We start from the raw sequence: 65,200 nt of genomic DNA, 5'->3' as shown, positions 1-65,200 counted from the left end.
TTTTGGACTCTGTAATGCCCGGCAACGTTTCAGCGCTATATTCAAGCTGTATTTTCAGATATGGTTGAGGATTTTCTGGAGATCTTCATGGACGATTTTTCTGTTTGTGGGGATGATTTTGAACGATGCCTCGACAATTTAGCAAAAGTTCTCAAGAGATGCGAGGAGGCTGAGTTGGCCTTAAACTGGAAAAATGTCACTTCATGGTGACTGAAGGCATTGTATTAGGCCACAAAATTTCACACAAGGGTATTGAGGTAGACAAGGCGAAAATTGAAGTGATTGAAAAGTTGCCACCACAACTTCGGTAAGGAATAAGAAGTTTTCTGGACATGCTTGGATTTTATAGAAGATTTATCAAAGACTTCTCCAAGATTTCCAAGCCCTTGTGCACATTGCTTCAAACAAAACCAACCCTTTGTGTTTGACGAATTATGCCTCGGCACATTTACTGAGCTGAAACGACAATGATCTCGGCACCCATTGTAGTCCCTCCCGACTGGACATCACCATTGAGCTGATGTGTGATGCAAACGATTACCGTAGGAGCTGTTTTGGGGCAACGCCGAGGTAAAATCTTTCATGTTATTTATTACTCTAGCCGCACTTTAAATGAAGCACAATTGACTACACCACCACTGAGAAAGAATTACTTGCCGTGGTATTTGCTTTTGATAAATTTAGACCTTACCTAATAGGCACTAAAGTTATGTTCACACTGATCATTCGGCTATAAAATACTTAGTGAACAAAAAGGATGCCAAGCCTAGACTTATTAAGTGGATCTTACTTTTGCAAGAATTTGACTTAGAGGTGGTAGATAGAAAAGAAACTGAAAATCAAGTTACTGATCACTTATCTAGGCTAGAGAACAATTCTGAATGCCATGACACTGTAGATATCCAAGAGGAATTTCCTGATGAGAAAATTTTATATGCCGCGGCAATCCCGTGGTACGCTGACCTTGTTAATTTTCTTGTTAGTGGAATTGTGCCTTTTGATTTGAATAGTCGGCTAAAAAGAAGTTCAAGCACGATGCAAGGCACTATTTTGGAATGAGCCATATCTGTTCAAACATTGTGCCGATCAGCTCATTAGACGATGTGTACCTGAAGAGGAGCAAAGTGATATTTTGTACCATTGTCATTCGGCCCAAGTGGAGGCCATTTTGGTGGAACAAGGACTGCTGCTAAGGTCATGCAATCAGGCTTTTACAGACCAACTTTGTTTAGAGATGCCCAAGCATTTTACAAAGGATGTGATCGATGCCAACGGACTGGAAACATCTCCAGACGACATGAGATGCCGTTGCAAAATATTTTTGTAGATAGAACTGTTTGATGTGTGGGGCATCGACTTCATGGGACCATTCCCATCTTCTGAAGGAAAATTATTTATATTGCTTGCTGTGGATTATGTGTCAAAGTGGGTGGAAGCAATAGCAACATCAAGGAATGACTCCAAGACCGTACTCAAGTTTTTGCACAAGTATATTTTCACTCGGTTTGGAGTACCTCGTGCTATCATCAGTGATGAAGGAACCCATTTTGATAACAAGTTGATTGCCAAGGCATTGCTGAGATATGGAGTTCGACACAAGATTGCCACGGCATATCATCCGCAGACAAATGGCCAAGCTGAGATATCTAATCGAGAGATCAAGCAGATTTTAGAGAAAGTGGTGAACCCAAAGCGAAAGGATTGGTCGTCAAAGTTGGATGAAGCACTTTGGGCGTACCGAACAGCATTCAAAACTCCATTGGGGATGTCACCCTTCAAGTTAGTGTATGGTAAAGCTTGTCATCTCCCGGTTGAGCTTGAACATAAAGCTTATTGGGCTATCAAGTGATTGAACTTCGATGCTCAACTAGCTGGGGAGCAGAGATTATTAGAACTTAATGAAATGGAAGAGTTTAGAGCACAAGCATATGAGAATGCTCGGATATACAATGAGAAAACCAAGAAGTGGCATGACCAAAAACTGATGCCACGGCATTTTTATGTGGGGCAACAAGTCTTGCTTTACAACTCCAGACTTAAACTCTTTCCTGGGAAGCTAAAATCTCGATGGTCAGGGCCATTTGAGGTGCATTATGTCTATCCCCATGGAGCTGTTGACATCAAGAGAATAGACAATGGGAAGATCTTCAAGGTCAATGGCCAGCGTCTGAAAGCCTACAATGGAATTCCACCACCGCACAACAAGGACGTGTTACGACTGCACGATACTGAAGCGTGCCCAGAGGAGAACCAAAAGTCGATGCCTCGACATGGAATTTGTGTTTGTGCATAAATAAAATTTAACATTCAAGTTTTTTTCTTTAGTTTTATTTTATTTTGTAATTAATTTTTGATCTGATTTGTAGGGATCACATTGCTGCAAACCGTACAAGGAGCGGTTACCAAAGGGAGGAAAAGACAAAGCATTAATTGGAGAGATATTCTTTTGATTTGTTTCTTTTTGTTTAATTTAAATTCTGACATTTGTTTTTCTCTTTCCACAGACTTGTCCTATCACATCATTACCTTTTGGCAGTTTTTCCTTCCCTATACATGTACAACCCCCCCACCCACTAATTCCTCTCTTAACCGTCCTATCACCCCTTTTCCCTCCCAAATTTTTAACTTTTTCTTTTATCTTTCATTATTAATTTTTCTCTTTCATTTTAACTTTTACCTTTTCTCTTTCTTTCATTCATCTTCTTTCTTTGTTATTTCTCCATAGCCGAAATACATCCAAGTTTTTAAAGCTTTCAAAAGCTTCTTTCTTTTTCATTTTTCTTACTTCAAAAACACTGAAAATGGTGCGCTCAAGACCAGCTCCAACCGACACGACCGTTTGGCAACAGTTTGAGAACGATGAGGCCAAGGCTCGGTTCCAAAACTTCAAGAATCGAAAACTCTTTTTTGAGTTGGGATTTATTTTTACCAAGAAAACCGATGGTGATTTTGGACCCGATGTTATAGACATCGTGACGCCGCTCAAGTGGCAGAAGTTTGCCCGTCATCCTGGTTAGGTGAACGCCTCATTAGTTAAGGAGTTCTATGCGAACATTTCCAAGCCCAATCAATACTCCATCTTCGTTCGAGGTAAGCAAATCCATTTTACATCCACTGCTATTAATTGTTATTTTCATTTGCAGAATGTTGTGGATAACCATGCCACGTTCGAAGAGGAAGCCGATAGCAACACATACGATGGGGTCTTGGAGGACCTTTATTTCGAAAACACTGAGTGGAATGGTCACCAGACGAGCCGATACTCGGTCAACCGGGAACGTCTTCAGCCGCGTGCCAAATTATGGAATCACTTCCTCAAGCATAAACTCATGCCCACCTCCCACAACACTACGGTATCACTTTCACGCTTATTGCTTTTACATTCTATAATGGTATCCCGTCCGATCGATGTGGGTCGTATCATTGTTCAGCAAGTTCACGACTATTTGGGTAAAAAAGCAAGTGCTTTGGTGTTTCCTAATTTAATTACCGCTTTATGTCGTAAGAAAAAGGTTGAGGAAAATGCTTTTGATGGAATTTTACCTGGATTATCGGGCATCACTAGGGCTAGACTTCCACTGTTGTTGGGAATTGAAAATCCCAAGTCTAACGACCCTGTTCATGAGCAATCTTCAGGTGCTAAAGATTCGAATGCCGAGGCAAGGTTACTTGCTCTCGAGGAAGCTGTGACACAGACTCAAGCTCAAATGCATGCTTTACACGGTGACATCCGTAACTTCTTTGGATATGTGAAGCATAGAGATGCTGTGGTGGAATCATTCTTTCAAGAAATCATTCCCCACGGACAACGGAATTTTCCTGGATTCCCAGACGAAATTCTGCCGGCATTCAATGCCGAGGCATCTCCAGAGCCTGAGCACGATGCACCTGATCCTCCTGCTGATGACCCTACTCCTGATACACATCGTTCCGAAACTCCTGAATATCCATCCATTGTCCATGTCGAAGAAACACCCAGCCCTGTCCCAGCACCCAATCCTTCTCATGCACAACGTAGTGGTCGCCGCACCAAGACCACGGCTGGACGCATTACGCACTAATACTCCACTTCTTCCGAGTCCAGCCTAGCACCTCCAAAGCACCACCACCACGTAAACATTGAGGTACCTCTCTTGCATCCATTTTCATTTAGTTGCATTTCATTGCATAACATATAGTTTATAGTTAGTTTAGTTCTCTTTAAAGCATTGAGGACAATGCTTCCCTTAAGTTTGGGGGAGGTATTGTTCTTGGTAGGTCATATGCATGATAGCATTAGCATAGTATTATTCCATGGCATCAGTAAATGGTAGGACAGTTAGATAAATGTTTTGAGGATACCCAATGATGATAATTTTGTTAGGCTAGAATCTGAATGTAAATGACTGTTGAGAATGATAGAACTCACTCTAGGGCTTGATGCTTTGTGAAAAATATTTACACGATTTGTATGTTTTCTATACTTAGAAAATTTAGGAAATTTTTTATGAAAGAACTTTAGTTAGTCTTGGCATTGAAATATAGTATGGTGTTTAAAAGAAAAATAAAAAACAAACTCCCTTAGAAATGAAACTGTGAATAAATGCTTAAGCATAGCTGTAGAGGGACACTCCTCTTTGCCGTGGCATTTCCTGGAACTTTCTTTGATAAATGGAAGTCTTGTGCATATGAGTGAATGAAAGAAGTCACGGGATGACTCTATTTAACTAGCTCGGGGATGGAAGGTATGCTCCCTTTCATCTAGAGTGTGGGAGAGTAGGTGTGATGAGCTGACTCCCTTCGTAACAGCATTTAAAAAAAATCAAAGAAAAGGGAGTAAAAATGTGCTTAATGATAAGTAAATGCCTTGATAAAAACTAGGGGACTTGATTAGAAATTGTCTAAATTCGCTAAGTATAGATTGGATACAATCACGCACACACACTACCACAAAGGATTTTGACCTAGGGAAAAGTACTTGAATTATTGATAAGTCTAGCATGTTGAAGCCTATCGTTCTGAGGGTTGAAATTCAATTTTTTCCTACTGTCTTACTATCGAACTTTGCCATGACATTATGCTTATGTAACTACTATCCATTGCTTGAGGACAAGCAATAGCTTAAGTTTGGGGGTGTGTTAACTTCCTAAAAATGCTACTTTTAAAGCCTTTTTCACTTAAGTTATTGTTTGTTTAAAAGCTCATTTTAGTCATTTTAGGATCATGTAGTTGCATATAGTTGCATTTATGGTGGTTGTGCTATTTTATTTCTTAATGGTGCTGTTTGAGGGAAAGGTGCAGTTTGTCTATGGTGTGCAGGGAATAGCAAGGAAAAGGATTCTTTGGGAAGTAATACCGCGGCATCACACGTTGCTAGAGAAGATTGAAATGCCTTGGCATTTCTGGCGCAGAAAAAGACAAAATGATATTTCTGCATAAGGACAGCTGGCACTGGACAGCTGTCTCTGCACGTGAAGGACTGCTGTAACCGCCTGCCAGAGCTGCCAATAGACCACCGCCACTTGGAGGATAAGGATCATGCACAACATGTGATTCTAGGGTATGAGGGTATTTTGCACCCAACAAACTCATCATTACCCCTAGATATTTTATATTATATGACACCTCATGGGAGAGAGAGACAGAAGGAGACGGATACGGACGGAGAGAGCACACGCAAGCAGAAAAATGACATTTTTATTTTCTTTTCCTTTCTTCTTCCTGGGGATATTCCTCCATTGATAAAGCTCCAAGGAGTGGTAAGCTAGGCGCGGAAGGAGCTAGCGAGCTAGGTGGTTCGTGGTGGCCGAGAAGAGACCTCCAGTGACGCGTCGAAGGCTTCTTCTCACTTCCCTTTTTACTGCTATTTTTCTATTAATTTGTGGGTTGTTGGAACGAATATTTTCATGACTTTGTGTTTGGATTTTTCGAACCCCACCATGAACTAACTTATTTGGTGGTGGTTGGTTGAATGGTTGTTTAAACTTTATTTTAATGGTATATTTAAGTTTATTTTGGTTTTTTATTTGCTTTGCTTATGAATGCTTCACCATCTAGGCTTGTAAGAGGCATGGAAATGTCCATCTCTTAGATGAAGGTTAGGTATTCGGAAGAATCCTAAGCTAAAAATACTTGTAAGTATTCGGAAGAAACGCAAGATAAGATCCCATAAGCAATGGGTTATGGTATTTTCAAGGGGCTTTGAACCGGCCTAGGAATATTATAACTTAATCCCTTAGATCTCGAAGAGACTAGGATAGGATTTCAACGACTAAAAAGGGTGTCTTTATCAATAGGGTAGGCTGTCCAACATCGTTGAGTGAGAGCAGATGCCTTGGCATCCTATTCTGTTAGGTTCTTTTGAACACCTTAGGAAAGCCCTGTCGAGTAAGTAAAGACAAGATAGCTTAAATATACTTGGGAAATAAGTTTAGCAACCTTAGACCAATCCTTACCATTCATTTCATTGGAAGCTTGTCACGTGAGGATTATTTTCTTCTTATTTTATTTATCTTTTTATTTACTGTTTTTATCATTTCTCATTGCCTCAACATTTCACCATACTCAATATTAAACATCCATCATTGCCACTGCATTTCCATTTGCTACACCATCACACCATCAATCCGCATCCACCAGCATACACATATCCATTGTCGTGACATTTGTATATATCAAGACTAACTATACTTAGATAGAATATTGCATTGCTTTGGTTAGACTTTTGTGATTTCACCCAATCCCTGTGGAGACGATACTCACTCATCATTATATTACTTGAGCGATTGTGTATACTTGCACATTATTTCGTATATTTTATAGTACTCACAACACGCGAACAAAATGATATGTTTATATGAATATGAGAAAATGTATATATGACATGTGAATTATATGGAAGTGAACTACGTGATTATGTGATCATATGAAAATGTGATAAAGAATTATACGAAAGAACTATGTGATATGAATGTGTGAATGTGTAATAAGATAAGCGACAATGCCCATGTTATGTGTAATGAGAGCTAGAGGTATAGTTAGCATGCCAAGAGTCGAGGGTTCTACGTGGTCCTTCGGGACATATAAGTATCCTTTGGAACATTTATGAGGTACTTTGGTACACTTATTTGATTTATTGGAATATGTATATAGTTCTTAAGGAGTGGTCCTTTGGGACATATGTGTTATATGTGGTCCTTCGGGACATTTCAGAGCGGTTCTTCGGGATAATTTATGCGTGCCCCTAGTGGGAATTATACGACCTGTGGTGACAACATATCTGCACAACCTCTATGTACTCACATATCTTTGGTTCTCACATGTGTACATGGGCTAATAAAGAGATAATAAAAATAAACTTGATATGATTGTTCTGAAATTGTGTACTTGGATATGAGTGTATTGGTTGCATGTATTGCATATGTTATATTATCTATGTTAGAAATTATGTTTGTTCGATATGTTGCAATATAAGAGAAATGTTATAAACTCCATAAATATATGTATAGGTAATAAGGTAATGGACTATAGGATTATATGAATAGAATAATTATGATCGTACTGTGAGAATATACTTTATGAGTGAACTAGTATAATGGAATTATGTTATTAAATGGGAATAAAGATAAAATAAATGGGATATTAAATAGGAAACATGTACAAAAATAAGTATAAGAATAGATTAGATAAGTTGTATAGGAAGGTATATATGTTTCAATGAAATTGTGATCTAAAAACTTGTTAAATTCTTAGTCAATATAAATATAGTACAGATCTAGGAAATGAAGTTATATGAGAATATCATAGGAATCAGATCAGGATAAATTATGAAAATATATGTTTATGTGACAAATTATATGAAAAATGAACTAATAGAATAAAGGAATTAGTATACAAGAATATGATGTAGAATATGTAACAATAATCTATAGGTTATATGATCAGTAGGAGTATATGGAAATAAGAGATAAGATATGTGACTCTAGAATCGAAATTATATGATTAAGAGTTATATAAAGGAAAAATGTTTAAATGATAAGAGGAGATTGTGATATAAGCTGAGTAGGATAGATCTAAATAATTATATGATTCTCAAATAGTATTCAATTCTATATGACATGATGATTTATGTGTGTATATATATTACATGAAAGTGTACATGAGGATGTATGATATGATAGTATAAATCATGCATTCATTGTTAGGAGTTATAGTTTACCTTATATATTTTATATGCCTCACTAAGTCATCGACTTAGCTTGTAATGTTTCACACGTAGGTTTTGAAAAGCGAAAAGAGAAGCGAAGAGGAGAAAGACATGTCAGATTCTCCTTTCCACAGATCATATCATAAATGTAGTTGAGTAATGTATTTTGTTATATAAAGTGTAGTTGGCATGTAGTTTAAAGATTTAGATTGTGTAAGCTTGATATGTTTTGTAGAACAAATTGATTTTAAATAAATGAAAAGTAATCATTTTTCTTAAATTGTGCATTTAACTTTTAGTCATTTAGTAAAGAAAAAAGTTTGAAAAGTCAATGTGACACCTCAGACTCGGATCCAGGTCGGATACGGGTTGGGGGTGTTACACTCACATTAGACAACGACTTTATCAAAATTGTCAACATATGAAGACAACTTTAACACTGACAACTAATAATCTCTAGAACATGTGTTTAAAAGCTTTCAGTCAATTACCTCTTCTCTCCCATAGGTTATGGATCCAATGCTCATTAAGAGTAAAATTCTCCTTCCCCTCCCCTAGTAAGAATTGTTAAAAAAAACTTTAACGGGTACCTCTCATTTCATTCTAAATCCCTAAATAATTTTCTAATAATTACATTTTCCTCAAATTATTTTAAGTTTAAGGAAAAAAAACTATGCATACCAATAAGCACCATTTTCTGTGGAAGTTTGCATTATGATCTTACAACTTAGAAGCCTGAAATGGGTAAGGGGATACCTGAGGAAGCACATGCTTTAGTGTTTCCTTTCCTCCTATGTACCTCCCAAAGTTGCATAAAGATGATGATAAAGTGATAATCGTTCACATGTATTGGAAAATGAAGATGATAAATGTGACAATCATTTACATGCATTGGAAAATTAAGATGAAAAATGGACTTCTCCAAACTGCCACTAACCTAACAAAGGTTATATACATTTCTTTTTAGTAATGAAGGAAATAGTTCTATTGATAATATATCAAATGAATGTCAATAGGTAGTCCTAACCAAAATAAAGGAGTTATTACAATTAAGCTCAATCTTAGTAAGATAGTGTGTCACAGGTTCCTTACCCAATTTGTATATAAAGAAAAAGAGCTCGCTTCCATTGCCTTTTTTTATAGAATAATCCCGAGGTCTGTGTCCATGCCACCTTTATTCATATTTCATATCACACCATAATTATGAAGATAAAATTGACTCACGATCCTTGATCACGTTCAATTATAGAAGAATGTCATTTTTTTTTATCTCTGCATGCTTTTTTTGAGACAATGTCTATTCAAAATCTCTTGATCATTAATCTCTTAATCATTAATACATATATCTTGCAGACGCAATTACTTAAATTCGAAACCTCTAGATAAAATAACACTCTCTTACCTTGAGATTGCTCAATAGATTTCAAATTATGGATTATAAAAATAATTATATTCAATAAACTTATATTCAATCATCAAGTATGTTCAACTATAGAAGAAACTAATCAGAAGTGTTTCTTTTACCTCTAACCAGAGATGATAATGAAATTGGCGAGTGATAAATTTAATTCATTTTGTTTCAACAATTTTAAATTTCTTTTATAAGATTCAAGTTTTGCCAACAAAACTAAAAAACACTAATTTATCTTTAAAAAACGTAATAAATAAACCCATTATGCGAATTAAATAATTACACTACTTTGTAATTATTCTAAACTATTAAAAAAATACTTCAGATCCATGCAACGTACCCTAGCATAAATAGAATTCTAGTTTTTTATACACAATTTGACTTGCACCTTTAAAATTATTTGAACCCAAACCAACTAAATTTATGTTTTCATCACCACATTTCTTTAACTTCAATTTTATACATGATAAAAAAGGTCACTTGTTTGTTAAACCTAAAGCAACAGGTCTAATCCTCTTCACTATATAAGTTAAAGATAAGAGATGATGTAAGAACTACCCAAATCTAAAAACATCCTAAGAGAACCTGTAATCATTCAAAATACAAAATGAACTGAACCCAACCCCGTCATGCCCGCCCTAGCACCTGCTCCCGCTATGAAGTCAGTATGACCTATCAACCCCAACACGTAACTTAAGATCACCGGATGCCCAGAGACGCACAACATACAAATGAAAGAATCGAGCAATTGGGTGTTAGGACTAAATATTTTCATCCTTGAAGACATTCAAGGACTTCAGTTCCTCTACCAACCGTTCATACTCGCACTGAACAGCTACCGTTTCATTCCTAAGCTCTTCTAGCTGCATAAGTTACAGGTTAAGTTTTGTTGAAGTCCAGAGTGATCGATGCAAGATTTCTGAAACCAACAAACATTTAATACCTTGACTGTAAGTTCTTCCCTCTCTTGTCATATGCCAAGCATCTGGAATACACAAGTAAATTTCCAGCAGTTAGCCTAACTTCTAGATTATCGTGTGCTAAATTTTGGGACAAAAGAAAGGATATCACCAAGTACAAGTGAAAAACTATATATATGATATTGATGTCTTTCACAAACTGATGAAACCATGTAGTAACATTCTACTCACTTTGCACGAAGTTTCCTATTTTCTCGCTTCATTTTCTGGGTTAATTGATCTTTCAAGTGATTTGCAGTAGCATCAAGAGACTAGACCGAGAAAAGAAAAGGCGCACAGAAGGTTAGCAATTAGAATTTGTATGGTTAATGAAACTGATATATACCATGATCAAGCAAAATAAAACCAAGTTTCCTAACACCTATGTAAAGAAAGATGGGACTGATAAATGCATTGTTCGTTTGTTGCCCCATGTAACCAGCTAAATACAATACAATTTAGAATTGGGCAGCGAACTCATACAACGAGTAGGAAGCCTGGAAGGATTTGCATGCATGGACAGAAAAGAATCATACTTCCATTGGACTATATAAAGTATTAAGTTGCATGTTTTAGCAAATGAACTCCTCTTTGAATTCTAATAATCTAGAAATGCAAGATCATGCTCCTACACAGACCTGAGATGTGTTGCCACACGTCCCTGCTTGGTGTTTCCCCTTTTCAATTTCTACCATGTCAGCCTGTCCCTTCCTTTTCATAGGCAGTCCTGTTTAACCCCAAGGCACCGTGACTTAAGAAAAAAATTCCTTCATAGTAGTACCGAAAGAAGATCAATATAGCACTTACCTTGCGTGCTTCTTCCATGAGAGATGGGGATTGACTGCTCTGCAAAATCTACACATCGTCCTTTTGATCTATTAGAAACCATATAAGTTTGATTCAACCCAACAGATTCTTGTACATTGCTCTGTCCTGTAAACTGAGGTGAAACATGAGATGCCGGTGGCTGAGACTTTCTCTTGATCTGATATCCAATTAGTTCGCAATGGTAATGCCTGCCAGACAGAATTACGAGTTTCAGATATCTATGACGAACATGTTCTTACAATCTCATGAAGAGACCATCACCAAAAAACATAAAGGATACTTCAAAATCAATATTTTCAAACCATCAAATTGAATCGTTGAATAGAAACAGAAGCATGAAGTTAAATATTTTCTCAGCAATAACAGAAAATAGAAGTCAACAGTTTTTTATCCCAAACATACAATGAAAATATGAAAATGTGAACTTCCTACCATAAACATCCATGGTAAGCCTATAGCTATTGATAGACTATTAGAGCACGAGGAATTGCAAGCCTAATTATATAGGAGGAAAACCAGGAATAAAACTTCAAGTGGGATAAACAACAAGCTATGGAAGCATACACGTGACCTAGGTAGCATTTGGCATCGCTTGTAAGATCACCATGGCAATAAGATTATTAAGGTAGTTTGATCACTAGTGATTTTATATTATGATGTTTGGTATAACATTCTAAATCACTAGTGAACTCAAACAACAATATCAGACAATACAAGGAAAAAATCAATGTAAACAAAATTCACTTTTTCTCGGCATCTAGAATTCTCTTCAGAAATTTTTTGTGCATAAAAATACACCATTAGCAACAAAACTACTGCTACAAGCACCTTTAGCACAAGCCTCGAACATTTTGTCCTAGTTTAGAGGTCTATGCCAAGAATTAGCTAGCATTTTTTTTCTAAGTGTTTTCCCAATCTTATTGGGACAGGTTAGTGAAAATTTATTATTAAAGATGATTTAAGAGTAACGCCACGTAGGATTCTTAAATTACTAACAAACATGGTGATGTATTTATTGAATGCAGATTATTTTGGGATGACCACTTCATACCAAACATCCCCTTAGACATTAAACAATAGATTACCAGTATTCGTATGTCATTTCCTTCAAGCGAGTTTCAAGCTTATGAAAAAGGGAAGTTCTCTCAAAATCTTGTTTGTTATGCGTTGGCTCAATGAAATTAGCTTCCAAAACACCTGAAAGAATAGAATAATACTCTGTACTACGAGTCTACACATAATTGACCTATGATGGAGAAAAAAGAAGTCAAATGTCAATGAGTTAAAATATTCTTACCAACCACACCTCTACCCGTACTAACTGTATAGCTAACAACATGCCAAAATGGCTGCAAAAGAAGGGAAAGGGAAAGACTTTCAGAAACCAACAATAGTCACTTGAAACAAACATGTAAATAAATCGTGGAGCAGAAGGCATGTAATACAAATCACAATGAGAAAAACCTTCCTCAAAGAAATCTAGGCACAGACACATCATAAAGGAATGCACAGTAACTGCTGATACAATATTCCTGAACCTAGTAAATTCCCAGTCATAAGACAGACGTGAGCATTTTGAAAAAATAGAAATGGTTATTTTTAAGTTGGAAAATCATGCACTTCACAGGTCAGAAGCTACTTGAACATTTTTATGAAGCTTCTGATGTGAAAACAAACAACATTTGATGTTCTCAAAATTCTTTGAGGCACAAAAAGTTTTGATGAAAATGAATATGAGACCATGACAATCTAAGTATGTTTCTATACTAGACGCCGATATTTTTTTTTTTTGATAGAAATAGGAGGCCTCGTTAAAAACCTCCCTCTTAGTTGGCTCTTGTGAAGAGGCAACTAGCGGAAGGAGGAAAAGAGTACCTCAATTTATAGATAATTCAATAATTACATAAAAGTACACTTTAAACAACCAAAAAATAAAAAAAACCCAAACAGTACATCAATAAAACTTAAAACATTCATCCAATCCTCTCCTTAGCTAATTTATCTGCCTCCCAATTACAGCTCCTAAGAATCAGTCTAACAATAATCTCCCTTGTAGAAACTAAGGCCCCAATTTCCCCGACCAAAGAACTGAAAAGCGTAGGGGCAGAAAACGGCAACAAAATCCAGTCAACTGCAGCTTTGCAATCACTTTCTATGATAAGTCTTCCCCTCAATGCCCAGTAAGAAGACAGGAAAAAATCAATGCCTTTTTTAATGGCTTTCAACTCGGCCAAGGGAGGAGGACCTGGACCTACACCATTAGAGAAAGTGGCTAAAGTAGTACAATTAGAATCTTTCAGAATTCCTCCAATTCCACCCTGCAGCCCATCACTTCTTACTGCCCCATTCATATTGAATTTAAAAAAATCAGCTGGAGGAAGCCAGCATTGAACCTTCTTTATCTTAAATGATTGATTGGGAATCCTGTCTGCAAGCGAGGGATCCCCAACTAGTAAATCAGCTTGAATAAGAACATGAGGGAACTTAGCTAAAAACCATTTAGCCAGCCTAAATCTGGAAATGAAGAAGAGAGAAGAACTGTCAAAATTCCAATTTTCAAACACCATCGAATTCCTAGCCTTCCATAATGGCCACAAAACAACTCCCGGGATAAACTTTCAAATTGAAGAATAAGCCCTTAGGTAAGACCAAGAACAGAGCAGGGAAGAGGGGTCTTGAGGCAGAACTGAAGAGACATCCCATAACCTTAGGAATCTATTCCACAACTCCCCTGCAACAGAGCATGAAATAAAAAGGTGTTGAATGGTTTCTTCATGCTTTTGACATAAAGGGCAAAGAACATCTTCCAAGGGAAGCCCTTTTCTTCAACTCCACTCTAACGGCCAGTTTTTGATGAGAGATCTGCCAAAAGAAAGGTTTCGACTCTAGGAGGAGCCAAACCAGACCACACCCACTTGTTCCACTCAAAATTACCTCCAGATCTAATATAGAGTCAGCCTATAAGACTTAGCCGAGAACAAACCATCACCGTTACCCGACCAAGCAAGAAAGTCATCCACTAAATCTGACAACACTATATTATCAATCAAAGACAATAAAGCCACCCACTGATCCAATTCTCAGTCGCATAAATTTCTCCTTAACTGAATATTCCAAACCCAACCATTATTTTCGAAGCAACCAAAATCAGCCACTTTCTCCCATTTATTAGTAGATAAAGCAAAAATCCTGGGAAATTGATTTTTTAATGTTGAACCATTAATCCAAAGATCATTCCAGAAGGATATCGACATACCATTCCCTATTTGAATCTTCGAATTAGACCTCAAACACTCCCCTATCTCATCATTTTTCAAATAGTTGTTCACAATACCTCTCCAAATCCATGAATCTAGAGGAGACACTACCTTGCTTATTGTTAGAGACAAATTACTAACATTATGTTTGCAGCAAAGTAACTTTTTCAGCAAAGTAACTTTTTCCACTGAGTGTCTTTTTCATTTGCAAATTTCCACACCCATTTACCAAGCAACACTCTATTAACTAAATTCAGATCCAAGACTCTCAAGCCTCCCTCTTCATAGGGTTGACACACCATCTTCCAATTCACCCAATGAATTCGTTTCTTTGTTGATCCTTTCCCCCAAAAAAATTTAGCCATCAAAGAATTCAACTTCTGACTTGCCTTGAACAGAATTTTGAAAATATAGAGGAAAAAAATCAGCAAGGAGGACAACACCGACTTCACCAACACTAATCTTTTAGCCATTGACAATGAGGAAGCTTTCCATCCCGCTAATCTATTGTTAAACTTCTGGATTACCGGATCCCACAGAAACTCTGAATTTTTCTTTGCACCTAACGGTAAACCAAGATACACCGTAGGAAAAGATCCCACCCCATAGCCTGCTTCATATGCCCATTCTTTTAAGATGTCATCTTCCATATTAATGACATACAAACTACTCTTAGAAAGATTAAGATGAAGCCCTGACATTAGGCTGAAAACCCTCAACACTCTCCTAATATTTAGAATATGAGTAGGAGAATCTCGGTAGAATAGTATGAGATCATCTGCAAACTGTAAATGAGTCAAATGGAAAGGATTATCAGGCCTACCAATAGCGAACCCTTCAAAAAGTCCAAGACCAGCAACTTTAATCAGCATTAAATTTAGAAGTTCCCCAACTATATTAAACAAAAGAGGGGACAGACTACAGCCTTGTCTCAACCCTTTACCCATTGGAAATTCCTCTGTTGGAGATCCATTAACTAAAACAGAGATTGAAGCTAAAGATATACAATACTCTATCCATGAAATCCATTTCTCACTAAAACCCATGACTTTCAATAATGTCAAAAGAATCGGCCATTCCATCGAATCATATGCTCTACGAAAATCAACTTTGAAAACGAGCTCTTTCCTCTCTTGTTTCCTCCAAAAATCTATGCCTTCATTGGCAAGAAAAGCACAGTCTAGCAGTTGTCTACAAGGAATAAAGGCAAACTGTGAAGGGCTTACTATACCTTTAATAACTGAAACAAGCCTTTTCAATAAAACTTTTGAAATTATTTTATATAAACTGCCAACCATGCTAATTGGTCTGAAGTCTTCAATATCTTTAGGATTTAGTTTCTTTGGGATCAGTGTTATGAAAGCATGATTGACCCCATGCTCCCATTTCCTTCCACAGTAAAAATCATCCACAAATTTCATAATATGTACCTTAAGGGTAGGCCAGAATTTCTTGAAAAAACCTATCGTATAACCATCCAGGACAGAGGATTTAGCACTGTCCGAATAAAAAATTGCTTCCCACACTTCTTGTTCTGAAAATTTAACCTCAAGACCAGCCTTTTGCTTAGCTGACAATTTCGCAAAATTAAGATAAATTTCATCAACCTCCAGCATTGCTTTTAAATTATAATTTTTCTTGAAAAAATCCAAGACATAGGCCCTAATGTGATCCGGATTTGAAATTTCCACACCAGCCACCTTCAATGCCGAGATGGCATTAATTCTGTTCCTTTTAAGGGCACATAAATGAAAGAACCTCGTATTTCTGTCACCATCCTTTATCCATTTCATTCTTGACTTCTGGAACCAAATACTTTCATCCATCCTATGCAACTTCCATAATTCATTCCTCGATAGCAGTAACTGATCCCATTCTTGTGAATAAATCCCTCCACCTTGTACTTTCACTTCCAAATCATTTATCTTGCCTTTCAATTCTGAAATAGCTTCAGATATCCCCCTTTGATTTCTATAGGGCCACTTCCTAATCACCTTTTTAGTTCCTTGAAGTAAGCTAAACAATCCCCTTCACCCATTATCCTTCTTCAAATCAAACTTGGAATTTTCAACCAACCCAACAAACCCATCTTCCTCTAAAATGTAATTAAATAACCGAAAAGGCTTAGGACCCCAGTTTTTGCATTCTTTTTCTAACACAACCAGATTGTGGTCCGAGAGAGATTTAGGTAAAATTCTTTGGAACACTTTTGGAAAGCAATTTAAGAAGGTACCACTTATTAAGAACCGATCAAGCCTTACCCAAGTGGGAGACTCTCTATTGTTGCACCAAGTAAATCTACCTCCGACTAACGGAAGATTCATAAGATTAAGTTGCTGAACAAAGGACCTGAACAGATCCATGGAATGCCAATTCTGGGAAACTCCACTTTTCTCCTCTGGATCAAGATAAGCATTGAAATTCCCTCTATGCAAATTGGCAGATTTAAACTTTCATCAAAACACATCAGCTCCCTGAAAAAATCCTCTTTATCAGCCTCTACTGACGAACCATAAACATTTATTATAACACACTCAAAGTTTACCGCCTTGAACTTCCCTGATAGTGCCATGAATCTACTCTGATTGTGTTCACTACTAACCTCAAAAAAATCCTCATTCCACAAGCACAGCAAGCCACTTGCAGACCCATCAACAGGATGAAAGCTGTCACCTTTCAACAAATTTGCCCCTAATTTCCTCCATAGCGCATTTTGACAATTATTCAGTTTGGTATCATGTAATAGTAATAAGACCGGTTTATTCCTCTTTATAAGTCTCGCCACTGCTCGGACTTTTTCTCTTTTCCCAAGACCCCCAACATTCCATGAAATAATTTTTAGCTTTGACATTTAAAAAATGAAAACCATAAAAACCAGGATCAAGCAAAGGAATATTATCAAAATTCCTTTGTAGACCCCCTCAGCTCCATCTTCAAGATATCCTCTTCTAATAATTGTTGCCCCCCTTTAAAAGTAATCCCCAACATATTACAAACCTCCCTAGCAGCAGCTTCATCTCTAGCTTTAACAGAAGAGTGAGAAGACTTTGAGGACGCCCTTTCTTGTTCCAAAGACTCCCTAACCTTACTTCTAAAATCCCTTCTACAAACTTTATCATAGAAACTTATAGACATTTCACCCTCCGAGCACACGCTTCCTGAACGACGTGGAGCAATTCTTAACTTCCTCTAATTGCTTAAATTTTTTGACCGAGAAAGAAATTGCACAAGATTTTTGAAGGAGGACATCTGATTCTCCTTTGCTTTAATCTTCCCCTCCGTAATTAGCACTGGAATAATTCCATCTTGATTCACAAACTTCCTAGCTCTTGAACTCGAACTTGAGAAGCTACCCACATTAAGGCTAAACTGCTTATCTTCCTTAACATCATTCATCTTATTTGAACCAGCCCTTTTTTCATCAGATACATTTCTCATTTCCAAATCATCAGAAATATGTGCACTAAAGACACGATCCCCTTCTTGACTTCTCAGGCCAAGTGAATGCTCTTTATCAATATCAACCCCCTATTCTTTTGGTAACACTTATTTTTCCCCACCTGTATTTTCCTTCACCGGCTCATTTTCACCCTCCTCAGCAACTTCCACAAGATTAAATGATATATTGTTGGGATCGGGTATAAATCTACCAATAAAATTCTTCTCCCCTCCCCCAATCCACTTTAGATTATATGCAACCCCACCAGGAATGATTTTCTTTATTAGCGAAGAAGAAACCCAATTGTCCTCCAATTGGGCTTTATCATCCAGGTCATTTGTTTCCCTCAAACCCAGACCCACGTGATTCCCAATTTGGTTTGTTCTATTTTCCAAGAAAACTGACAACCCACAATTAGAAGTTTCTTTAGTTGACTTACTCGATGGGACTTGTCCCCCACTAACTCCATTCACACGACTATTATGTCCTTTATTCAGCCAAGAGATGACTTTAAGTCTAGACTCCTCTGATATCTCTTGATTTTCAGCAACTGCCAGAGTAGGACGACGGCCATCCCTTCCACAGACAAGACATAATCACTGTTCCATTCTTTTGAAATTTTCTTCACCGTTTTCCCCACCACTTCTTTTGGTTTTTTTCAAGACAGACCCCATTGATATCTTAACTTTGAACGATCTGCCATAAGAACCTATTGTAATCGTATCAGGGACATCAAAGGGACTCTCCACCCTAAGCAGAACTTTCGCCGATGAAAGATCCGATCTGCTCTTTGATTCATCTTTAAAACATATAAATTTTCCCACCTCCCAGTAAGTTTTTCCATGAATGCCTCATTCCAGCATAATAGAGGCATTCCATAAAGCTCCACCTGGCAAATGGCCAACGGAACTCCATCATCATTCAGTAATGGAGCCAAACAATCAAAGCATAAGAACAACTAAAAACGAAAAAACTTGTTCCGAATAAATCGTGTTTATTTCTGCTGAATATGGCTGACTTAAATAGAGTTTACAATGTAACAACTTTACATAAAAGATGCATAAAATTAGCAACAGAATAAAAATGATCCTATCTAATAACTAATAGAATAAAAAAACTGATTCTATCTAATTAAAAATGATCCTATCTAATAACTAATAGAATAAAAACTGATTCTATCTAATTAAAACTGATCCTATCTAATATTTAATTTAGATATTCTCGACACCCCCCCCCCTCAAGTTGGAGAATAGATATCGATCATTCCCAGCTTGGAAAGAAATCCTTCGAACATCGTAGTAAACAGTCCCTTGGTGAGAACATCGGCGAGCTGCTCTGATGATGGAACAAACGGTATGCAGATATCGCCATTTTCCAGCCTCTCCTTGATGAAATGTCGATCTATTTCGACATGTTTGGTCATGTCATGCTGTACAGGATTCTGAGCAATACTGATTGCCGATTTGTTGTCGCAATACAACTTCATCGGTTTATCTCTTTCAACCTTCAGCTCCTCCAAGATCCTCCTAAGCCATAACAACTCGTATACTCCTTGCGCCATGGCTCTGAACTCGGCCTCCGCACTGCTTCTAGAGACAACTAGTTGCTTCTTGCTCCTCCAAGTAACTAAGTTGCCCCAGACAAAAGAGCAATAACCGGTAGTAGATCTTCTGTCTGTAGAACTTCCGCCCCAATCAACATCAGTGAAGATCTCCACTCTTCGACTTCCATTCTTCGAAAACATGATTCCTTTACCAGGACTCCCTTTCAAGTAATGAAGAATCCGGTAAACAGCCTTGGAGTGTTTTTCTGAGGGACAATGCATAAACTGACTAACCAAGCTCACAGCAAATGCAATATCTGGTCTCGTATGAGCCAATAAATCAGTTTCCCCATCAGCTTCTGATACCGATTCTTGTCACAGGCTCAACACCATCTTCTTTTTCAAGTTTTTGATTCGGATCAATAGGAGTAGCCACTGGTTTACATCCGAGTAATCCGGTCTCTTTCAAGATATCGAGGACATATTTCCTTTGCGAGATAATTATACCTTTTGAGGATCTAGCCACCTCCATTCCAAGGAAATATTTGAGTTGTCCTAGATCCTCGACTTCAAACTGGTTGGATAAGAAGTTCTTCAACGACTCCAACTCTATTGTGTCATCTCCTGTCATAACAATGTCATCTACATACACAATTAAAATAGCAATTTTACCATTATTGTGTTTGTAGAACATAGTATGATCAGACTGGGCCTGAGTGTAACCATGTTGTTTCACAGCTCTCGTGAATCTCTCGAACCAGGCTCTCGGAGATTGTTTCAATCCATAAATGGATTTCTTTAGCTTGCAAACCCTGCCATCCTTCTTCAATTCATCAAAGCCTGGAGGAACTTCCATAAACACCTCTTCCTCTAGCTCACCGTTTAGGAATGCATTCTTCACATCAAACTGTCTGAGAGTCCAATCCAGATTGACGGCTAGTGAGAGTAGGACACGTACGGTGTTTAGTTTGGCCACAGGTGCGAAGGTCTCCTCGTAGTCAAGGCCGTATGTCTGAGTGAAGCCTCGTGCTACGAGTCTTGCCTTGTATCTCTCGACCGAGCCATCTGCATGGTATTTGATGGTGAACACCCACTTGCTGCCTACAGATCGTTTCCCCTCAGGTAAAGGAGTTAGATCCCACGTGTCATTCTTCTTCAGGGCCTTTAACTCCTTAAAAACTGCCTCTCCATCTCGGAACTTCTAGAGCTTCATGTATCGACTTAGGTAGTGCATCATCCATAATCCTGGTGGAAAAAGCTTTGAAATCTGGAGAGAGTTTATTATAAGATAAGAAATTGGATATTGGATGTTTTGTGGTACATGATCTAACACCTTTGTGCAAGGCTATGGGTTCAAAGAATTCTGTAGAAGGCTCTAAATTTGGAGAAGAAATAGGAGAAAGAGAAGTCGTACCTTGGACCATAGTCGAGACCGATGGTTGGCATACCCTGGGGACCGGTGGAACATTACTTGGTTGAGTCATCCGTCTAGAATAAACACGAAGTTCAGTAGGTGGTTCCAAGTTGGTTTCTACCCGAGTCTCACGAGGTTGTGAATTTATAGGTTGTGAAATCCTAGGATTAGTTATGGAAATATGAATTGGTTCCACTTAGCTATTTACAACCGATTTTGGCAAGGATGTTTGTTCCCAAAAACTCATTTCAGAGTCATTCTCCCCCGGAAGAGAGTTTTTGTCAAAAAAAGATTGTTTTTCAAAAAACGTGACATCCATACTCACATAATACTTCCCAGATTTAGGATCAAAGCATTTATACCCTTTTTGTGTTGGTAAAAAACCTAGAAATATGCATTTATGTGCTCGGGGATCGAGTTTTCCTCTATTTTGGCCGTGTATATGAACAAAAGCAATGTAACCAAAAATTTTAGTTGTTAAATCAGTGAAATATCTATTTTCAGGAAACATATTCTTTAGAGCTTGCAAAGGAGTAATATAATTAAGAACTCTTGTTGGCATTCGATTTATCAAATAAGACGCTGTTAAGAGTGCTTCATTCCAAAAACGATTAGGAACATTCATAGCAAGCAGTAAAGCTCTAGTCACCTCTAATAAATGCCTATTTTTTCTTTCAGCAACTCCATTTTGTTGGGGAGTATCAACGCAAGAACTGTGATGAATAATTCCTTTTTGTTTCAAAAAATCACCTAAGATTGCATTAAAATATTCTCGACCATTATCGGTTCTAAGAACTTGAATATTTGCTTGAAACTGAGTATTGAACAGTGAGTGAAAATTTTTGAAAACACTTGCTGCCTCGGATTTTTCTTTTAGTAAATAAATCCACGTGACTCTAGTGTGATCATCAATGAATGTGATGAACCATCTAGATCCTAAGGCTGTTTTTACTCGTGAAGGGCCCCAAATATCACTATGCACAAAAGAAAAAGGTTTTGATGGCATATACTTTAAAGATGGATAAACAAATCTATGATGTTTTGCCAATTCACAAGCTTCACACTGAAAAGAAAAACCGTCTTTTTTTTTTAAAAGATTTGGAAACAAATATTTCAAGTAATTAAAACTAGGATGGCCTAACCTATAATGCCACAACATTATTTCATTCTCACAAGGCAAGGTAGTAAAGCATCTCGGTTTCTTAACTTGTTTATCTGAAGGATTGTCCGTGACCAAGTGATAGAGTCCATCAACCTCCTTAGCATTGCCAATCATCTTCCCCGAACAAGGGTCCTGAAATTCAAATCCAGCAAATGTTATTGTAGCAATGCATTTGCAATCATGAATAATACGATTAACAGAGATGAGATTGCAAGAGAGCTTTGGGACATGTAGGACATTTAGTAATGTGAGAGATGGAGAAATAATGATAGAGCCTTTTCCAGCTATAGAGGTTAGGGAGCCATCAGCAATTTTTACCTTCAGATTACCAGATAAAGGAAAATAAGATGAGAATATGGAAGAATTACCGATCATGTGATCTGTTGCCCCTGAATCTATGATCCAAGGGTTTGATTTAGAACTGGCTATGAAAGCTGTAGGATATGTATCTTTTTGGGCTAATGATGAAGAGGCAATATAAGATGATGGGTTAGGAGTGTTGGATATGGAATGAGAACTCATTAGTTGATACAATTGCTCTAGCTGTTCTTTGCTGAAGGCAGACAATTCTGAGGCAGGTTTCGGCTCTTCAGAAGCATCTTCAGATGAGGCATGGAATCCCTTTGCATTACGAGAATTTCGATTGGCTGAAAAATTCTCGGCTAGCTTCCCGTGTAGCTTGCAACACTTGGCTTTAGTGTGTCCCGGCTTGTTGCAGTGCTCGCAGATTGGCCGATCTCTGTCGTTCCGACGATCGTTGCGACGTGGTGACTGACCCGAGAACAAGGCAGAAGACTCGGTGGGATTTGGTTAGTGGCCTCCAAGCATGACTGTCCGCCGGCTCTCCTCTCGTCTGACTTCGGAGAAAACTTCTCTTGTGCTTGATAGTGGTTCACGACCAAGAATGCGCCCTCTGACTTCATCCAATTCCTTGTTAAGGCCGACAAGGAATTCGAAGACGCGTTCTTTTTCCACCATCTTCTGGAATAGAGCCCTGTCCTTAGCACAACTTCATTCGTAGTCGCTGTACATGTCAACCTCTTGCCACAAGGTCTTGAGTTCAGTGTAGTATTGAGTGACAGTTTTTTCTCCTTGTTTTAGCCTCCATAACCGAGTTTTTAGTTCAAACCATTGTCCTGCGTTCCCGAGATCAGAATAGGTCTCGTTCACAGCATTCCAAATGTCATGAGCAGTAGGTAGGAAGAGATAAGTTCTCCCTACACTCGGATCCATGGAATTTATGAGCCAAGACATAATCATCGAGTTTTCTGCCTCCCATCTTTCAGATTCTTCATCTTCTTCGGCAGGTTTCGTAGTGGTACCTGAGAGATAGCCGAATTTTCCACGGCCACGAATAAACAGTTTCACAGATTGTGACCACTGTAAGAAATTATTTCTATTCAACTTGTGAGAAGTGATGGATATGTTTTGGAAGGATTCAGTGTTTAGGGTGATTGAAGGTGAGCGAGTAGAACTCATAGAGTCGATACCAGAGGTATCATCGTAGGGTTTGGCCATTTTGGCTCTGACACCATAAAGACGAAAAAACTTGTTCCGAATAAATCGTGTTTATTTCTGCTGAATATGGACGACTTAAATAGAGTTTACAATGTAACAACTTTACATAAAAAGAAGCATAAAATTAGCAACAGAATAAAAATGATTCTATCTAATTAAAAATGATCCTATCTAATAACTAATAGAATAAAAAACTGATTCTATCTAATTAAAAATGATCCTATCTAATAACTAATAGAATAAAAACTGATTCTATCTAATTAAAACTGATCCTATCTAATATTTAATTTAGATATTCTCGACAACAACTCCTCTTTCTTATTCATCCACACATTTGAAAACTCTTCAACCGTATTAAATGTAATGAGACAAGCATTCCAAGCATAACCCCATGTCGATATCTGGACTACCACTCCCTCGAACTCCAAAGCTTCCTTTATCAAATCCTGATCAAAAGAAGATTTGATTATCCCAGTTAATGATCTCTTCACCCAATCTGAATTTTCTGTCAGAATATGCATCTCCCAGACATTCCTAACTCCTTTTGCAGTCTGCTTTAGGCCCTCCATGTTCCCCCTGAAACTGGATCACTTCTCATATTATTAACTGTATTCAAAACATTCTTATACGATCTGCCATCCCTTATACTTCTCCAGGACTCAGCATTTCCTCCAATCTGTCTTTTCCTGTTTTTCTGACCTGTTCTCCAACATCATCTTGCCTACAGCAACATTCCTTCTCTTTGTATTTTGATACTTTGCAATCCCCACATTTATTCTCCTCCCATCAATCCATGTTCCATTAGCATACTGGATTGCCTTCTTTCTGCCTTCTTCACCAGCATATTGGACAAAAGCGAAAGTTGAAGATTTGTATTTTGGTTTCTCTAAAAAACGTGGAATGAAAATTCTCACAACCTGACCATAATGATTAAAATATTCCCTTAACACACTTCTTGGAACCCTCTTGCTAAGATTGTCGACGAAAACAGTCCATTCCTCATCGGAGACGTTGGACTTTTTCAAATTTTCTCTTTCTCCTCTCTACCTTTCACACTCATTTTCACCCTTCACTATTTTACCAATGTGATCAAAAAAGGAAACAAAAGAGAAATACACCATGTGTTTCTGAATAATCAGAGGAGACAATTAGGTCGAAAACAGTAAAACATAACACTGTTGACAGCTCATCAATTTATTAATTTCCAGATTTCTAGGAGTTATTTTAGGGTTAATTTTCATTGATCAATCCGTATCATTTCCCAACTTCTTGCTACTTATTCCTAATAATTAACAGATTCTACTAGACTCCGATATTTAACTCCACCAAACATAACATGGTAAAAAATCAGTAGCATTATGTTGCTAGGAAAACTATAAATGAATAGCATTTTGAGATTAGCTAGAAAAAAAAAAAGATAAGTTAGTTTATTTAACCAGACGAAGTCACACCATTAGTAATTTGCATGCTTCATCCCCAACATTAACAAAGAAAAAGGTGAAATATTTTTATTGAAGTTACCATAATTAGACGGTTCTTGTGGTAGACACAAAATCCATGGATATTAAGTTGAGGAGCTTCTTTAAGGAAACCAATTGTAGATACAACTGTACCCTGCAGATGAAGCAGAAATCAGAAATGTAATACATGGTAAAGTCAGAGAAACATTCAGACAATCACCATAAAGGGATTCTGCGAATACACTCATACCCATACAAGTAACTTCCAACAAAGTTTGCATAGGCAAGACACAACAGATGAAAAAACAGACAGCTAATTTCATGTTAAATTACAAAGGAGGATGGTTATTTAGACATCCAGAAAGCTTTTGGTTATTAACTACTTGAGATGCAACATCAGAATAGAGATGACAGTGGTTCATATAGATCATTAGTTTCCGATTATAATAAACAAGGATAAGAAATGATGATAAGCTTGGAATAAGCACATAGTACCTCCACAGATCCAGCGCTTTGTGGTTTATACAAGATGTACTCTATATATTTCAGATCATCAGCAATGTTATGATGCTCAACGATTTCACCACGCAATATTATTCTGAAAGTTTCAGGAATTCGCAAATACAAGATGGACAAATATACCTGTACAGTGGGACAGAATCAAAGTCAAAAAATATGAATCCTTTTACTCGTTGGTTTAACACAGAATATAGAGAAACCATAGACTCACACGAAGAGAATTATGGTAACGTCTAGCAATATGTTGTTCATTTACAGGTTTCCAAGAAGTGTATGTATTGACCTTTGTGGTGTCTCCACTAATGCGAATATCCTGCAACCGGAATCATAAGATTTCACTTGAAAGATGATGCAAAATTTCTTGGAAAAGTATAGAACAGTGTGCACAAAAAAATCAACCTTTTCATCAGAATCAAAGTCTAGCTCTGAATTCCCATCATTATTGACCCATAAATTGTAAATAATAATTTTTGTGCCATGGGTACCGATGTTGTCAAACTGCACTTAGATGGAGGTACAAGTGAAGTTAGTTAGACAATAATAACTTCAAAGACCAGAAACTTTCACGAAGAATCAAATAAAATACATTACACAATTTGATCCATCCAATGGTGCTCCGGTCATTGTGTTGCATAAGTTCCAAGTAGATTTTAGTTTTGAAGTGAATTTTATTTTATCAAATTAAATGTAATTTAGAAAGTTGTTTTAATTAAATACTGTAACCCACGTTTCCCTTATGCACTTGACTTTTAAGACCAAAAGAAATTAAGGCGACAACAATACAAAGAATCTTCTTAAAATTAAAACAACAAAAACACAAGCTTTACTTTTATGTGGGGTTAGTTTTATGGGTTGAATCAAATAACACATGTCAACTGTAAAAGAAAGACATAACTAGGCTTACAAGTAATTGACCCATGCTAAAAAAACTACAAGTCAAATATGGAGACCATTAATGTGATGTATAATTCAATTAGCAGAAATATTAACCATTGACAATTCCAAGAAGATTGAAAAATAAAAAACCAGAAAAGTGTAAGGCCTACTTGCTTCAAAAGCTCAGCTTTTGTTGAATAAGGAGACCATTGTAACAAAATGGAAAGATTAAACGCAAAATGTTCTCTACCATGCAACACATCTAACTTGCCACTTGACGAATTAAGCTCATAATCCACCTGCAGTTTGCACAAAGATATTATAGCATGCATTGGAAACTAACATAAACTCAATGGAAAGAGGATGCTCACCATAGGTACAACTATTCTGTCATGGCCTGCATTTGTCAAAAATGAATAAGAGAGTAGACCAATGCTCTGAGTCAATGACCTGATAAAGGAATAAATGGAATTAACAATTTAAAAGTAGCAATACACGTCTAAAAAATTATGATATTTTAAAAGACATGTATATCACTATTTCAAGTTTAATATTGTACTATGTGTCCCTTTTTGTAATTTCACTGAGTTGGCGTCACTTGACTTGTGACAACAAACTTAGTGGAGGAAATTATAATTAGTATAGATTAGTTCATCCTTGAGTTCTAAGAAAAAACCATTGAGAACCTTATCATTGCAAAAGTTTCCAGTAATACTTAAATTTGTTCCATAATTTTTTTTTTCAAAAAAAGTCATCAGAAATTTATGAAAATGAAAAATTTATCCTTTAATTCAATATGCAATAATAACCTTTAATAATCTACAAATAAATAGCAAGAATCCGGATTATCCTCCCATACTTGCAGAGCTATTGGCGATCAAAAGAGGGTTGATTCTTATTGAAGAAATAGGTCATATTCCAAGCCAGAGGATTATCCTGGAATCGGATTCTACTAATGCTTTGAAGTGGATTAAAAATCCGGATTTATGTACCCCTTTGTTTCAGTCCTTGGTGAGAGATATAGCTACTTGTGTGGAAGGACAGGGTATTATTACAAGGCATATTCTGAGAGTTGCTAATTGGGAAGCGGATGAATTAGCCAAAGCTAGTATAGGTTGATTAATAGGTTGTGGTGCAGTTCTTAAGGTGTTGTGTTTTATTTGTATTTCTGAAGGGTGTTCTGGTTTAAGTGTTATGTAGTAAGTGTTATGTATCAAGTGTTATGTTGTAAGCAGTTAGTGGTTAGGGTCTGGTTGTGTATTATGGTTCAGATCAATGAAATTCAGAGGCACTCTTTTCCTCCTTCCCATGTCCTCCATGTTACTAATGTAACATGTAAGATATGAAGGGGTTTTTAATGAGGCCTAATATTCTATCAAAAAAAATAGCAAGAATAAAGTTTTAGTGCACCAGGTAGATAATGATTGTGGTAGAGGAACCAAACCTATCATCCAAATGCTGACTGAATAAAATCACATCTGCTCCAAGTCTCATAGAACTAGTCTTGAAACCATTGCCATCTGGAAGACAATAACTTTTGTAAATACAAAAGGAAAGAATCAACAAATATTCCTAATAAAACACAAGATTAATACATTGTCCAATTGTAGACTTTGACTTCTTATCTGAAAATCCAAAGCTCATGCAGCGACGCATTGCTTCAGGGTCCATTCCACCACCATCGTCTAATAGCAAATTATCAAGTTTTGAAAATTACTAGTTACAAATCTTTGATTAGATCATTAAACAACTTTTACAAAGAAACAATAATAAATGGATTAAAGTGAAAATGTATATTATCATTTTTTATTAAATCGAGAAAAAAATACCTTGAATTAACAAAGCTGGACTCCCATCCCTCGGGTTTGATGTTTTATCTACAATGACAAAAGTGGCCCCATTTTGGATCTATCCAATTTGAAAGAAATTAGATATGAAGTGTCAAACAGTGAAAATTCATCAAGATAGCAAACTTGGAAAACATTGTACTAACCTACTTAACTGTGCATATGTTTACCTGCAGAATGGCTATTAATGGAGTAAGAATGTAATACAAACTTCACTTATGCTTCGATTTTCAGTCATTGAACATGCCAACCATAATTTTAATATATATATATATATAAGAGTTTGTCTAGCCTAGAAAACAACTGATACCTGGCTTTGATCTGGTTAAAATATTAGATGTTTATTGCAGTCCTTTTTTGTTCAGGTTGGTATTATTCCTAACTTTTAATGATTATGGCATAATAGTCGAATTATGTTTTGCAAATCTTTGGCACTAATAAGACTTCAAAGTATTGATGTAATAGAAAATTTAGATCTCCTAATTACAGATCAATCCACATGAACATTCATAACCTGATCTACCTTCCAATTGTAAAAGTAGTCGCTGCGCTAGTTAAATCACTAAATTCTGGAATCTCATACAAAATTTCAAACCAATTACTACAAATAAGATAAAACAGAAATTAAATCCAAGTTTTATGACTATTTATCGGTTATAAAGTTTTCCAAAATAATCCTACACCACGCATTTGTACCATTAAACAAGACAGATATACTCAAGCCAACAAATTAAGTTGAAATTCACCTCATCAATGGCATTGTCAAGTAGTTCAGCAACAGCTGCAAACAATAACAAACAAAATACAGTTTAATCATGCTAAAGTACTCATTACCAAAAGAAAATGTAAGAAGTATAAAAAAAAATTAACTGCATAAGCTAGACATACCACCAAAGGCCCACTTATGTGAGGTGGCATTAGAATGAAGAAACAAGGGGTGCACATGTAGATAATTTGTGCTATCTGTTGTAAAAATAAAAAAGCAAAAAGGTAGACTAAGAAAACGCGATGCATTATGAATTGGGGAATCACAATTCAATAAGGATGCAATGAAAAAATAACTAATAACTGCATACTTTGTAGCGTGACCTTGGAACCAAGCCCCTCCTCATAGCTCCCAGCTTTCCAGAATTGTCAACAAATTGGGGCTGGGGATACAGCCGAGGTTGAACAGACCCTGTATCATCATTTGGAGACTGGCATTGCTCCAGAACATTAGTACTACTTTGACCAGTACTTAAAGCATTATTTGAGCATTTATTTGCTTCAGAGGCTTGTTTTTTAGTTTGCATTTTGGAATTAAGGAGCTTCACAGATTGAACACTATGGTTATATTGTTGCTATATCATGGTCCCAGCGGTACCAGGTTGCAGCCTAACAGATTTCACATCTACCTCTCCAAGTTCATCATCACTAGATAAATCCACAATTTCTATACCATTCATCTCCAAAACTGTAAATAGAAATGAGAACGGACTTCAGATACTTTGTTAAAAGCACAAGTTCGTAATGCATGCAAAATGAAGTCCCAGTAGTTTTAATACCCAGTAACTAAGGAAAAAGTGAAGTACATTTAGGTAATAAAACCTAAAAGATCTTCGGTGAATAAGAATATAGACGCCAAACTGCAACACGGAAGCTGCAAAATATCTTTTTTGCTTTAAATATCTCCAGCAACAATTAAATGACATGAAAATCTATTGAATCTAAAGTATAAAACTAGAAAAACTGACAGCAAGAGAGGTAAAACAAACAAACATGATTTTCAGTTCTTCGGCCGGATTGAAATTTTTTTGAAACCCCAACTTAGATTCAGCAAGGGTAGAGAGAAAAAATAAACAAAAAGGCGAAAGTTAAATTAGGACGCAGATTTAAAACCTAGGGTTTAGGGTTGTAGCGAATGATGCGGTTCTGTTGAAATGGAAGGATAGATTAGGTGAGTGGGACAATGGGTATAGCTTGAGGCAAAGATGATGGACTGAGACAGGAGACCGTTGAATTGGTCTCTGTCACCCCAAAGAATAAGGTGCGTCGCAATGTTTACAAGAAATTAGAATATGTGAAGTAATTTGAATTTGTCAGAAAATAGAATTTAATTTCATATTCTGGCATAAAATTGAATTAGAATCTAATTTCATATTTTGTTTGGTTCACAAACATGTTAGGTGAATTTGATTTTAGTAATGTAAAATAACAGGATTGTCTTTATTTTTTTACTTAATTTTAGTTTGTTTTATAAATTACATATAGCAATATATTATAAAATTTTTAAAAATATTAAATTTTATTGATTGATTATTCATTTTAATAAATTATAAAAATAATGCTAATAAACATCATAAGTTAAAATCATCTCAATTAGGGATGGACATGGGTCGGGTTTTTAGTCCACCCGACCCGACCCGAGAACAAGGGAACCTCCATTCGAGACCCGAACTAACCAAAATAAAGTTTCACCCGACCTGACCCGACCCAACCTGACCCGAATATATGAATTAGAAACCCGACCCTACCCGAAATAATAAAAAAAATATTTTTATTCAATAAAAATAGTGATTTAATTTAAAAAATTATATATAAAGGGGTATTATTGTAATTATTCCTAAATATACAAGGTAAAATTATATATTTTTTGGGTCGGGTCGGGTATTTTTCACCCTAAACCCGAACCCGACCCGACCCGAATATCACACTTAAAAAAACCGACCAGACCCGACCAAAATAAAGTTTCACCCGACGCGACACGAATATATGAATTAGAAATCCGACCCGACCTGAAATAATAAAAATTTTATTTTTATTCAATAAAATAGTGACTTAATTGAAAAAAATTATATAGAGAGGGGTATTATTGTAATTATTCCTAAATATATAAGATAAAATTATATATATTTTCGGGTCAGGTCGGATATTTTTCACCCTAAACCCGAACTCGACCCGACCCGACCAAAATAAAGTTTCACCCGATCCGACCCGACCCGAATATATGAATTACAAACCCGACCCGAAATAATAAAAATAATTATTCAATATATAAATAAGTTACCAAAAGATTGATGAGGGTAGTATGGTCAAATTTCAATTCTCTCCAACAAGGGAATTGAATTCCATCATAGAATGGATGAAATTCACTTTCTCTCATTTGATAGAAAGTTGAAGTCATAAGGGATTTTAATTCCTTTTGAAAACTTGAACCAAACATGGGAAAGTAGTGGAATTAGATTCCAATTCCCCCTAATTCCAAAGGATTCCTGCGAACCAAACGCCACCTAAGAATTGAAGAAGAAATGGGAGAACGAAAAGTAAAATGGGCGAACAAGTCGGGAAGGAACTGTCCCGTATTACAAGAAGAGAGAGGGAAGCCTAATGAAATTAGCGTGACCAGTTTGAATTAGATTTGATTAAAATTCGATAAAAATTTGATTTGAATTGACTGGACTCGAGACTTTAACGAGTTAAGTCTAGAAAATTTCAACTCGATTCGATAAGTTAGCGAGCAACTCGTTAGTTTTTTAGCAGTTATCTTTAAAAAAATTATATCATTCAAAAAATTATTAATTTACTAATATATAATAAAAAAGATGATAAGTTGTTAATCTATTAATTTTCTAATAAACAAAAAATACTAAATTATTAATTAATATTTTACTACACTAAAAAATCAAATCATATTTATTATTTTAATGTATTTGTGGATTTTTACTTTGGAATTTAGACTTTGAAAATGCATCATACACTCTTTTGATAATTTTTTTGGTTAAATTTATTCATTTATGTTTATATTAATCTTTTTATCGTGTATTAGAAGATTTTACCTATAATTAAGAAAATAAGGTAAAAATTTCAGTGAGCTTAACGAGCAACGAGGAAAGCAACGAGCACCGAGCTTAACAAGCAACGGGGCAAACAACGAGCATCGAGCTTAACAAGCAACAGGGAGAACAATGAGCATCAAGCTTAACAAGCAACGAGCATCGAACTTAATAAGCAACGAGCTTAACGAGTAACGAGTCAAGCAATAAGTTTTTTAACGAGCACGAGTTGAGAAAAATTTTAACGAGATTAACGAGTAACGAGTCGAGCAACAAAATTCTTAATGAGCACGAGTTGAACACAACTTAAGTCGCAATCGACTCGCTCAATAAGCACCCCTAGAATAACCCTATTTATTAATTAATATTTTACAACACTAAAAAATCAAATCCTATATATTATTTTAATGTATTTGTGGATTTTTACTTTGGAATTTAGACTTTGAAAATGCTTTCATACACTCTTTTGATAATTTTTTTGTTAAATTTATTAATTTATGTTTATATTAATATACGTATAGTGTATTAGTAGATTTTACCTATAGCTAAGAAAATAAGATAAAAATTTCAGTGAGCTTAACGAGCAATGAGACGAGCAATGAGACAAGCAACGAGCATCGACCTTAACGAGCAACGAGGCAAACAACGAGCAACAAGCATCGAACTTAATGAGCAACGAGTTTAACGAGTAACGAGTCAAGCAACAAGTTTTTTTAATGAGCACGAGTTGAGCAAAATTTTAACGAGCTTAACGAGTAACAAGTCGAGCAACAAAATTTTTTAATGAGCATGAGTCGAACACAACTTAAATCGCAATCGACTCGCTCGATAAGCACCCTTAGAATAACCCAGGAAGAACTATCCCGTGTTACTGGAATAAGAACCAGAGCGGTGACCACTGGTTCCACACATTTTTACCCCAAGAAAGCCACTAAAAATAATTATATATTAAAATAATAACAATCCATTGTTATTGATTGATCTAGTGCATTTTTACTCAAAAATCACCCAAATATTATAGTTTTATTGATATAGTACCTTTTACACGTAACGCGCCTTTGCTTAACAGGATAAAAGGCACGTTCCCTAAAGTGTGTCTTCCGAGGGAAATGTTGACATGGCACCACGTGGGAAGATACACTTCAAAGAGCACATCTTCCAGGGTTTTCATGCCACATCAGATTCTCTAAAGCCATTTAAAAAATATATGCTTTAAGAAAATTGAAAAGTAAAACAATAGGGACTAACATCATAATTTAATACATATTAGTTCCATGAGTTTAAAAGCTTAACGGGGTTAGTTTATATAGGCATGTTGGAGTGTTTAGATTATGTTTCTTAATAATGTGGGATAAAAGCTAAAAGGTGTATTCCTTAACTTTTTTTATCTCTATATCTAATGAATCTACTTATACATCATTGTTAAATTACATTAAGTTAATATTTATTATTAAGGCTTATATTAATTAAGATTAGGTTTTTTATATGTATTAGATACTGTTGTCAATCCATCTAATTTAGAAATATCAATTTTGCTTCTAAAATTACAAACAAGTTAGATCAAACTTATATAGTCTCAGTAGGGGTATACAAAATTGCATAGTTATGGTAGTCTTCTATAGGATCAAACCATAGATGAATTTTCATTTCCTTCACATCTTAAATTATATAAACCTCACATCTTACATGTTCATGGCACCAAATAATATTTTTTTTTCATATTTTTATATTAGATTCAACTTATATTATATATTTAATTAATCATATTCAATAAATAATACATTTATATCTCAATGGAATATTTTTAATTTACGTTACATAATATTTTTGAACTCATAATTTAAAAAATAAGTATTTAAATATATTAATATATAAAAAATATCTAATCTTAATTAATAAACCTTAATATTAAATATTTAACTAATGTAATTTAATAATAGTGTATGAATAGTTTCATTAGATATAAAGATAAAAAAGTTAAGGAATACACATTTTAGCTTTTATCCCACATTGTCAAGAGACATAACCTACACACTCCAATATGCCTATATAAACTAACACCAATAAGCTCTTCAACCCATGTGACTAATATGTATTAAATTATGTTGTTAGTCCTTATAGTTTTATTTTTCAATTTTTTAAAGCATATTTTTAAAAATGCTTTTAGGGAATATGATGTGGCAAGAAAACCATAGAAGGGTTATCCCTTGAAACGCGCCTTCTCATCCCACGTGGTGTTATGTCAACATTTCCCCGGAAGGCCACTTCAGGGAATGCACATTTGGTCTACATAAGTAAAGATGTGTTTCACATAATGTGCTTTATTATAAAGGGTGCTAGATCGGTAAAATTTGGAGAAACTGTATTTGACAGATAATATTATAATTTTTGGATGATCTGTCAGCAAGTAAAAGTACGTTATATAAAAAGTGTCTTCTGTCGATGTGATAGAAAACAGATTTTTACATGAAATATCGTTTGTTAATTCTTTTTCAAATTAGACTAAAATGAAATTAAAAAAGATGTTATCAATAATATAAAGAAATATGTAAATTTTGTCTAAAAAAATAAATGCACGCAATATGTATCGATGACACATAATTACACAAATATGATAACAAATAAAAAATGAGTTAGACGATGATAAAATGTGTATTAACTTTATATTCAATCATTAAAAAATATCATATTTAAATATGTAAAAACTCGTATGTCTAAAAATATTGGTTAACACACGTGAATCGTCGTCGTCGCCCGGTCTAACTCGTACTTGTGCTCATGCTCGTACAATTATATGCCTTTGACACGTGCCATATACATTTATTTTTTAGATAAGATACATATACTTTTCTTTTATAGTTTTTACCTTTGTTTTTCCTTTTTCTTATTGTTATTATTTTAGTTTAACTTAACCAAGATTAACAGAAAATGTTTCCTGCATGCAGAACGCACCTTTATATACGTAGCAGAAAAAGGATTTAAATCAATAAATAATTACGAATGAATGTTATTTTAATAAATAATTATTTTTAATACCATCACCGTCTTTCCAATCTTTTTATGGGTAAAATACACCTTTAAGTCATCTAAGGTAATGGTAATATAGTATAATAATAATTTTAGTTTTAAAATTTATACATTTCATTAATATAAATAAATTTGACAAATCAAACTACATTATTTGTTTCATTGAAAAAATTATGTTTTAGCTAAATTATTTATTAATTTGAGAAAAGAAGATAAAATGAAAAGACTGAAGGGTACAATGAAGAGAAAAAACATTTAAATATATTTAACTTATTTCTTGTTTTCTCTCATAAATTGTCACATATTTATTTTTCTTTGACCAATGTAGCATTTATAAACTTACCTTTTTAGTGACTAAGGAAATCTGAAATTTTTTAATGATATGCTTGACACAAGCTAAACGAAGCGGAGAAATAAGATAAGTATGATTTAAGTAAGAAAGATGAGAATTACGGTTTGAATGTGTCAACACACCTTTTCGTCCTATTAGGATTCAAACTCCTAAAAATAGGATAGAATTTTGCTAGGATTCAAACTCCTAAAAATAAGATAGAGTTCTATTATTATTTAAACTCCTAAAGATAGGATCCACAAGCATTATAAATAAACATTGTAACTCACTATTGTAACACAAGAGGATATACGAAATACCAAGCAAAAAATTACAAGCAACTCGTAGCCATTTTTCGAAGCATTTATATTTTGAAAGGTAAAGTTCATACCTTCACATGTTATTTTTCCTTACGCCTACTGTGTTTTGATTCGAAAGAAAACTGAGAGAAGTGTTTTTGGCTGATGAACGGGGCCGTTTTCGAGATTTATTTTTGTAGATCTAGTCCCCGAGGCTTGTGTTTTTGAAAAACTATTCGGATTTTTATAAACGGGTATTGTGAATCCGCGTGTTTTGTCGTTTTTTTCTTCGATTGGCTTTTAATTTTGACCCATAATTCATTTTTTATTTTAATTTAACCCTTATTATTTATATGTTTATATATATTTAATTATTTTTTATTTATTTATTTATTATAATTTTTTTTCATTTTTCTTTGCGTTATATTATAATATTTTCCTATTATATATATATATATATATATATATATTATTATTATTTTTTATCTATGTTTACTTATTTACTATAATTTTTTACTATATTTTCCTAACGTTATATATATATATATATATATATTCTTACTTCATTTTATTTTATATTTATATGATTACTATTTTTTTAGTTAATATTATATGTATATTTATTTTTCATTTATTTATTATTATTGTTACTATTTAATATTTTATTATATTATACATACATTTTTATATTTTTATATATTTTTATTTTATTATTTTATTTATACTATTTATTTATTTTCATTATGTTTTCAGTTTCTCTGTTCTTATTATTATTTTTCTTTTCTTTTTTTAAAAACACTTTACCTTTTTTATTCTTTTTTGTATATATATTTTTTCTTCATTTATTTTTGTAACACCCCAACCCGTATCCGACTCGGATACGAGTCCGAAGTGTCACATTGACTTTTCAAACCTTGACTCTTAAGAAAAATCCCGGGAAATTTAAAACTTTATTTAAAACAAAATACAGACTTTATCAGAGTGCTCGTACTTAATGACTTATTACATGCCAACACTTTATACATAACCAAATACATACTTTGTCAAATATTTCTGATCTGATCTTTTGGTAAGGAAAACTGACATGTCTTGCTCCGCATCACTCTTTACTCTTCTCGAAACCTACGTGTGAAACAATCACACGCTAAGTCGAAGACTTAGTGAGGCATATAAAACATATAATATAACCATATATCATTTCATATAAATAAAAGACATACATATACAAACACTATCAATAATCCTTTCCACTTACCATATACTCATCATATAACACATATAATTCATGTATGTGCATTCATATCATTGAATCACTACATATCAATATGCATGAATCTATGGTATGATAACAATATACAATCAGGTCATGCACACATGCAACTTACCTTCTTTTATCACTTTCACTTTCATTTGTCTTTCAATTTCATTGCCCATGTATATTATTGAGAATAGAGGTATGTGAGTACATTGAGGTTGTGCACTAATGCTGTCACCACAGCTCGTATAAATGTCTCGAAGGACCTATCCAGAGGTCACACAGACCCCGGTAACTATCCAGAGGTCATAAAGAACCTCGGAAACTGTCCATAGGTCCCAAAGAACCTAGGTAAACTGTCCATAAGTTCCTTAGAACATAGGTATACTGTCCATATGTCTCGAAAGACATAGGTAAAACCCTCGACTCTTGGCATGCCAACTATACCTATAGCTCTCGTATCATATACTATGGGCATTTATTTATACATTTCGTATCACTTGTTCTTTCTCTTCTGTCACATATCACATGTATGTGTAACCATATATCTCATATCATATCACATGTATATATATACATGTATTCATGTAAATCATTTCATGTAATTCATATCACGTATATCACATGTGCATATAAGCTTATAGCTTCTTTCACATATACATGTAGTCACATAGCTTTCTTTCATGTAACCATGCATGTCATGTCAACTAACATATATCATATGTTGCATTTTCACTTAAGCATATAATAATAATTATATTTTACTATGATCACATAGTTTATATCTCATATAATTCATAACCTTTCTTATGTAATTACTTATACTTTCTCACCTAACACATAAAAGAACAGATCAATCCATATAATCAAGCATACATACATGCATATTCAATTCATGCCTTTAATCATGCATTCATGTGTAACACTTCAGGAAATAGACTCATCGCAAGTCTTATTCCCATCGCACATCATATACTATTGAATATGCACTCACCTGGGCCTCGTTGTTTGAATCAATCCTAATCCTTAGTTTGTTCTGGAACAAGCTTTCATTCTATATCTACATAATAATACATTAATACTTATCAGTATACTGATTGATATATTCGAAACTATCACTCCTTAGTCTCAAAGAAAAGCCAATTTCATCTTTTAATGAAGGTATGCATCGATGCACTACACCATGCATCGATGCATAAATCCTATTCGATGTTTGTATTTAATGGGGATGCATCGATGCACTCCTTATGCATCGATGCATAAATCCTATTCGATGTTTTCTATTTAAATTCATGCATCGATGCACTGCATGTGCATCGATGCACCTTAAACAATTTCTGGTATTTATCATCGATGCATCGGTGCATAATGAATGTGCATCGATGCACATTGCCCAGAACTGACATTTTAGCACGTAAATCATCAACTCTTCCCTTAATTCTTCTATTTTAAGCCCCTATTTTAACATTAAACTCAACTACTATAACTTGAACCAACTTATATCCATGTAAATCATCTTTAACCTTAAAATCCTATCTTCTTTATGAGATTCAAAAATCATACCAAATTTTCTATATGTTCTAAATCCAATTCTAACACTTAATACTTCTTAATTAAGCTGATGACAAGTCAAATCCAACTTTAGAACTTCAAAAACCTTTCTATAACAAAAGTTCATTTATAAACCCTTAATAGAAATTCCTTTCTAATTCTATCTCTTTGGTGTTTTAAGCTTATATAAGCTTTCCTTAAGCTTATATAACCCTCAAAGACTCAAATCCAACTTAAAACTTTCAAGAAATCATAAGCTAAATCAAACTTACCTTTGCTCTTGGCTTCCACGTGAAGAAGAAGAAGAAAGGAGAAGAGAATTCTGGAGAATTCTCTCCCTCTCCACGTGTATATAATTCCCCTTTTTTTTCTTAAATGATCAAATGACCATTTTACCCTTTATTTCCTTTAATAATTACTGAATAACCTTCATCATATTTCCAAGAAGTCATTGAATTATTCAATTATCCTACTTTAGTCACCAAATTCTGAAACTTTACAATTTGGTCACTAACCCGGTAATGCGGATGTTACAAATCTCCCCTCCTTTTAAAAAAATTCGTCCTCGAATTTTCACTGAACATATCAATAAGAACATATCTTCTAATGTTCTCATACTACCTCTTTCACTTAATCTCTCATTCCTTTATTTCTTCAGTTGCCTTTTTCCTTTATACATTCATGTACTGACACTTATCATATAAACAGTAACTAGTAACTTTAATCCATTTATGGCTTCTCTCTCATTCCTTTATGCATTTTCCTTTGACTATTTCTGAAATTTCATATAAGGTCACTAATCACATAGACGGTAAACATCAATTTTCATCACTTAACATCATAAATTCATCTTTAAATACTTTATAATAACCAAATTCATTTTCCATCATCATTTAACCAAGAATACGACCTTAAATCTTCTTAAATATGATTCAACCTACACTTTAAAGAATCTTTTTCACATCACCTTGCACACTTGTCTTATTTCTATATCAAAATTGTCATCTGTACTTCCATACTTATCGTATCTGATCTTTTAAACCAATCCTTTTCATTTCTTTATCATTTCTTTATCATTTCTTATACTTGTATTTTCCTTCCTGAAGGTTCCATGTAAATACTTATCTCTATTTCTACATCATAGCTATCTGCTCAGAATATACAACCATATTCAAATTCACATCATAATCAATTAATTCCACTTTATCTTTCCTCCAATCTTATAACTCTAGCACCTTTACTCTGACAGCTAGTCAATAACATATGTTCAATCTAGGGTACAAACCCTAATCAACCAAACACATACATCCTTTCAAGTCGAAATTATCTTAAAATTCGCTTACTCAACTTATCAATTTCACCTCTATTCTCATACATCCTGAAATTTCTTTTGCTCAAACTCAACATTCTGACTTCATATGTCTTATAATCTGATCATCGATATACACATTCTCAAACTCTTCTTATCAATCCTCAGCTTTACTTAAATATACAAATTCTTACTTCCTTTTCCTTTACTATACCACATTACTATGATCCAAATATGCAACTATATCCAGATCCATTGCAGATCTGGTTATCATATCCTGACAATATCTTATAATCTTATCATTCCAGTACATTTTTATCACATACTCTAGTTAGCCAATGCTAACTTTTCCGTCTTAACTGCAAACCCTTATCATATAAACGCTCTGGCTTATACATAATGTTATCCCTTCATTTCGAACTCATAAGCTCTGACTTATACATCTTATACGCTTGTCACTGATGCACTTATCCTTGAGTTCTTCTATACGTACTCATCACGTCATTAGATCTTTTTAACATTCTTATGGTGACACATGTTCACCATATTCTATCTTATCCACATAATAGCAAACTACTCTATATCGTATTTTTTTCCGATTCCAAATGATGAAAACTTTCTATCATTATTCAGATATGATTTCAGCTTTCTGAAATCAACTTTTGATCTTACTAGGCATTTCCTGAGGTGTCCGCTCTTCATCTTACCTGGCCAGGGCAGGTGAATAGCTATCACAATCAGGAATATCACCTTTCACTTACTTCGAAATTATCACGATCAGATTTCTACTGTATTAAATTATTCTTATTCTATTAGCAAGACAACATATTCCTTACACTATCAGATCAGAATTTTTTTTTTCAATCTATGTTGGCATGTACACCTTTTATGACACTTTGGACTTCGGTTTATGCCGAGAATCGGCTAAACCATAGCTCTGATACCATTAAATGTAACACCCCAACCCGTATCCGACCCGGATACGAGTCTGAAGTGTCACATTGACTTTTCAAACCTTGACTCTTAAGAAAAATCCCGGGAAATTTAAAACTTTATTTAAAACAAAATACAGACTTTATCAGAGTGCTCGTACTTAATGACTTATTACATGCCAACACTTTATACATAACCAAATACATACTTTGTCAAATATTTCTGATCTGATCTTTTGGTAAGAAAACTGACATGTCTTGCTCCGCATCACTCTTTACTCTTCTCGAAACCTACGTGTGAAACAATCACACGCTAAGTCGAAGACTTAGTGAGGCATATAAAACATATAATATAACCATATATCATTTCATATAAATAAAAGACATACATATACAAACACTATCAATAATCCTTTCCACTTACCATATACTCATCATATAACACATATAATTCATGTATGTGCATTCATATCATTGAATCACTACATATCAATATGCATGAATCTATGGTATGATAACAATATACAATCAGGTCATGCACACATGCAACTTACCTTCTTTTATCACTTTCACTTTCATTTGTCTTTCAATTTCATTGCCCATGTATATTATTGAGAATAGAGGTATGTGAGTACATTGAGGTTGTGCACTAATGCTGTCACCATGGCTCGTATAAATGTCCCGAAGGACCTATCCAGAGGTCACACAGACCCCGGTAACTATCCAGAGGTCATAAAGAACCTCGGAAACTGTCCATAGGTCCCAAAGAACCTAGGTAAACTGTCCATATGTTCCTTAGAACATAGGTATACTGTCCATATGTCTCGAAAGACATAGGTAAAACCCTCGACTCTTGGCATGCCAACTATACCTATAGCTCTCGTATCATATACTATGGGCATTTATTTATACATTTCGTATCACTTGTTCTTTCTCTTCTGTCACATATCACATGTATGTGTAACCATATATCTCATATCATATCACATGTATTATATATATACATGTATTCATTTAAATCATTTCATGTAATTCATATCACGTATATCACATGTGCATATAAGCTTATAGCTTCTTTCACATATACATGTAGTCACATAGCTTTCTTTCATGTAACCATGCATGTCATGTCAACTAACATATATCATATGTTGCATTTTCACTTAAGCATATAATAATAATTATATTTTACTATGATCACATAGTTTATATCTCATATAATTCATAACTTTTCTTATGTAATTACTTATACTTTCTCACCTAACACATAAAAGAACAGATCAATCCATATAATCAAGCATACATACATGCATATTCAATTCATGCCTTTAATCATGCATTCATGTGTAACACTTCAGGAAATAGACTCATCGCAAGTCTTATTCCCATCGCACATCATATACTATTGAATATGCACTCACCTGGGCCTCGTTGTTTGAATAAATCCTAATCCTTAGTTTGTTCCGGAACAAGCTTTCATTCTATATCTACATAATAATACATTAATACTTATCAGTATACTGATTGATATATTCAAAACTATCACTCCTTAGTCTCAAAGAAAAGCCAATTTCATCTTTTAATGAAGGTATGCATCGATGCACTACACCATGCATCGATGCATAAATCCTATTCGATGTTTGTATTTAATGGGGATGCATCGATGCACTCCTTATGAATCGATGCATAAATCCTATTCGATGTTTTCTATTTAAATTCATGCATCGATGCACTGCATGTGCATCGATGCACCTTAAACAATTTCTGGTATTTATCATCGATGCATCGGTGCACAATGAATGTTCATCGATGCACATTGCCCAGAACTGACATTTTAGCACGTAAATCATCAACTCTTCCCTTAATTCTTCTATTTTAAGCCCCTATTTTGACATTAAACTCAACTACTATAACTTGAACCAACTTATATCCATGTAAATCATCTTTAACCTCAAAATCCTATCTTCTTTATGAGATTCAAGAATCATACCAAATTTTCTATATGTTCTAAATCCAATTCTAACACTTAATACTTCTTAATTAAGCTGATGACAAGTCAAATCCAACTTTTAGAACTTCAAAAACCTTTCTATAACAAAAGTTCATTTATAAACCCTTAATAGAAATTCCTTTCTAATTCTATCTCTTTGGTGTTTTAAGCTTATATAAGCTTTCCTTAAGCTTATATAACCCTCAAAGACTCAAATCCAACTTAAACCTTTCAAGAAATCATATGCTAAATCAAACTTACCTTTGCTCTTGGCTTCCACGTGAAGAATAAGAAGAAAGGAGAAGAGAATTCTGGAGAATTCTCTCCCTCTCCACGTGTATATAATTCCCCTTTTTTTTTTCTTAAATGATCAAATGACCATTTTACCCTTTATTTCCTTTAATAATTACTGAATAACCTTCATCATGTTTCCAAGAAGTCATTGAACTATTCAATTATCCTACTTTAGTCACCAAATTCTGAAACTTTACAATTTGGTCACTAACCCGGTAATGCGGATGTTACAATTTTATTTTATTCAATTTCATTTTTTGTATATTTGTTTCATCCAATTATTTTATGTTTATTATTATTGGTTTCATTTATTTCCTTGGTTTACTCTTTAGTTTTGTTACTTTCTTTTATTATTATTATTTTCTTTTAACATCTTATTTTAATTTTTTAAGGGTATTTCCGTAAACTCATTAAGGGTAAGTAATTCGGATCAAAATTTACCTTTTAATTTAACTTGCAATTTTCTTAATCAAAGACAACTGGAAATTACGTAGTACCAAAAAGGCGGTTCAAGGGTGCTAATCCTTCCTTGACCGTAACCGACTCCCGAACCCAACACATCTTTTGAAAGACGTAGATCAGGTAAGAAATAGGGTATCCAATCAACCCATTTGTTTTAAATAAATGATCGGTGGCGACTCCCAATCCATATTTTTCAAGTCGAAACCCAATTCTGGGGCCCAACCGAAAGACGGTTACGACAGCTTGGCGACTCCGCTGGGGACACATGTAAGTGAGTCAGGCCTCCGCTGGGGACACAGGTAAGTGAGTCAGGCTAAGGTAATTTACAGTTGTCTTTTTAATGAAAAGGGTAAGTTTAAATTTTAAGGTAACATTTCGATCCTTATTACTTACTTTTGATTATATTTTCGAGTAAATAGTTGTATTGACAGTTTTTTAATGATTTCAGTCCTTAAAGATTTTTCATCCAAAGGCTCTATACTCGAGCTCCGAACCCGTTTTAAGTGGGGGTGAAAGTGACGCCTTCGTGTGAATTTATTCATCGTATAGGCCTAGCAAGTAACCTTCGGGATTCATATACCTTATGCCTTCGTGTGAATTTATTCTCCGTATGGGCATAAGAGAATGTTTCCTCTTGAGTTTAACTTAGTCCACACAAGCCTGTGATGGGTTTAGGACTAAGGGTCTGGTAAGCCTAAGGGGGCACGGGCAAGGAGAACTCGAGTACCTTTTTTTAGAACCTAAACCCGGAGACTACAAGGAGTTAGGGCCCACACCAAAACCTCATTTTAAACCCTAGGATGCCGAAATTATTTTCTGCTTTACTTTCTGTTCAAAACATGTGAACTAGAAATTTATGCGGTTAGGACTTGTTCAAAATCAACTTGCGGGATAGAGATCATGTCTGGGTAGGAATAATAAGCATCTGGGGTAGATATCATGTGGGGTAGGACTTTTATTTTTATGATTTCTTTGATTATTATCTTTACCTTACTAACTCTTTTCATTTTTTTCCACTATTTTATTTTATTTCCATCATCTGCATCATTCAAAAGAGGTGTTGATCCACACAAAAAACCGTGTTCGTTAACCATAAATAATCTGCATTAATGGATAAAGGTGTTGTAATACAGGAGATTAAAAACCCCAAGGTACGACTATGGTCCAAGAAGACTCAGAAAGAAAAGGGAGACAGTCTTCAAGGAAGTTATGTGTCAGAGCTTGTTAGCTATGCCTCTATCAGGCTAAAATAGAACAATGTGCAAGAACTTCGAGACATCTGGGACAGTTGGAAGAATGATCGAAAACAGAAGTTCAGTCAGCGGTATACATTGCACTTTTGCTTCATGTTAAGACCGGTGAGCCCTTAATCAGAGCCTTGGTTCAATTCTGGAACCCGGGATACAGTTGCTTCACTTTTAACCAAGAGGATATGGTACCTACCATCGAGGAGTATACTACACTATTGCACTGTGAAAGCATTAAACTGGAGCGAGCCTACATCAAAAACATCAAGAGTCAGCCTTTCAAGAATAGACTGGCTAAGATTGCAGGAGTTGATGAAAAGTAGGTGACTGACCGACTCCGAAAAAAAGGTAACGGGCAAGGAATTCAGTGGATCCACATAAGAAAACTAATGAATGACCACCCTGATGAATGGAAGACTATAGACCTTTTTTGCACTAGGTTTGTATGGATTGATCATCTTTCCGAAGATTTTGGGATGTATTGACGCAGCCGTGGTGGAACTGTTTGAGCAACTTCTGAAACGAGTCAACCCAGCACCAATCATCTTAGCCGAGACCTTTCGGTCTCTCAACCATTACCGAAGAGCTGGCGGAGGTAGATTCATTGGATGTGTTCAGCTCCTTCAAGTTTGGATTCACAGCCACTTCTGGAAGACTAATTGGGTTGCCTACCACCGATTTAGCACTACGTATTCACCTTTAAGAGAGTTCATCACCATGAAATGGCATGAAGGAACTTCAAAAGAGAAGTGGATGAAAGTCTTCACTCATCTATCAAGACTGAGATATTACTTGGAGAGCCCCCTGGTTGTTCCTCAGTGACGTTCTTTTCCAATGTGGGGACTCTGACACTATGACCTTACCTGAACTTTGGGATGCAGTTGGGTATGCTCCATTGTTAGCACTTAGACATTATGGGGCACGTCAGTTTGTCCCAGTAACATGCGAACTAGCTAAATCAGATTTTGAGTATCACGGTGACAACTATAAGAAGATGATCAAGGAAGCAGTCAATTCATGGAAGAAATTATTCCGGATGGATGTGGTAGCTGCCAGAAATATGCTTGCTCTGGACTATGTGGAGTGGCGAAGATTGAGGAAAAATGACAATATTTCGGTGCCAGACTGTGAGGACACCCGGACCATGGTGGAACATCTCAGGCCCATCCCTTCTGGACTTGAGATAGCCAAAACAGAGTTTGAAGCTGTGAACAATGAGCTGGGGAAGATGATAAAGGAACTTGAGGCTGAGCGCTATCAGTGGAATCTAGATGCCGACTCTCAGAAAGATCGAGCAGACAAACTAGAAAGAGAACAAAAAAAGAGTCTGTTTAGAGCTCGAAGACTTGAGAAAGGGGTATCAAGATAAAGTCAAGAATAACTCCAAGTTGAAAGTGGCTTCTAAATACTGGAATAAGAGAGCTTGGAAGGAACAAATGAAGACTGCCCAGAGGCACTTAGCAGGCAGTCAGCATCAAAATCAATGCTTGAGAATCCGGATGGCTGATCTGGAGAAACAATATGAGAGAGATGGCAAAACAATAGCTGAGTTAGAAGCTATTGTAGATGGGTTCAAGAAGCAAGCAAGCAAGCTTCAGATAGTGCCCTTCGACGGATGTTTACAGTGGCGTTTCCGTTGGGAGCCAAAGACGCAGTCATCCGAGACTTCCTGGATCAAGTACAGAAGGTAGCTCGCCATCTACACGGCCTGGCAAGGGAAGCTGGAGTGGTCCAACAAGGCATACAACCAGTGACAGATGAAAACAGAAGACTTGTCAACCTGCTGGAAGCTGTTAGGGGTCTAGAGGATTTAGTCTGAATGTACCTTTAATTGTTTTTATGTCTCTTACAATATAAAGCATTTTTGTCGAAATAAGGATTATTTATAATAATGAACACTTTTCTGGATCAGTGCCTCGAACATTTCATGCATTTTTTTTCATTTTGCGTTGTGCATCTACATTTCATTTTTAAGCATTTTCATAAACATGAAATTTCTTCATAGAGGATTCGATGAAGTGGTTTTAACCACATGACACCACATGGAAGCAAGATTGTAACATCAAAAGAAAAAAACTGAAAACAATACAATGGGAGCCTGATCAGCTGATTGTAGGACAAAGCCTGCCAGGATGATCTAAGAAAAGAATCCCCATATCCTAAGGGCTACGATGTTGAAGCTGTTAGCTCTTACCACATAAGAAGCCCCAAACATTCCTCTAAAAACTGTAAGGCGCTTGCCGAAGAAGGGGGCATGGCATATACCATTTGCACTTAGAGGGTTGTTTTGTTTGAACACATCTTTGATCTTTCATGTTTGCTTAATCTTTTAAATGATTGAATTTATGCTGCTTTCTAAGGTGGAGTAATTGAACAAATTTTAATCTTTAGTTCTTCGAATATTAAATGAATTAATGATTCTTTTTATTCTTCAAGAATTATAGATTTTTGTCGTATGGAAAGATTAGACATTTCTTACCCTGTCTCAAACCTCAGAATAAAATACCTTGATTATTTGCCCAAAACAACTCGTGGTCATTACCAAAAGACAAAATTTTGACATTACCTCATTTTGAAATTCTTGAACATTGCCTTTATCTTTTTGATACACTCATACCTTTCTTTGAGTCAATAAGATCACACCACTATTTTTTTAGACTTAAAAATAACCTTTGTTACCATTAAAACACAAGGCATTGAGTTATTCATTTTAACATGAGCATTCTTCTAAAGAACCAACTTGGGGTATCTCGCGGGGAGCCTGAACATTGAGACATCTGGGGAAAAAAAGAAGAAGAATTCATTCGAAATAATTCTATCATGCATTAATTACACTGTTGTCATGTGAATAGAATTAATCTTGAAAATCTATCCCCCTGAGGATACCTCTTCTGTGAATATTTACATGTATGAAATGATGAACGACTTTCTTTCTTTATCCCTTTACAACAGGAGAAAAAATATATCCCTTGTGTCCCCTTTTGAGCCTGTAGTATTTTTCTTCTGATTTAACCCTAACCAAGGATCACCCTCCACACTGGGGGCAAGGTAAAAGAAATATGCTCACATGAGCGATGACATTGATTCAGATGAGATACCAAAAGGTGAACCAAATGCCAAGTACGAAGATTCAATCAGAACAAAAAGGGTAAAAACAAAAAAGAAAAGAAACAAAAAAGAACAAAACAAAAAAAAAAGAACAAAAAGAAAAAGAAAAAGGGACAAAAAAGCACATGCAAAGATTCCCTAAAGACAAATGGTACATCAAGCTTCAAACTATGATATTGATCAAGCACAATCATTCCCGAATCACTGAATCACTTCACTCGAAGATCATAGAGCATCAAGAGAGAGAAACATTTTGAGCAAGATTGAAGGCATCAGAATGAATTGATCCTTGGTTCAACACCCTGAAACACTTGTTTGGGTATATTTATCCTTTTCTTTCATAACCATGAACCCTGGCCTACATTACGTGCCTTAAAAGTCCCTTCTAATCATACATGGATTTCTAAACAAAAGAGAATATCTTCAGATTTCATCCTGCCCATCAGGATTAATCTTTGTTTGCAAAAAACAATGTAATTAATGCATGGTAAAGAAAAATAACAAAGGGGTTCAAGACGTAAATCCTGAATAACGTCTTGAAACCAAAGGAGGATTCGAGTTGAAAACCTGAAAAGGCGGCTCGAATATAAAAATTGTGCAACTGAGGCGATCACACAAATTCCTTGATAAGGCATCGCACAATCCAAATGTGACTATGAAAGTTGGGAGTCGGAGAACACTTCCAGTAGAGGAGCATGCAAGCTACCCCATCAAACCTTTAAGCATCAAATGCCAAACCTTTGACCAAACACAATAACCTGAGACCTTTTTATCCTTTCCTTACTTAACCATTTCCCAAAGATAGCTTTGATCTTGGCACATGTCAAATAGCTGTAATTTATTGAAGGATTAACATTGTAATTAAACATTTGATATCCAATGAACTCTAGTTTTATGATTCGTCTCAATTGTAAAACCGTGAAAGAGATAATATTTTCAAAACTTTTGATTAAACATTTTTCGAAACTCTTTATTGATATTTTCAGAACTTTGAAAATAAAAGAGAAAGAAAAACATTTTTTTTCAAACAAGACAGTCTCTCTATAGTGGATCTTGGTAAATGACATGTGACTCTTAGACACAAAACTCATGCTCAGAATCAATGTTGAAGCAAGAAATGAGGAACATCTGGGGCATCTTTGAAGATTCAACATCAAATATTGGGGCATTTTTTGATATTGGGGCATCATTTGGGGATTCAACATCCTAATGTAAATTATCAGACCTTTTTCAGGAGATAAAATATAACCAATTCATGTTATATGCATCTTATGCATACATTTTAGAGCATCATATTTATCATTTTCCACATACATAATTTTTTGCAGCTTTTAGAGTCAAGTTTCAACTTCAAGACGAAGGATACTCGATTCAAAAGCACCTTTAAAGATTCGTGTTGGTTGCTTAACTCAGCAGCAAGAAGCTACACTTTGACTAACTCGACAGATTGAAAGTTTCTCTCGAAACAACACAATTTTCTCGAGAGTGGATTTCAACTTCACGATGAAGGATATCTAGCTCGAAGCCAAACTTCACAATAAAGGGGTCTCCACGATTTCAACTTCACGGTGAAGGGAATTGTGTCCACCCGCAACATACAATACTTGGATTTCAACTTCACGACGAAGGATATTCAAGTCAAGGCTCAACTTCACAGCGAAGGGGCCATCCGTGATTTCAACTCCACGACGGAGGATATCGTGCCACTCGAGACAAAACAAGTTCAACTTCACGACGAAGGGACCGTTGGTTGTCAACAAACAACTTCCCAATTTCAGAGCCAATTTCAACTTCACAGCGAAGGATATTGGACTCCAGACAACGCAAGTTCAACTTCACGACGAAGGGACCGCTGGTTGTCAATAAACAATTTCCCAATTTTAGAGCCAATTTCAACTTCACAGCGAAGGATATTGGACTCGAGAAAACACAAGTTCAACTTCACAACGAAGGGACGGTTGGTTGTCAACAAACAATTTCCCAATTTCAGAGCCAATTTCAACTTCACATCGAAGGATATTGGACTCCAGACAACGCAAGTTCAACTTCACGACGAAGGGACCGCTGGTTGTCAACAAACAACTTCCCAATTTTAGAGCCAATTTCAACTTCACAGCGAAGGATATTGGACTCGAGACAACACAAGTTCAACTTCACAACGAAGGGACGGCTGGTTGTCAACAAACAATTTCCCAATTTCAGAGCCAATTTCAACTTCACATGAAGGGACCGCTGTTTGTCAATAAATAATTTCCCAATTTCAGAGCCAATTTCAACTTCACAGCGAATGATATTGGACTCAAGACAACATAAGTTCAACTTCACAACGAAGGGATGGCTGGTTGTCAACAAACAAATTCCCAGTTCCAGAACCAATTTCAACTTCACGGCGGAGGATATTGGACTTGGAACAGTACAATTTACTTGGATTTCAACTTCATAACGAAGGATATCCAATTCAAGGCTCAACTTCATAACGAAGGGGCCACCCACGGTTTCAACTTCACGGCGAAGGGAATCGTGCACACAAGCAGCATCTATCTTTAGATTGGATTTCAACTTCACGACGAAGGATATCCAACTCAAAGTAGGAGTATCTGTCAACAAAGACCTTCGAGTTCGATTACACTCAGCTCCAAGGCGCATCATTTACAGCATAGCTCAAGGCTATAAGGGCTATCTGTCAGCAAAGACCTTCGAGTTTGACTACACTCAGCTTCAAGGCACATCATTTGCAATATAACTCAAGGCAAGAAGGGCTATTTTCCAACAAAAGACCTTCGAGTTTGACTACGCTTAACTCCGAGGCATATTATTTGCAGCATAACTCAAGGCTAGAAGGGTGATCTGTCATCAAAGACCTTCGAGTTCGATTACATTCAACTCAGAGGCAAATCAAATTTACAGCATAACTCAAGACGAGAATGGTTATCTGCCATCAAAATTGTCGAGTTCGATTCTATTTAGCTCGATGACACATCAATTGCACTACTTTCCAGTTGCAGTCGAGGTTTTCAAGTCGAGAAGAGGACATGGGTTAGCCGTGCCTTAGTGACAAGCAACCATTTTCAAGCAGCATAGCTTAAGTCAAGAACACCTCACCCTGAAGCTCTATAGGACATCGACGATAAACCTTGTCAACCAAATGTCTAATCCCATGGGACTATACACTCTGATCTGGCCCCTATCTCTAAATCCTTGACCGAGATATTTCTCTCTCGGACCATATCGTAATAGACATAGGAGTAGGTGAAACCCGGATTTACCAATACAGTAACAAGAATGAAGAAGACTGTGAATATACCTAAAATCACATCAGTATTATCACACTCCTTTTTGGCTTGCACGGTATACTAGAACGAGGCTACTCTAAGCTCCTGAATAGTCTCGGATCTGGTCATACCCCTATTATACTACCTTGAATCAACTCTACCACCCTTCAAGAACACTCAACCTCACTGAATAGATGGAGTAGATCTCTATGATGATACGAGAGTCAAACTCTAAACTCGGGGACAATCTCTGACAAAGTAGTCCTAGTCCAAGGACCCACAGCTAAAACAACCTCTAGTTGCTCTATAGAACTTTCCGGGATGACTCCTGCCACAGGTCAAGCACACCAGATAAGTTGGTGCCTATTCTGATATGCTATCTCTAGATTCAGAACCTGATGAAAAGGGTCTCCTGTAGCAGCCAAATCTACCTCCACTGTGTGAACTCTGAGCTGCTCCTCTAAACGGCCCTGACGGTGGTCTCCTTGAACTCTGGGGGGCCTTGTCCCACTTCAATGAAGACTGAGATGGTATAGTAGTCTCTAGAGTCCTCTGGCTCTGTCCCACTGAGTCGCTCACCACCTGAGCTTTCTTACACAAAATTCTCTTGACTGCCTTTACTTGACGAGTCAGCTTTGCAGAGATACGATGAGGAGTGTTTGCCAGATGACTGATAATATCAAAGTAGAGGCCCTCCCTGAACCTCTTACAATGGTGAGCCTCTGTCAAAACAAGCTCTGGTGCATACTTGCTCAACCTAAAGAACTTTTCTTGTACTCTAGTACAGTCATGCCACCCTACATCATATGTATAAATTGATCCCTCAAATCATCGATATGGGACTCTAAATATATTTTCCCTGAACTCTAAAAAAATCATATATGGGTCTCTCTGGATCTATTGTCAACTCAACGGTCTTCCACTAGTCTATCGTTTTACTCTTCATAAGGGTAGTGACGCACTCAAGCTTGCCCTCGAGAGTGATATGCAACTAACGAAGAGTACAGAGTGTCTCTCTGAGCCACTGATCTGTAAATATGAGGTCGTCGTCCTCATTGTACCTACAGAGCCTCCCGACTGAAAACTCCTGAGGTACTATGGCAGGTTGGACCGATGGTACATATAAGGGAGGTGGCATAAAAGATGAGTTTGAAATAGCATAGACGACCTGCCTAAGGGTCGAAGTCAAATCACGGAAGAAGGTCACCTCGTCGACACCAACGTCTTTAGGTATCTCGCACTCAGAGTTTGGGCCAAAATCTCTAGCTAGCGAGACATAACTCTCCTCATGGCCCTCGTGACTAGTACATTATCATCAGGCATGTTCGAATCCTAAAATTAGAAAATAAAAAAAGGTCACTATCGTCATTCCAGGAACTTAAGTATTTTTGACACTCTAGGGGCATGTACTCACACAGACACTTACTAACTCTAACCTGCAGGTCCCAAGAACGACTAAACCTAGGTGCTCTAATACTAGTAAATGTAACACCCTAATCTAGTCCAGCCTGAAGATCCATGGATTATGATGCTATATGGGACCACCAAAATGGTCAACCCAAAAATTTCTTTTCAAAACATTTATAAACATCAAAATCATTCATCATAATATCATGGGAATCGAAATCAAAGTTTACAAAATATGGGATTTTCTCAAATACGTACAAATAAAACCATAGAGTTTAAATCAAAATAGAGTTATGACTCAAATAATACAAGGTCTATACAAAATACATGCCCTCTAAAATATATTCAAGACATACTCTACAACGTGTGGTCTGAAATGTATTGATGTGATAGGCTCCTCAACGATCCCTTACTGACATGTGCACGAAAACACATTTCATACGCTGAGCTCACAAGTTCAGTGCTACGAAAATAACTATACAATACTACATGCATTCATTATATGAACGTGTCGGTACGTAAAGTCATAAACATGCAAAATATACAGACAAGCATGAGATATGCCTGGTGATATGGTTGAAGGAATTTTACGTGCATCTGAACTTAGATTCCTCAGTCTATCTCAGATACTCTAAAGGTCGGGTGAGGTCTGAAAATTTACGTTCATCGAAAGCTCACATCCAGACCTATTCAAGCATAAGGTACAATCCAAAATTTTACATGCATCAGATGTATACCACACATACAATATCTGAATATTCACAACAAAAGAAGACCATCATAATGCTAGAGTAACTCGAGTGTCCTAACAGTTTCCCAACATCATACAAAGGCAAATCTTATGTAATCCTAACTTGCTTGGTTTCTAGATGAAAATTTAGTTAATTTGGTTTTTTTTTACTTGTATTATATACTTGAAGCTTGTACGAACTCAAAACACCCAAGCCTGAACCCCAAACCAAATAAATCAAATTACCCTATCGATGCCAAATAGCTTCGATGTTTTGAAAATTGCCTTAGTATTGATACTCCTATAGAGAGTATCGATACTCTACCCTAAGTATCGATACTCATTTTGTACACTAGAATCCAAGTATCGAAACCACCCCTTTGGGTATCGAAACTGGAAGGGGTATCGATACTTACCCTAAAAAATTGCCTTATTTTTGTCCCATAAGAACAACATTATCGTTATTGTTATTACAATATTGATATTGATGTGCTGAAGTGTCCTATTTTGGGCACAAAAATGCATCTAAATCTCACCCATACACTCCCCTGAGACTAGAAAAGCTTATTAAAGTCTTATTTGAGGTCTTAGAGGTCAAAATGTATTATCTTTCATGCTTACAAACAACAAATACGGATTTTTCCATGAATTTTACTCTAACATGCTTCATGAACTAAACAAACCATATATGCACATGCAATGACCTACATGTGGTATGGTTAAGTTAGAATCGTGTGACCTTGATTCTTAGCTGCTGTAAAAGTCCCCAAATCAACCAAGGACTAAGTTTTCCTTGCCTCTAACCTTTGTGTTCCCCTTGCTCTTTCACTAACCAAAACAATGAAAATGATTTGTTAACCCATTTTGAGTCTTAGAACAAAGCTAAAAATGTTTCCTTACCAGAAAAATCCCTTAAAACAAACTAAAACTTAGAATTTCATAAACCCCGCAAAAACACGTTTTTGGAGAACTAGGCTAAATCTTGCAAAAGTGGGTTTGAATGAAAGCTTGAAGGATGTATATTGTGAATCTTGCCTTAGAATTCATAGTGGATGCTTTAATTTCTTAAGGCCCAACCTTTTCTTGATTATTGGTCGTTAATTGTCAACAACTAGTGGCCTGATTGAATGTATTTAAATAGTTGGGTGGTCTGATTGACAAGAATTCAAAAATAATAGTCAAAATAAAAAGAGGTTATAGTTGGGTGGTCTCTGGTATAGTTACCCAAAAAACTATACTACCTACATTTAAATACTTTGTTGCAAAACCTATAGTGCTTGTAGCTTAATATATAGCCACTGATAAAAGTGATCAAACTAACTCTATAACTTTCACATACTAAAGGAATAATAAAAGAATTTGACCATATTTCTTTCACAACAATTCTAATGCTATTTTTTTAAAAAATGCCTCTAAAAAGGTTGCCCAACTTGAAAAGAAACTTTTTAACACTTATTGGGCTCATCTAAGGCCCAAATCAAATCCACTTTTAGTTGTACAAGTCTCACAATCAGATCTTCCACTGTCATTTCCTTTCTCTTATGCTTAAGATAGTTCTTGAATTATTCCAAGCTGGGGGGAAGTTTTTCAATAATGATTGTCACTTGAAAGGATTCGCTTATAATCATGCCTTCTGCGAGAATACCATGAATGATCGATTGGAATTATTGCACCTGATTCACAACAGTTTTAGAATCAACCATTACAAAATTTAAGAATGGTAATTAGGAATTTCTTAGCACCAGCATTTTCAGTTTTATATTTATAGTCCAATGATTCCCATAATTTCTTAGAGGTTTTCTTTATATTGCACACTTCATAAAGTGCATCAGATAAACTTGTAACTTCATTAAACTACTTGCTTACAGAAAATCCAAGAGCAAACTTGCGATAAGAGATCATTCACACTACCAAACAGAAAATTCAAAGTGGGCAAGACAAAACCATTGCTACCGGAATTCCTTCCTCTTTGCAGAATTCAGCTCAAATTTCTATCAGAAGTCTGTTAACTTCAAAACAAAATCTACATTAAAAATTATTTACTAGAAGTAAACTAATAATTCCATGCATCTACAGTCAGGTGCTAGTAAATTATTACTCTTTATTTTTAGAGTAAACCCCACCAGCAAATGGCATGAAACAGTGATAACGACATTACATACCTGCAGGGTTTCAAATAACCTGACGCAAACGCAGTAGCGACCGCGATTTCATGGTAGAACCACCGAACAAAATTAATATTGATGAATTTAGCGGTGGGTAGCAGATTCACGTCAATAACGTCGCGCCTACCATTTAACGGGTACCGGTGTATAGCGCCGATAACAGGACACTATCTACGTTGATCGATCGCTACTTAAAAAAATGAAAAGCTGAAATTTTCACCCGAGAAATGCAAGGAATGTATTCCTCTGCAAAAGTAAAAAAGAAAAAAGAAAAGAAAGAATAACGAATCTAAAATTCAAACTCAGTTTAAATAACACTAAATTGAATCTAGCAACAAATTTCCAAACATGTATTATAAAAAAAATCTCTAAACTCTAAAATTAAAAAAAAAGAGTATCAAAAGTCAAGACTAAAGACTCGCCGAAGATTAAATTGGGAAGAGAATAAACCGCCAAAACAGAGCTGTTTTGGGAGAAATCTTGCATCCATTGAGCTTCGCCGCCGGTGAAGAAGTTAACTAATAACGTCAATGGGCTTTCATTCGAGAAGGTGAATAAAAAATCAAAGGTTTTGGCGTTTTGCTTGAAGGAAATCCTGTAAAAGTAGGTTCCTTTTATGATTGAAAAAGATGACAGGGTGTTGGAGTTGAGGGGAGAATAAAACAATGAAAACTTCTGGAGCTTTCTCAACTCTTAAAACGGGGGAGTTTAAGAGTTTTGGGACGTGTCCTACTCCAAATTCCTTTTCTTTTAGTTTTTAAATAAATTCTAAAATATAATTCTAGAGGATATATTAATTTATTATCTTCGCACCTTTTAGAATTTATAATTTAATCTTCATATTAGAATATAAACTTTAGTTTTATTTAATTTAGTCCTAATTTTAATAATCTAAATTTTTACAATTCAAATTTTACACTTCTATTTTAATTATATTTAATTTAATCATTTTTTGTTCTTCTAAATTTATTTAAATTTCATTCAATATTTCGACCTTCATTTTTATTTTTATTTAGTCTTCTATTTGGTTAAACTATTATTATATATATATATATATATCATTTTCGCTTTGAAAATATAAATCATTAAAAATGACTCATTATAATTATAATCATAATTATTATGTTTTAGGATAAGTTGTGCGAAACTTAAAAAAAATCACGACCGCGGCACCCGCAGTGACCGCAATAACATCCGTTATATTCGTAATCGCGATAAACGCGACGCGACTGCGAATGCTATTTAAATCCCTACATACATGTTAAGAACTTCATAGTAGTGATAAACAATTGTAATAAATTAACATACTAAAGCAAGACACAATCGGAAAAAAAATGGAGTTAGGTACTTCCCTTGTTCCGTTTACCTTGAAGGGGTGGAAGGAGGGGATGCAAGCATTGTTAGCGTTGTTCATGAAGGTAATTCAAACCTTCTCATCTTATTTCTCATGTTCTATCTCTTCTATTTTCCTTCCAGTTCTATGGCTTCAAATACAGCATTTCTATTTTTATTTTTATTTTTTGTATTGAGTTTAGGGGTGAGCAAAACTCAACTCGACAAGAAAAACTAAATTTGGAATTGACTCAACTCGAGATGACTTTGAGTTGTAATTTCATAAACTCGACTCGAAAAAATTTCAAATTCAAATCGAGTTGTAAAATACTGCTCGAATAACTGAAAGTTTTCAGTAATTAGTGGATAAGTTATCAAATTTGAGTTAAATCCCTCAATTATATATGATATATATATATATATATATATATATAACAAAAATAAATATAAAAAAAGATATGTGTTGCATATAATTATAAGAAACCATTTAAATTGAAATTAAATAATACCATAATATTATAAATATTTATCATTAAATTTAAACAGAAAATCAAAAATTCGATTCGAATTTTATAAACTCAACTCGACTTAAAAAAATTTGAAGTCAAATTCAAGTTATAAAATAGAACTTCAATTCGAATAACTCGAAATTTTTTTACTCTCAGTTGAACACTTACCCCTAGTTGAATCCAACTAGATAAGATGGATGGAGCGGTGACAACAGCAAAACCAGATGACAGTGAGATTTACATAACTTTCCAAAATTGGTGATCAAAACTAGATAGAATTGAAATGACTGGAGGTGTTTATCGAGCGAGTTTGGCATTGTTTGACTCGTGTTCTTTAAAAAATTTTGTTAATCGACTTATTTCTCGTTAAGCTCATTAAAATTTTGCTCAACTCATGCTCGTTAAGAAAACTTGTTGCTCGAATCGTTGCTCTTAAGCTTGTTACTCGTTAAGCTCGATGCTCATTACTCGCCTCGTTATTTGTTATGCTCACCGAAATTTTCACCTTATTTTCTTAACTATGGGTAAAATCGACTAATACTATATAAGACTTAATATGTTTAACCAAAAAAAATTATCAAAATAGTGTATGAAGTAATTTTAAAATTTAAACTTCAAAGTAAAAATCCACAAATATATTAAAATAATAAATAAGGTTTGATATTTGAGTGTGTAAAATAACTTCTTAAGATAACTACTAAAATATTATATATAAAAAAATTAAAGACTTGTTCACAAACTTGTAGAATAGAGTTGGACTTTACACGACTCAACTCGAGCTCGACTTCGACTCAACCTGAGTCGAGTTTTTACCAAACTTTAACCGAGTTAAACTCCAACTGCTCACGAGTTACTCAACTCATTAAGTACCCCTTAGAAATGACAAGAGTAACCAAACTTGGAGATTACCGTAAACATTATTAAAGACCGTTATATCAACAACTCTAATCATACTCTTCTTCTAGATTCTATAATCACAGGCCTCCCTTAGCAAATTGCACAACAGTGTTGCTAATGGGTTGTTTCAACCCAAACTGTTCTCACAAAACCGAGTCAATTTTATACCAGAATAATGAGAAACATACTGAATTTGAAGCACAACTAACCACTTGCACAAAAAAGAGGTACCTACCGAAACATGGTAAACACAACAGTATTGTTTATTACAAGTATTAATCCATCCATCTTAACATCACAAGCTTTTAACATACACTGCAAATGTCAAAGGATTCGGCAGTAATTAGTTCATTGTCTCAGGAATAGATATAGCTAATAAAAACAGCAAGTGCAAGGTTGATCACAATTTAGTTCATTGTCTCAGGAATAGATATAGCTAATAAAAACAACAAGTGCAAGGTTGATCACAATTTCTTTTGAAAGAAATCATGGCAATATTGTTGGAGCGCTTATTCCTCTTCCTCGGCTTCCTCCAGCCATTTGATAAAGGGCTCCAGAGACTTCACAAGGGTTTGCCTGCAATAAATTCCAGTATATTATAAAAGATGATGTAGAAATGAATTCAGTATTCTGATTCTCAACTATAAATTCCAACCAACCATTCAAGCGCTAAACATTACTGATGATACCTCACAATACTTTTCAATGACAGCAAATATAACTTGAATGCATACCTGCCCTTCGGGTTTGTTCCTTTGCGGAACCAGTGAAGAATGGTGTCTTCTGCAAGAACATCCTGGTCATAGAGAGACCTCACGATCTCAGGGAATAGCTTCATCAATTTTGCATCCTCATAGCATTGCATCTGAACCTTATATATAAGTTCCAGCTCAAGTTTGCCACTGGTGCAGAAGGAACTTAACAGCGTTGCCCATGTTTTGACCTTTATCATGAAAATATCTCCCAATTAACTTGGTCCACCATTTATTATTAAAAAATACAATTTTAGTTTAGCAATAGTTATCCGAAAATTCTCCAAGAAAGCTATTTGAATCTAGTCCAGCAAAACTACATCTTTAATCAAGCACTGTTGTAGGGGCAAGTATTAGAATTTAACAGGTACATGATAGCTAATTAACAAGTGGGGACAAGTAACAGTTGGACTTATGCACAGGTCAGATAGTTATGCATTCACGTTAACATTATCAATGTTAGGGAAGATATCCATTAAAAATAATCAATTCCATCCACCAGGTTATGAATGCTTCCCAAGCCCAAACAATAAGAAGCTCAAGTTTGATTCCGAACGCGAGACTCAAACCTAAGCTCAAGATTGATCGAGTTCTAATTTCAAACCTTATCCTTGATTCAAAATAAAGATCAAACTATTACTGCTCATTCGATAGGGCTCATTTACATAGTAAAAACGTGCTTGAATCCCATTCTTAACTTCAAACTCGATTACCTATACTAGCTCAACTGAGATTCGTTTTCATTACTAATTTAAAACAATAATAAATTAAAAAAAAATGATTGAGCTCACAAACCACTTGAGCCGGGACCAAGACCAAGACAAACTAACGCTTTTCAGACAGAAAGCCACTAACTTGTGAGCACATCTCATTTACAGCCATACATCAGAAGTCATAAAACAATGAATCAGAAAAGTAGTCAATGTAAGATGGCAAAGACCAGGCAATAACACACCAAATCAACAGTATTAAGCAAACTATAGAATTAGGAGATGAAAAATACAACTAAAGATGTTATCATTAAAACAGAAACCAAATTGGCACGTACTGATACTCTACAAACTAAACCACAACAAATTTATTACTTGGTGCATAAGCATCAATTCTCCCCTAACTTTCCCTTAGATTACGGTCCCAAGAGAGTAGTTACCCAGTTTTCTTTATAAATATGAGGTAATACAAGGCAGTATCTGTTAAAAAACTCTCAATCATTTGACAATAATGCTCACACCCCTGGCATCTGTGATGCTCGAACCCGGGACATCAAGGGATAACAACAAGTCCCTTAACCACTGAGGTCATTTGGTTTGTCCCAAATCCAAATAATTAAATCAAGGAAAGGAGATAAAGAAATATGTATAAGGCACTCTGGATTAGTCATATCCACATCTCTGTGCATGCACACATCTTATTTAACAAGAAAAAAGAGGACAAAGCAAAAGAGAATGGATCAAAAGTAAGAACACTCCATGGTTTCTGAACCATCAGTGGGTCATAATAGTACTAATCTATAGTAGTTGCAAGAGTTTCAACACATTTTACTGACCATTTGCATCTAGGTTGCAGCTAGCACCCTCCTTTATGATGCTTTTCTATGATTAATATTCTAACACATTTGCCACAAATGTGGAATATAGTGATTTCCTAAATGAATGTGTCTTGGAATTTTGACCTTGATTTCAATAATGCTAGATACTGGTAGATTGCTTTTATTTCATTCTGCTATGTTGCTAAATTCCTGATCTCCTATGATACATTGAGGTTCAATCTAACGAGGTAAGGGGAAAAAATTTTAGCAGACAATCTATTACCTGTCGCAATGCAGAATTGGCATTCTGCTGTTGGTTTTTTCCAGACCACTGAACAGCATCCATCAATACATCCCACAGAATTCGTACAACCTCAATATCAGGTAAATTAGCATCTTTGACACGTAGCTTAACAATTTCAATGACTTCAGATATGTCAGATTCCTCTGCTATCAGGGTTGTCAAAGCAGACTTCATATCCTTCAGTTTTGCCTCAAATATTTTATTCTCATTGTATTCAACCAAAGGCACCAAACCTGCCTTGCTGAAAATCAACATAATTAGGCAAATAAGTTGAAACAGTCAAAGGCACATCATATAGAAAGACAACATGAATGCATTCGCAAACCCAAAGATTCAACCACAGATTGCAACAATGTCACAAACCATATTTAAAGAAATAAAGGAGCATTTGATGATGATGAATCGATACCAAAAAAAAACATCTTCCTTGTTTTATGTTTACTGAGAATGAAAGATGGAACTGCAAAAAGGATGGAAATCCTTCTAGTACAGGATAATTCAATCCATTGAATATGTTGGATTTGATAAGATAGGATGATTAGTATTCTCATATTCTCTCCCTTCTTGTGAAAAGTTGCATAAAAATTTTGGTTTAAACCAATATATTTTCCTCACTAACATGGTATTACTTGGTGGCAAATTTTCTGATTCTCAAACCCTAACCCTTTTTTTTCAAAAAAGGAAGCCTCGATCAATGAATCTTTTCCTATCGATCCAAAGCCTTCAATTAGTTTTTTGTGTTAGGTGATGGCTTCGATTTTCATTTGTTAAGATTCAGCTTTTCTATTATACACATCAAAATTGAGCAACTCTCATTTTCAGCACAGATCAATTTTTTTGTATTATATTCTTCTAATAGATTGACTGCAAAGGGGAAAAACAGAACCATATTCTTAGTCAATTATGTCCATGTGAATATTCAACTCTCAATGTTAGTGTTTTGTTTTAAGCAAGCCTCACAGTTTGGGATACGATAAGAAAGCATAGCCAGCAGAAGACACATCAAATAAATACAAGAATGGTGTAATATACACGACCCATTTAATATGCAGACCATGTTCATCTTCATGATGAAGGTTAATACTACTTGGTAGCAAGTGTGATTAAATATCTCATGAAAAACATGGGTTTAAGTACAAGATCCTATGACTCTAATCCGCGTTAATATCTAAAGTAGCTCTTTATATAGTCTTATGTGTTAATATCTAAAGTAGCTCTTTATATAGTCTTAGGAAAGTGGTTCTTGGAAGAAATAAAAACATTGAAGTGGATTGTCATCTAGTTTGAGACAAACTTATACAAAATATGATCTATCCAGTCAATTAGATGTACGGACCAACTAGCAGACTAGCTTTATTTGAAAAAAGAAGGAAGAAGAAGAAGAAAACTAGCAGACTTGGTCTATAAAAATCTTTACATGTTTACTACTTATAAATTCAAATATAAATACATAGAAGCCTACCACATTCATAAACACTACTTATCCCGGGAACAAAACAACACACTCCTATCTCAATATTTCTGGAACAACCAAATCACAAATGGTATTAGGCGTACATGCACTTACTCACACGAAACCCACAACAAAGAAAGGTTCAATCATCTAAGCAATTATGCATAACACTCAAACTACCATTGTTATTGTAAAAAGCATGCAAATATGTTTTTAAAAATAAAGCCTGTCACAAGTTAAATTATAAATTGGCATTCTTGTTATTTTAAGTCTCTACTTTCTTCCTACAAAACTTCTCTAACTGCAGAAGGCACGGAACCTTAGAAATTGGGAGAAGCAAGGAGATTTAAAAAGCAAAATACCCATCACAAACCAGAATACTTACGTGAAATGCTCAGAAAAACCTTCAGCAGACCGCTTAGCAGAAGGGAAGAACTCCATGAGATTGTCCTCCATTTTCCCTCGCTTCAGAATTGAAATTAAATCCTCCAGGCTATTATCCACCAGGTACTCCTTGAAGAAATCTGTTATGAATGGAAGAACTAGTCCTTTACCCACAAGATTATCCTTGAGTAGCGGCTGGAACACAGCCTCCGGTGGCAACCCTGACAATTTTTGGGAGAAAGCAAGAGCTGTGAAAATCGCGAGCTTCTTCCTTTCATTTTCCTCAAAAAGCTCCAATGATTGCAAGAATCTTCGCATAACATTTTCAAGATTCTTTATCAAAAAAGGTTTTCGGCGTAGGATTTTCTGTACATAGATCACGGAAGGCAAAATGGCTTCACGATTAGCCTCGCACTCTATAATAGAGTATGGGTGTCGCTCCCCCTCATCAGGTTTAATTGTGCCCGGTTGTGTGCGCCCTCCAGTGAAAGCAACCTACAATTGCCAATTTAATTCACTACAAAACAATAATACTAAATACAACCAAGAAAAAACCAATTATAGTGAAACAAACGTAGCCTTCGAAGGAAAATATGAAAATGTTGATATTTCGGTATAAAAAAAGGTTACCTCAAAGAAGGTGTCACCGTATCTTGAGAAGTTAAGATCAGAAGATTCAACGTTCTTGGCAACAAGTTCCTGAACAAAACAAGTGTTTGATCAGCAAGTCACAAGATAAAGAACAAGAATTCCAGAATCACACTTAAGATGAAACCTGGGTTACAGATATGTAAATTTTGCATTATGATATTTACCACTTACCAGGTCACCATCATTATCCAAATAGATCTGGACCACTACATCAGCAAAGGCTGCAGGGTCCAGGGGAGCAGCAATATTCCGTTTGCGGGTCTTAATCCGCGTTCCGCTACACAAAACATAAATAGAAATTAAGCAAGAATTTAAAATAACAAAAAGAAACATCAGAGGACACACTAGTAAGGTTCTTATACTGTTAGCATATTAGTTTTTCTTCATATTTTTTTGTCCCTCCATGAAAAAAATTGAAAGGTGAAAGTTTATTTACTTATTTGTATCAAACATAACAGTAGGACGTCTAGCAGAAAGACAAATAAATTCGCAGCCAAGAGCATGAACTTTGGTTTATCATTTCAAAAGTTACAAAATGGTCTCTTAACTATATGACATTACTTTGTTGAGTCCCGACTATTAAAAGTTATAAAATAGTAACTCGGCTATTCATATGTTCTAAAGTCGTCATTTTATGTTAATTGATGGTAGTCTGAGTTAATCATTAACATACTGATTTTGATGGGATAAAATATGGTCCTAAAGTCTTAAAACGATTATCGTATTTCATTGGAACGTATGAATAGCAATTTTGTAACTTTTAATAGTCGAGTAACTAAATAAAGTAACGCCCTATAGTCGGGACCATTTTATAATTTTAATATAACTAAACAAAGCAACGCAGTGGACCATTTGTGTACTTTACTCAAAAAATTATAATGGAAGTTAACTTACCCAAGAGTGGGTTTCTCCTTCGAGCTGCAAGCCAAAACCAAAAGCGCAATCAGTGAAATCAATTAGTGAGGAATCAAAAATAAAATTGAACATTTCTCACGGGGAAAATTATACAAAATGCATAAACATTTAAAGACCAAATAAATAAATATATAATAGCTCTAACATTCAAACCATCAAATCTCAAATAAAAAAAGGCAGTCTTTATACTAAAGAAGGAAACCCAATTCAACGAAATCAAAGATAATATTTTTTAAGAAAACAACATATTTTTAAAAAAAAGAGGCTTAAGAACAAACCCTTCAGAGGACTGATAAAATAGCTTCCGGAAAAGTCCCAAGAATCAAGACACGATTACAAGAGGAAAAAAACAACTAAAAAATTCAAAAATATATATGCTTAAGAAAACCCCAAATTATAACACAAAGATCAATAAAAAAGCGAATCGATTATGTGCTGCGAATGCAAAAAGAAACCCTAACAGATCTCTGGTCAAGAAAAATAAAATTAGAAATCTGAAGAGAAAGAGAGAGAACCTCATAAACCAAGACAAAGAAAGGATCGGAGGAGACGAAGGTCACGTTTTTAGAGATTTTGGGAGGAAAAACAACAGATACCGATGCAGCCAAAAGACGAGAGTGCGAGGATAGTTTCTCGACAATGATTTTTTAATATATTATTATTTATTTATTACTTTCTGAATTATTATTTACAAATACAAATAACATATATTTGCAAATAAAATTAGAGTAAATTACATATTTAATATTTAAACTTTTATTCTTTTATAGTATCTAAACTTTAATTTATTCAAAATCATATCTAATATTTATTTTTGTTTCATTTTAGTACTCATCGTTAACATTTTGTTTCATTTTAGTACCCTC

At 35.3% G+C, this 65,200-nt stretch overlaps 1 protein-coding gene and 1 pseudogene across 1 annotated transcript; both read right to left on the bottom strand.

Annotated features, from left to right (window-relative positions):
- Positions 1 to 10,196: 10,196 nt before the first annotated feature.
- LOC120205487 lies at positions 10,197 to 30,381 on the bottom strand (annotated as a pseudogene).
- A 28,211-nt stretch (positions 30,382 to 58,592) lies between these two features.
- On the bottom strand, positions 58,593 to 64,957 carry LOC120205486 (basic leucine zipper and W2 domain-containing protein 1-like). The gene is made up of 9 exons (XM_039205344.1): positions 64,850 to 64,957; positions 64,314 to 64,337; positions 63,591 to 63,696; positions 63,399 to 63,467; positions 62,770 to 63,263; positions 60,911 to 61,172; positions 59,082 to 59,290; positions 58,840 to 58,923; positions 58,593 to 58,754 (listed from the first exon to the last, which is right to left on the bottom strand). Exons 1-8 carry the CDS (start codon positions 64,852 to 64,854, stop codon positions 58,857 to 58,859), a joined length of 1,236 nt encoding a protein of 411 aa, XP_039061275.1. The 5' UTR covers positions 64,855 to 64,957; the 3' UTR covers positions 58,593 to 58,754; positions 58,840 to 58,856.
- Positions 64,958 to 65,200: the final 243 nt, after the last annotated feature.

The sequence above is a fragment of the Hibiscus syriacus genome, unplaced genomic scaffold (genome assembly GCF_006381635.1).
Source record: "Hibiscus syriacus cultivar Baekdansim isolate YM2019G1 unplaced genomic scaffold, ASM638163v2 tig00012487_pilon, whole genome shotgun sequence".
In the NCBI taxonomy this organism is placed as follows: Eukaryota; Viridiplantae; Streptophyta; class Magnoliopsida; order Malvales; family Malvaceae; genus Hibiscus; species Hibiscus syriacus.
Note: the sequence above shows the minus strand (reverse complement) of the source record. Positions and strands in the feature narration are given on the sequence as shown.

Coding starts and splice junctions, on each gene's coding strand:
- LOC120205486 (XM_039205344.1), bottom strand. Junction 63,264..63,398: donor ACGGTGACACCTTCTTTGAG/GTAACCTTTTTT, acceptor TGGCAATTGTAG/GTTGCTTTCACTGGAGGGCG. Junction 61,173..62,769: donor GGTTTTTCTGAGCATTTCAC/GTAAGTATTCTG, acceptor GTTGATTTTCAG/CAAGGCAGGTTTGGTGCCTT.